At 38.4% G+C, this 72,089-nt stretch overlaps 2 protein-coding genes and 4 non-coding genes across 6 annotated transcripts; 3 read left to right on the forward strand and 3 right to left on the reverse strand.

Annotated features, from left to right (window-relative positions):
* Positions 1-9,370: 9,370 nt before the first annotated feature.
* Positions 9,371-9,474, forward strand: LOC112535754. Its single transcript, XR_003079834.2, has one exon. It is a non-coding gene; the product is annotated as a small nucleolar RNA R71 (small nucleolar RNA).
* A 6,143-nt stretch (positions 9,475-15,617) lies between these two features.
* On the reverse strand, positions 15,618-15,724 carry LOC112535753. The gene has a single exon (XR_003079833.1). It is a non-coding gene; the product is annotated as a small nucleolar RNA R71 (small nucleolar RNA).
* Positions 15,725-22,617: 6,893 nt separating this feature from the next.
* LOC112535749 lies at positions 22,618-22,721 on the reverse strand. The gene has a single exon (XR_003079829.1). It is a non-coding gene; the product is annotated as a small nucleolar RNA R71 (small nucleolar RNA).
* Positions 22,722-23,808: 1,087 nt separating this feature from the next.
* LOC125370263 lies at positions 23,809-24,444 on the forward strand. The gene has a single exon (XM_048375262.1). The coding sequence runs from the start codon at positions 23,809-23,811 to the stop codon at positions 24,442-24,444; it is 636 nt and encodes a 211-aa protein (XP_048231219.1).
* Positions 24,445-27,390: 2,946 nt separating this feature from the next.
* Positions 27,391-29,252, forward strand: LOC125370264. Its single transcript, XM_048375263.1, has 5 exons — positions 27,391-27,666; positions 27,796-28,017; positions 28,156-28,290; positions 28,456-28,650; positions 28,761-29,252. Exons 1-5 carry the CDS (start codon positions 27,391-27,393, stop codon positions 29,250-29,252), a joined length of 1,320 nt encoding a protein of 439 aa, XP_048231220.1.
* Positions 29,253-31,638: 2,386 nt separating this feature from the next.
* LOC112535745 lies at positions 31,639-31,745 on the reverse strand. The gene has a single exon (XR_003079825.1). It is a non-coding gene; the product is annotated as a small nucleolar RNA R71 (small nucleolar RNA).
* Positions 31,746-72,089: the final 40,344 nt, after the last annotated feature.

Genomic DNA, 72,089 nt, shown 5'->3' on the forward strand with positions numbered 1-72,089 from the left:
CAAATCGAGCAAGAGGAACAAGAATCGATTCAATTGGAGCAAAAGGATTTGGGGCTGTTTACTCTCATCCAAGGGTGTAATCAGGTTTTCTCTACCTTTGCTTATTATTGTAATTGAATTCTTGTATATTTTGAGAATGAACATGATTAGCTAGATTGATTAAATCCATTGGGATTTCTTTACTATGTTAGCTTGATATTATATTGTTGGATTGTTTGAGTTGGTTTTGTATTCTTCTTGTTTTCAGTATTAATAAGATTATGCATTATTCATGAGACGTTGTGAATTGTGATGTTTAGATTGCTTTATGAGATTGACAAATCTGTTTGGCAATTGGAATTTTGAATACCAAGAACTGGTTAATAATCGCTTAGAGATAAGGATAATTAACTAGCCGGATTAAGAATTAACAAAGCTTAATAGAGGCGGATTAAAGCTTAATGCTAATTTAAGAATCAATCGTTAGGAAGAGATTCCAACTTTGGGTTATTATGTTTAGGAATTCGGTTATCTCGAGAGAGAAACCGAATTCGGTTAAGAATTCGTCCATGGGTAGCATAATTAGACTCACCAATCCTTTGTTTGATTGCCAACTAGTTTAGATTCCCTTTGGGTTTGTCTTCTTGTCTTGATTATTTCATTTATCAATTACTCCTGCATCTCCCTCAGAACTTAGCTTGTAGTTAATAGTTAGTTTAGAATTTATTCATTATCCATTTTAGGTTAATATAACAAAGAACAAAGGAGTAACTCTGGGCTTTCACTTTCCCGAGGAATACGACCTTGATACTCGCCATTAGTGCTAGACTGCATCGATAGGTACACTGCCTTAGATTGTAGCTAACACGATTAGCACCCATCAAGTTTTTGGCGCCGTTGCAGGGGAATTATATGAAAACTAGAGTGAAATTTGCTATTTATTAATTTAGCCATTTTTTTTCTTTCTTATTATTTAATGATTTTTTTTGTTTATTTATTTTATTTTATTTGTACATATTTATTTAGTTTAAGTTTATGATTCAGATAGTGAATGATAAGGAGGTTCAATGCTAAACTCAATCTCTTTGTGTGACGCATTGGAAAATGGGAATAGGAACCAAGAGAGTGCTAAAAATTGGGATACCCGTGCATCTTTAGAAGCTCGAGTGGAATCGTTTTGCAAGGCTACCGATCAACTCTCCACTCCTATCCTTTCATCTCAAGTTTTTTATGAATTTTGTTGTGGCTTACATTTGAGTAATGATTGTCCATTGTGCAGTGATTTTACTCCTTATTCTTATAACTGTGAACAGGTAAATTATACGGGCAATTGGCCAAGTAACTCGTATGGAAGCACCTATAATCAAGAGTGGAGCACTCATTCACCCTATGGATGGAGCTTAGATGGCTCGGAACCACCGGAATCTCGTAACCACATCGTGACCTACTCTTGCACCTTCGACTCAAGATGAAGAGTTAGTGTCGGAGGAGAGCGATGATAAGGTTCATTACAAGTCTTGATGATAGATTCCAACAAACGGAGAGGATACTTGAAGATCAACAAGCCTCGATTAATAACATAGAGCATCAAGTAGGCTTAATCTTCAAGTTACTAGGCCTGAAGAGCAATCGAGAACTCTATCAAAGCACTCTGAATCCGAGGAACATTTGGTAGTCACTTTGCGTTCGGGTGAGAATTTTCTAGTTTATCTATTATGTTTGACGATGATGCTTATGTGCGGGCGATTTCTTGAACATGGAGATGGAACCGGAAAGGAAGAGGCAAACATAATTCCTCCGAAAGACTATCAGCGGGAATGTACAGTTGATGATCTTTGAGTTGCGATTAGAGGAATTGTTGGTAGATTTTCCACAAGTCCCTTCGATGATAGAAGATGAGCACGAGTTATCCAATGAAGAAGTCTTGGAGGAGCTCGAGATTCTTCTAGCAAGTGAACCAAGCCGGGGACGAAGAAAACCATCGACACTCCTGAAGAGATTGCCCAACCATCGATCCTTCCAATTATTGAAACTCCAGCTTTCAAATTGGAAGAGCCCTAGAGCATCATGACTACGTTCAATTATACGAGGAGCGAGTCTTGCCCATCATCTTGGCGGCTTGCTTGATAGTCGGGAAGAGGAAATCGATGATTATCCCTCTAAGCGGATACTTGAAGCCATTTGCTTGGAGGAAGGATGGATGGTCGTCAATCCCCACCATTTGCTTTTCACCATGAGTCCAGCTAAGAAGACTCATCACATCAAAAAGAAGCGCTTTTGGGAGGCACCCCAAATTCTATTTTTCAATTTGAATACTTTACCCTTGCATTGTGAACTTAGTTGATTAGGTTTTATAGTTGGTTTTTGTTAAGTTTTATTTATGTTGAGTGTATGAGTTGAGGATTTATTGGTTTTCAGGTGAGAAAGTGCTGAGAATCGCAACTTTTGCATTATTTGGAGATCAACACGGGAATGTTCAAGACCGTGTTCATTAACACGGCCCGTGTTCTGATTGAAGAAAATCAAACTAAGATGAACACGTTCACAGAAGCTAACACGGGAATTTATGACTGCGGTACCCTGACACGTTCCGTGTCAAAGACCGTGTCCGTAACACGGTCGTGTTCTGAGAAGTGGTAAGTCAGCACGTTTTTATTCGCTTAACACGGCCCGATATCCATACCGTGTTCATGAACACGGCCCATGTTTTCGAACACGGGCATGTTCCACACACTTGCCTATATATACCACTTCATTCCAAAAAAATTTTGCTCTCCCCCATCTCTTACTCTATCACATCTTATTTCTCATTTCAAAGGCTTTGGATATTGCGTTTGTCAAGTAAGTACCCTCCAACTTCATTTTTCATTATTTTATTTTGATATTAGTTCGAATTTATATTTTCTTTGTGTTTCAATTTTATTTATTTATTTATTTATTTATTTTTTTGTTTATTCCCTTATTTTATTATTTGGTGCATGCATTTACATTCGTGTTTGTGCTTAATTTTCTTTTATTTTCTTTAATATAGTTTATATACTTAACTTGCTCATATTTTCTGTTTTTCTTTTCTACCATTATTTATGATTGTGATTAATTCCTTATTTTTCTCTTTATCATTATTGTCGGTCGCTAAACAATAGGCTCTGTCATAGATAGTCGACTCTATTTGTATCTATTTTATATTAGCATGTCGGTTTGCCTTGTGATGGATTATGGCGAAGTAAACTCCATATGGATGAATTGCAAATTTAATTGGTTAGCATTAGTTGGCAGTGTTGTGGATTAAATTTTCTTCGCAAGACATTGAGCAGTTTAATTTTATCGAGTTAAATCGTTTGGTTTGTTCATTTTATGCCGTTATGCTGCCAGAATTTTGTTGATTCTTAGTACTAAAAGTTTCCTTTTCAGGTACCATGTCCACCAGATGAGGATCAGGAGTTTACAAAAGGAGGCGGACCGATGGTTCCTCTTCGTCTCGATCATCGGACCTTTGCCGACTAGTTCAGGCCAAATTAGACCACCGCGCCATCGATTCCTACTTTTCCAAGGGCGGCCCACCTTTGAGCGGGAGATATCAATCGATGAGGCACAAAGATTTGGGAAAGGGGGCGTAGGATAGGCCCGGCCAACACCGGAGACCGTCGGACTTGCGGTGCGATCTGCCGATATCTTGAGACACCCCCATTTCAACATTTCTTTACATTTTTGAACCAACATATAGGGAGTTGACCGTGGAGTTTGCCGGCACTTTCTTTCTGCAAATCCGGTTGCGGGACTTCCAACAACCGGATGCGATCGATTTCGGATTAGCAAGGCAAACTTTGACGATGAGTGTACAACAGTTTGGGGTACACTTAGGCTTATGGGGACCGAGGAGGATGCGGTGGAGAGGTTTATAGTCATTGTATACACACGCTGGTGTGTCATATCCATGAGATGTGGGCTGAGATTTCCCGATGACCACGAGGGTTCTGGTGCCGGCCAGTCAAGGCGTCTAACTTGCACGAGGGACTGCGGTACTTGCATGCATTCTTGGCTAGGACCATCGGCAGGGGGAGATAGTGGTGGTGTAGTTACCCAGTAGGACTGTTTATACTTTACGGCATGCACCGGCACGGTCATCGACATGGGGTACTTATTGGCCGGACAGATCGGTGCCTTCTACAACAACTCAAAGAAGGTATTTTTCTGTTTTGGGACTTACATTACTCGACTGGCTAGGAGCTTAGGAGTTTTGGAGGAAGCGATACCACATTTGGCAGAGCTGGGGGTGATGGAGACGTTGGGACTTCCCCAGATGGTTAGTATGGGGATGGTGACACATAGGCGGTCCGCTAGGACCGAGTATAGGCCCGAGGAATGCTCTCTTGGCGGCACTCGGAGAGGAGGCGACCGCCCCATGAGCCCATGGTACACGGGATGTCCCACCTTCTTCCGATATTCCGAGTCTTCCTCCGGACCGTCTACTTGAGCTCCTTCTGGGTCTTCTTCAGCTGTTTTAGGAGTCTCCCCAATTGAGTTTAGAGAGCTGCAGCTTAGAGTGCAGAGGTTGGCGGAGGAGCGGCAGGGAGGTAGGTTAGATAAAAGGCTTTTCAACAGGGACCTTTTACGTCGGTGAGTTTGAGCCGGATGATGGCTCGGTTTGAGAGGCAGAGGGCTATGCTTCAAGCCCTGATTGAGCAGGGAGGTAGGTTAGAGGCCTCTATGGCCAATGACATGTTCGATGATATTTTTGCTACAGACTTTGCACTTTGTCCGCAGGCCGGGTTCGAGGCGAGCCATTTTGACATCCCTCTAGCGGATGATCTGGCCCTCCTTCTCCGTGAGCACCTTTCAACACAGCACCGACTGGAGCCTCTTGTGGCGCTCCTGGCGATCCACCGGCTCCTGCATGTGATACTACTTCCGATCCTCGGAGAGCGACCACTTCTCCACCACAGACCGGCCAGTCGCCACGATATACTGTTGATGCACCTCTTTTCACTCCGGAGCCATAATCGAGGCGATTAGTTTCTTTTCCTTTTCATTTCATATATTTTGTACACTGAGGGACGATGTGTCCTTCAAGTGTGGGGTGGGTGATATTTATCCCATCTTAGTTATTTGTTTATTCTTTGTGCAATTTTTGTAAAATTTTGAAAATTTTTCACTTTGTTTCGATGCTCTTACTGTTGACTTGATTTTGAAATCCTGTTTATGTCCATGTGATCGGGTAAAACCGATAGTGTTGAGTTTTGCGGAAGAGTGTAAGATAATTAGTTTGAGTTTTGCACTAAGTTGCTTTGGTTTATTTAATTCTGTTTTGATGATTTTTGTTTGGAACCTACTCAAAAGCACACTTATGAGAAATTGAGCCTAAATTGTAAGCATACACTTTATATGCTTGTATTTATTTCTTCTTGAGAGTGCCAAGTACTGTCTTTACTTTTAGAACTTGCTCGGTAATGCTTATGAGGGCCACAAGGAGAGTTTAACACTTTGGTATGATAGAGGTACTTAGATTTTTCATTCTAGCCAAATAGCCTTCATTCGTTTATTGATTCTGTAGATAACCCCCTCTTTCACCATTTTCTATCATATTTCATTGCCACTTAGTTTTATTCTGCTTTGGGTTATGATTTTGCACATGAGTTGTTTTTATTGGGAATTTTTGTCTTAGGAATAGCTTTGGAATCTTGTAGCAGCTTACTTCAATCCAAAAAGAAATTCACTCTATTATGTGAATGTTCTTCCCTTATGAAAAAAAAAAGAAAAAAAAATATAGAAATAGAAGAATAAGAGGGAAAGGTGATGAAAAGAAAGAAAGTAAGTGAGCCAAACATTTGGACTTGATTCCTATTTCCCACCTTGGACTACTGTTCATTGTTTATCCCTTATAATTTTTGTGGCTTGTGTGCAGGTCATGTAATTCACTGCAGAACACCATAGGTTCAACTCTGACCAAATTTACCTACCCCTACCTAATCCCCATTACAACCCTTATAAAGACCTCTTGACATGGTTGTTGACTCTCCATAAGTGGTAGGAGTAGGATTTAAGAGCAAGCATATAGTAAGCAAGGCAGTAGTTGATGCATTGAGCAATTAAACACTACCCTTTAAACACTTTGAGTGATTTAGAGTGAATATGGTGAGGAGTTGGTTCTGAATAATTTTGTTGAGACAGTATTGTGTGAATTATTGGCATCTTGGTTGTGATACTTGAATTGATTGCTTCTTTTCTTTTTGTTTGACTTACGCTTGTTAAGGATATGTGCAGGAGCTCTCTAGCTTGTCTGTCAGTTTAAGTATTGTTCCTTAGTAGTTTATTTTCCTTCTTTTACTTTTGATTGCTTCAGGACAAGCAATGAGCTAAGTGTGGGGTTATTTGATGTGCGTAAAATACACACATCTAAATGGGGTTTTTAAGATCGATTTTATGGATATTTGGATGTAAATTGGTACCAACACTCACCCTATGCGTATATTTATGTGCATTAGGTCTAAAAGAAGTCAAAGAATGAAAAAGGAAAGCATTGAAGCATAATTGAACGTCAAAGCTGCCGAAATAAGCTAAGTACGAGCATGAGGAAGCTGAACATGGCCGTGTTGGTCTCAACACTGGCCGTGTTCCCAACACGGTCACAAACACATGCCGTGCTACCAACACGGGAACCAACACGGCCGTGTTACACATCAAAGAAGAAGTAGATCTTATGGAGCACGGCGACAGAGAGTAACACAGCCAAGAACACCAGCCCGTGTCCTTAACACGGCCATGGACACGGCCGTGTTGTAGGTGACAGGGGGTATTAATTAAAAGAACGAAGAGAGAAAGAAAAGAGAGGAGGCTAGGGTTAGAACGTCCCAAAACCCTAATTTTTCTCTCCCTAAGGGTTTTCTGAGCTGAAACCAAGGGAAAATGAGACTTGGATCAAGGTTTCAATCAGATTTCCTTGAAGGATCGAAGATGGGGCAAGGTTCGTTGATTGATTTTCAAATCGAGCAAGAGGAACAAGAATCGATTCAATTGGAGCAAAAGGATTTGGGGCTGTTTACTCTCATCCAAAGGTGTAATCGGGTTTTCTCTACCTTTGCTTATTGTTGTAATTGAATTCTTGTATATTTTGAGAATGAACATGATTAGCTAGATGATTAAATCCATTGGAATTTCTTTACTATGTTGGCTTGATATTATATTGTTGGATTGTTTGAGTTGGTTTTGTATTCTTCTTGTTTTCAGTATTAATAAGATTATGCATTATTCATGAGACGTTGTGAATTGTGATGTTTAGATTGCTTTATGAGATTGAGAAATCCGTTTGGCAATTGGAATTTTGAATACCAAGAACTGGTTAATAATCGCTTAGAGATTAGGATAATTAACTAGCCGGATTAAGAATTAACAAAGCTTAATAGAGGCGGATTAAAGCTTAATGCTAATTTAAGAATCAATCGTTAGGAAGAGATTCCAACTTTAGGTTATTATGTTTAGGAATTCGGTTATCTCGAGAGAGAAACCAAATTCGGTTAAGAATTCGTCCACGGGTAGCATAATTAGACTCACCGATCCTTTGTTTGAATGCCAACTAGTTTAGATTCCCTTTGGGTTTGTCTTCTTGTATTGATTATTTCATTTATCAATTACTCCTGCATCTCCCTCAGAACTTAGCTTGTAGTTAATAGTTAGTTTAGAATTTATTCATTATCCAGTTTAGGTTAATATAACAAAGAACAAAGGAGTAACTCTAGGCTTTCACTTTCCCGAGGAATACGACCTTGATACTCGCCATTAGTGCTAGACTACATCGATAGGTACACTGCCTTAGATTGTAGCTAACACGATTAGCACCCATCAGCGAGCCAATAAATATCCCAAGTCTAGCCTCTTGTGATGTTGCATAGCCTAGAGAATAAAGACATCAGTCTGTGTGACTGCCCCAAAACTGTCCCCTCGGCCTGTAATGGTGTAAGCTAGTAGGGTATGAATGTAGCGGAGATGGTCCGGTAGGCTAGAGGCCTTAGACCTGCTTGGGTAGTATGTTTCCGGCCTCATTACCAATGAGTCCCACATGGCGTCATATGAAATTGGGTGGATGTAGAGACATCCCTAATACTCCTCCCTCGAGATTTCTTGTTCAGTCCATAATCCCAAATGCATGCCAAATTGTGGGACCGACATCGAGAACTCCCTTCCCCCAAGCTTGAAATAAATTGCATCGGTGATGCCAATTTGTGATCATTCTTTGCGGAAGAAGGTGCTTTGAGGAACTCGATCGTAAGCTCACGGTAGGTTGGCTCAATGATGTGAAAGAATCTCGCATCTGGCGAGTCTCGAACAGTGTGTGCATATCTTGAGCCAATCCCACTCTCTAGGGATGTGAAGTCTATGCAACGGCCCACCATCACTTGCTTCCATCTCATGACTTGGAATCTACTTTCATTATGCGCATTAGGGAATATCCACAATGGATGACGGCCGGTGTGGATGGATTCACAGTGCTTTCCGAGGTCGGACTATTTCTTTGTTGTGGTGGAGGTGGAAGTCTTTGGTCTTTGGCTGTGGAGGAAGACGTTCCTTCACCACGCGATCGCTTGCTTGTAGCGACGCATTTCAGTTGCTTTCTACGAGATTTATCGCAGTCCGTCATATCACCTAATGCAACGAATTATTAGTTTTTTTGTAAGAATTCAAGTTAATGAAAGAAATAATCTACCTGAATCAACGGCATAATGATTATACTTGACTAACCAAAAACTTGTATAAACTAATAAACCGATACATACCAATCTAATTTATCATGAACCGAAGAATTGCAATTTAAGTCTAAACATTATTCATCTTTGTCGCGCATTTTGTTCTTTGTGGTACATTGATGAAGTCTTTGAAAACTGGCGGACCCTGGGCATTATTGTTCCTCCAACTGAAATTGGGATGATTGCGCCATCCAGGGTTATATGTATTGCTGTAAGGGTTATTCTGCTGCCTTGGGGCATTCCCCATATAATCAACTGTTCAACATCGGAAGATATAGCGAATTAGATGGAAAACTAGTAGAAGATGAAGCAAACATACCTCCATGATGCGATTCGCCTTTATGTCGGGCCACCACAAAACTTCGCAACTAACGTTCATTTGCATGAGCCGGCATCGGAGTTGGTCGATCTTCTTGGCTAGAAGCTCCACTTGAGCTGCCAAGGCGGCTGTAGAATCCACTTGGTTGACCACTCCCTGTCTTCCTGGTCGGCTCCTAGAGGATTGCCACTCATAGTTGTTCATGGCCATTTCCTCTATCAAGTTCGAGCTGCTCGGGCGTCTTCTTGTTTAGCACCCTGCTGCGGCATCCACCATCGCCTCGTTGCAAGGTTCAACCCTTTGTAGAAGGTGCAGACACCGCATCCACATTGGCAATCCGTGATGTGGGCGGCATCTCAAAAGATCTTTAAATCTCTCCCGTGCATCGTACATGCTTTCATCATCAAACCGCACAAAAAAGATGTCATTTCTAAGTTTAGTAGTTTTAGCGGGAGGAAAATACTTATATAAAAATTTTTCAGTAGCGCCTTCCGGGTAGTGATAAATGCATTGTGGAAGAGATTGCAGCCATCTCTTTGCTCTGTCCCTCAAGGAAAATGGAAACAATCTCGGTAGAATGGCATCATCGGTTGTTCCATTTTTTTGAATGTGTCACAAATCTCTAAAAGTTAGAGATATGTGCATTGGGATCCTCATTTGGGCAATCCTCCAAACTGCACGCTTTGTTGTATCATCTAGATAACATTGGCCTTTATCTCAAAATTGTTGGCCACTATAGCAGGTCTGACTATACTCGTTTTCGTCCCATCTAAAGAGGGTTGAGCAAAATCGTACATAGTCCTTTGATCATCATCGGCCTGGGGGTTGAGGTTCTCCATCACGTCAGTTCCTTGAACCTGAACCGTAACTCTGTCCTCCTCCTCAACTGCCTGCAAACGTCGTCTCAATAATCTGAGAGAGCGCTCCGGGTCAGATAAGGGTGCTATTGGATCAGGGTTAGAGCTCCTGGTCATATACTACCTGAAATCGACAACCAAACAACCACCAATCAATAAAAAAAATATAACAATAAATGATAATAAAAATAAAGAATAAATGAATAAACAAATAATGACTAAATTAACATAAAAACAATTCACTCTAGTTCACCATTACTGTTCCCGGTAACGGCGCCAAAAACTTGATGGGCTCTTTATGCAACCTACACCTAAGGCAGTGAACCTACCGATGCAGCCTAGCACTAGTGAGTATCAAGGTCGTATCCCTGGAGATCGGGTGAACCTAGAGTTACTACTGTTTGCTATGTTATCTAGTCTGAAATAGGGTGTGAAAGTTCTAACGTACCAGCTAATGGTTTTAAGTGCAAATAAGTAAATGAAGAACAATGGATAATCAAAAGACAATTGCAAAGAGAGAAACAAACCCAAAAGGGAGCCTAAGTGATGAAATTCTAAAGATGGATTTTATGGATTGCCGATCTTGCTTACCCGTGCCTAAATCCTGAATTGAATCCCGGTTCCTCTCTCGAGCTTACCGGATTCCTAACCCTGCACTAACCTAATGGAATCTCTTCCTATCGGATTATTACAGATTAGTATTAAGTATGATTTAAAACTATTAAGAGTTATTAGTTCTTAATCCGGCGAGTAAATCAACCTTATCTCTAAGTGTTAACTACCAGTTCTTACTATTCAATGTCCAATTGTAACAAGCATTTCCCAATGTCAAGAAACAACCTAATAAACAATTAATCCAACGTCTCAAATTAACTGAATCAAACTTTTATTACTGAATAGCAAGAAGATTGCAAGAATGACAATTATAAAAACTAAAAATTAAGCATAATCCATCAACAAAGGTGAACCCTAATGGATTCAAAAGATCTAGCTACTCATGTTCATGGTTAAAGCAATTAGGGAACAAAATAAGAAAAAACAAATTAAAGGCATGTACACCCTTCTCTTTCAAGCTGAATGAGAAACCCTACAATTGCAAAATTTGAAATCTCAAACCCTAGTTGCCTCTTGAATGCTCCCAAAGTTTATCTTGATCTTCAATTCGATGTTGGAACAAGTGAAATCCCCCATTCAATTGATGAATTTTGATCTCTCAAGGTCTACAATTGAGGTATAGGAAATAATTGATTAAGTGTGTGTCTTGGAATTCAATCCAAAAATTGTCCCCCTCCAAAAAGAATTCAAAATCACCTATATAGTTAATTCAGTATGGCGGGTCAGGTGATGATTGACAGTAGGGTCCGGTGATCTTGAATCTGTGGAGTCTGTTGTCTTGACTCCTTCCAAGCCGATGCCCCACTGTCTGATCCATCACAGTCGTCTTTGGAGGCCGTGGTGGCTACGAAAGTCGTGCTGAAATGGCACAATTGGGGATAGCCTCTTGGTAATTCAGCACGGCCGGAGTCCAGGCCGTGCTCAACCCTTTGGGTGCTACTCCTCGCCCAATCTGATGGATTTTGGTCCGTAATCACACGTATGTCCCTCGATTACTGATGATGTCCTTCGAAAATGACCTGAAATGAGAAAGGAAAAAAAAGATAGGTAATTCTAGCATAAAACGGGATAATCATGCATAAAAAATATAAACAATCGGGCATGAAAACATGTGTATTATGATGCTTAACAATACCCTTACCCAGACTACGAGCGTCCACCTTCTACACACGTTTGAGACTTTGCTACCAGTTCGGGCGGAAGCAATGGATCTTAGAATTCCCACCTAAATTTGAAGGCTTTCCACTCAGACAGGATTTCTTGGATAAGATCGAGAGACTGTGGCCCCGTCGAGACATAGAGCGAAACCTTGACTTTGAAGGCGATCTGACCATCGATGACAATTTCAAGCTTGGATTCAGCTTCAAATTTCCACTTCTCCCGGGCTTGCCCAATTCAAGAGGACCAGAGAACTAGCTGCTCTATCTAAGGATGCATATGCATATGCTTATGCGAAGAGGGTGAGAAAATAGAATTTATGCTTCTTTTTATATCTCATTTATTTTGCTTAGGACTTTTAGCTTTATTTTTCTTTTAGTTAATATGTAAAATGATAAGCAGACACATATATGTTTGGGAATAATTCTGAAAAATTTTATTCATCTAGTAAAAGTTGAGATGGGTACATTTTGATTTCTCACGGTATAACTCCTGTTATCAGCTAGTCTTTTCAAAATTTCTAGCTAATCATTTTCTTTCTTTCTTCCTGACTTTTGCCAGACCAGCCTTTTTAGGTTTTCAGATTAGCAGGCTATTTTTTCTATTATTTATTACTATTTTCTATTATACATAGTATTTCTTGAGACGATCTATGTTGATTGGCTCAATGAACTTGTCCCTCCAAGTCTGAAATCTTAGCAACACCTCTAGGTAAGATCATTTTTACCAACTATGGGCCTTTCCAATTTGGCGTGACTTCCCTTTTGGGTCGAATGTAGTAGGTCTATTATTGATTACTATTTTCTATTATACATAGTATTTCTTAAGACGATCTATGTTGATTGGCTCAGTGAACTCGTTCTTATTATCATATTTCAAAACTCAATTAACTAGTAACTTGTAGATCTATAAGAAACCCTAATCTAATCATGTTAATTATAAATAATAAAAAACAGTAAAGATAAATAATAAAGAACATAGAAATAGGTTTAGGATGATGATGGATGCATGTTCGGAGGAACCCTAAGGTTTTCACTGTAGTTGATAGTTTTTTTTATGTTTTAGACTTAAGAGGACCTCACATGTTGCGATGGATACTTGTAAAATATAAACTGTCACATTTATAGGGAATAACCCATTAAATAATAAAATTAAAGACTAAGATACACATATAAGGAAGTTGGCTTATGGAATATAGTATGCCACTCAATTAGTAAAGTGTCCCAAAGAATTATCCGGGTGCCGACTGCATCTCCGTGTTAGTCTTTGTGATTAGTTAGCATGTTCTTGGTATGCATTGTTTTACACATGTTTATATGCCCAATTACTTCCATTTTTGTTCATAGTTATCTTATTTTATGCCAAAATCACCTGTGTTTTGGTTCCTTTCATGTTTCAAGTGATCATCGATGGACATTATTAGTATTTGAGGGAGATACGTGCGAATCTAGACTAGAATCCATCAAAATTGAGCAAAGGCTAGCATTTCAAGGTTGAGCAAAGCTTGGACTCTGGCAGTGCTGAACCATTGACATTTGACCCTCAAAAGTGACCTTTGAGCATGGTTTCCAAGGCCTCCACGGTTGCCATCATGATTCGTGGTGGCTCAGCACCGGCGTGGCATGGCCAATGAGAAGAGCTATTTTTCGGGACTCGAAGGTCCAGCATAGCCTGGACTCCACCCATGTTGACCAGCACGGGCTTGACCACACCTGTGCTGGCACATTTATATAGGTAAAATTGATTTATTTTGCTAGGGTTCGATTTTCTGACGTGAAATCACATATACGCGTGCGAGCCACCCTTTTTCAGACTTTGATATTTGACTTTGGGAGACTATTTCGCATATTAAACGACAGATCTGATGTGCGTAAAATACACACATCTAAATGGGATTTTTAAGATTGATTTTATGGATATTTGGATGTGAATTGGTATCAACACTCACCATATGCATCTGTATGTGTGCATTAGGTCCAAAAGAAGTCAAAGAATGAAAAAGGAAAGAATTGGAGCATAATTGGACGTCAAAGCTGCCGAAACGAGCTAAGTACGAGCATTAAGAAGCTGAACATGGCCGTGTTGCGTGCATCAAAACATCAAAGAAAAGGAAGTTCTTAGGGAGCACGGCCACAGAGAGTAACACGGCTAGGAACACCAGCCTGTGTCCCCAACACGGCCAAGAATACGGCCGTGTTGGCGGCGACAGGGGGAATAATTAAAAGAATGATGAGAGGAAAGAAGGAGGGGAGGCTAGGGTTAGAATTTCCAAAACCCTAATTTTTCTCTCTCTAAGGATTTTCTGAGCTGAAACCAAGAAAAAAGGAGACTTGGATCAAGGTTTCAATCGGATTCCCTTCATAGATTGAAGATTGGGCGAGGCTCGCTGATTAGTTCTCAAATCGAGCAAGAGGCAACTAGGGTTTGAGATTTCGAATTTGCAAATTTAGGGTTTTTTTCATTCAGCTTGAAAGAGAAGGGTGTACATGCCTTTAATTTTCTTTTCGTTATTTTGTTCCCCAATTGCTTTAACCATGAACATGAGTAGCTAGATCTTTTGAACCCATTGGGGTTCACCTTTGTTGATGAATTATGCTTAATTGTTAGTTTTATAATTGTTATTCTTGCAATCTTCTTGCTATTTAGTAATAAAAGTTTGATTCAGTTAATTTGAGACGTTGAATTAATTGTTTATTGGGTTGTTTCTTGACATTGAGAAATGCTTGTTACAACTGGACATTGAATAGTAAGAACTAGTAGTTAACACTTAGAGATAAGGTTGATTTACTCGCCGGATTAAGAATTAATAACTCTTAATAGTTTTAAATCATACTTAATGCTAATCTGTAATAATCTGATAGGAAGAGATTCCATTAGATTAGTGCGGGTTTAGGAATTGATAGCTCGAGAGAGAACCGAATTCAATTCGGGATTTAAACGCGGGTAAGCAAGATCGGCAATCCATAAAATCCATCTTTAGAATTCCATCACTTAGGCTCCCTTTTGGGTTTGTTTTTCTCCTTGCAATTGTCTTTTGATTGTTTGTTGTCCTTCATTTACTTATTTGCACTCATAACCATTAGCTGGTACGTTAGAACTTTCACACCCTATTTCAGACTAGATAACATAGTAAGCGGTGGTAACTCTAGGTTCACCCGATCTCCGAGGATCGACCTTGATATTCACTAGTGCTAGGTTGCATTGGTAGGTTCACTGCCTTAGGTGTAGGTTGCATAAAGAGACCATCAAGTTTTTGGCGCCATTGCCGGGGAAACAGTAACGGTGAACTAGAGTGAATTGTTTTTGTGTTAATTTAGTCATTGTTTGTTTATTCATTTATTCTTTATTTTTTTATTATTTATTGTTATATTATTTTTAATTGATTGGTGGTTGTTTGGTTGTCGGTTTCAGGTAGTATATGACCAGGAGCTCTAACCCTGATCCTATAGCACCCTTATCTAACCCGGAGCGTTCTCTCAAATTATTGAGACGACGTTTGTAGGCGATTGAGGAGGAGGGCGAGTTGATTCGAGTTCAAGGAGTTGACGCAATGGAGAACCTCAATCCCCAGGGCGATGATGATCAAAGAACCATGTACAAGTTTGCTCGACCCTCTTTAGATGGGACGAAAACGAGTATAATCAGACTTGCTGTAGCGGCCAACAATTTTGAGATAAAGGCCAATGTTATCCAGATGATCCGACAAAGCGTGCGGTTTGGAGGATTGCCCGTGAGGATCCCAATGCACATATCTTCAACTTTTAGAGATTTGTGACACATTCAAGATAAATGGAACAACAAGTGATGCCATTCAATTTGAGATTGTTTGCATTTTCCTTGAAGGATAGAGCAAAGAGATGGCTGCAATCTCTTCCACAACAGACGATCACTACCTGGAAGGTGTTGGCCAAAAAATTTCTATACAAGTATTTTCCTCCCGCTAAAACTGCAAAACTTAGAAATGACATATCTTCTTTTATGCAGTTTGATGATGAAAGCATGTACGATGCATCAGAGAGGTTTAAGGATCTTTTAAGATGCTGCCCACATCACGGATTGCCAGTGTGGATGCAGGTTTAGACCTTCTACAGCTGGTTGAACCTTGCAACGAGGCAGATGGTGGATGCTGCGGCAGTGGGGGCGCTAAATAGTAAGGCGGCGAGGCTCGAACTGATAGAGGAAATGGCCATGAACAACTATCGTTGGCAATCCTCTACGAGCCGACCGGAAGGCAGGGAGTGGTCAACCAAGTGGACTCTGACCTTGGCGAGCTCAAGTGGAGCTTCTAGCCAAGAAGATCGACCAACTCCGGATGCTAGTTCATGCAGCAAACTTTGGGCTGCGAGTTTTGTGGTGGCCCGCATTACGGTGTGAGCTGTCGCGGGAGGTATATTTGCTTCATCCTCTACTACTTTCCATCTAATTCACATTATGTCTTCCGATGTTGAGAAGGTTGACTATATGGGGAATGCCCCAAGGCGGCATAACGATCCTTATGACAATACATACAACTCGGGTGGCGCAATCATCCCAACTTGATTGGAGGAACAATAACGCTCGGCGTCCACGATTCTCGGAGACTTCGGTAGCGGCAACATTCGGTGGGCACTGGCTCCTCCTCTACCGGAAAAGAAGTCAAATTTAGAGGAGCTTATGATGAAGTTTGTGACATCTATGGAGATGAGGTTCCGGCAAACTGATAGTGCACTTAGGAACCAGTGAGGCCTCGATTCGAAACTTGGAGACCAGTTGGCCAAATCTCTAAGATGTTGTCGAGGCGGCAAGGCGCTCAAGCACCAGAGTCTAATCCGAGGGAGCACGTGAATGCCATCACTTTGCGTTCAGGTAAGTTAGTTTCGGCCTCCTTCTAAGCCTATTTTTAATGACGCCACTATCAATGCGAGGTTGAGGAGAAGCGATAAGGTTAGGGAACACGAGGGACAAAAGGTGAAATCAATTCCGGTCGGAGAATATCAACCTAAGATTCCTTATCCTGCTAGAACTAAACAAGCGGAGAGGCGAAAGAGCGGTTTAGTAAGTTTTTAGATATTTTTAGACAATCGCATATTAACTTGCCTTTTATTGATGCATTGGAACAGTCAAGTATGCTAATTTCTTAAAGGACATACTTAGCGGAAAAAGGAAGTTGGAGGAGGTCGCTATGTTGACAATGAGGAGTGCTCGGTGTTTGGAGCAAGTTGCCGGAGAAACATCACGATCCAGGGAGTTTCACTATTCCGCACTTTAGGTAATTTATGTGTTGATGATGCATTAGGCTGATTTGGGGGCTAGCATAAATGTCATGCCCACTAATTTGTTCAATAAGCTAGGTTTGGGGAGGCAAAATCCACTAGGATGTGCATTCAATTCGTGGCCGAATTACATTAAGTTTCCTAGGGAATTGTGGAAAATGTGCTAGTTAAGGTAGATAAGTTCATATTTCCTGTGGACTTTGTGGTTTTGGATATGGACAATGAGCATGGTGTACCATTAATTTTGGGAGACCTTTCCTTGCCACGGTAGAGCTAAAATAGGCGTATTTGAGGGGAAGTTAGAACTTAATGTAGGGGATGGTATGTCACTTTTAGTTTACCTTCATTTGATTGTTCTTCCACCGGAGCCATGTTCATGCCATTTGTTGTATTGATGGAATTGATCTTGCATGTAATACACAACCACAAGATGTACAAATGGATGATGCTATACATGTTTCTTCCCTATTAGTATGTGTTATTCATCCGAAAAAATAACTTGTATCAATATGAGACTTTGTGCTATGATAGACCCAAGAAGGGTAGTTGCAAGTTGGTTTTGACAGGTCACCTAGCCGGAATCGCGGAGTGGATGAATGGACATCCCAAATCGGTCCAGAGAGCACCTCCTTGGTCATCTACCGCACACATCGGACCTTCTCGTTGCGCTTATATGCCTCGAGCCCTAACTTACATTGAGCCTACCTTCTTAATTTGCCCGCGATGCGGGAATCTTTGTTGTAGAGTCCGGTAGACGACTCGAACAAAAAGAAGCAACGTCAGGAGGCATTCCGAATCTATTTTTTGCTTTCCGAATTTTTGGACATTTTTATTTTATTTTATGTAGTCATTGGTAGTTAGATATTTCGATTCTGTTTTTAGTAAGTTTGATTTTGAGGAGATACTATCTTATTGAACCTTTTACTAGATGTTGCTTGGAATGTGTTTATTCTTGAGTTTTGCAGGAGTTAGTCTACTTGATGCTCGTACCTAATTTTGAGGACTAACATATTTTGAAGTGTTAAAGTACACATCAAGGGCGGTATCTAGTAGACTTTCTAGTTTTTATCTCTTTCACGTCGTTTTGTTTTTCTCTTAGTTTTCCAATTTCTTTTATGGACTCCCATAATCCGCTTCATTTTACATATTTTATTCCTGCCTACCTTGTTCCTGCGAGGGCAGTGTTTCTCACACGATGTGGGGTAGGTCTGTAGATTTATGCGGCTTTTATCGAACCTTGTTGGAAGAAGGCAATGAACGAATCTCTTAATTACAATCCGATAGCCATTCCTCTACCACAGACTAGCCAACCCCCTGATATACCTGCTGATGCACCTCCTTTCACTCTGGAGCCATAGTCAGGGCAATATTAGTTCTTTTTCCTTTTTGATTTCTTATATTTTGTACACTGGGGACGGTGTGTCCTTCAAGTGTAAGGTGGGTGATATTTATCCCGTCTCAGTAATTTGTTTATTCTTTGTGCAATTTTTTGTAAAATTTTGAAAATTTTTCACTTTATTTCGATGCTCTTACTGTTGACTTGCTTTTGAAATCCTGTTTATGTCCATGTGATCGGGTAAAACCGATAGTGTTGAGTCTTGCGGAAGAATGTAAGATAATTAGTTTGAGTTTTGCACTAAGTTGCTTTGGTTTATTTAATTCTGTTTTGATGATTTTTGTTTGGAACCTACTCAAAGGCACACCTGTAAGAAATTGAGCCTAAATTGTAAGCGTACACTTTATGCTTGTATTTATTTCTTGTTGACCGTGCCGATTACTGTCTTTACTTTTAGAACTTGCTCGATAATGCTTATGAGGGCCACAAGGAGAGTTTAATACTTTGGTATGATAGAGGCACTTAGATTTTTCATTCTAGCCAAATAGCCTTCATTCGTTTATTAATTCTGTAGATAACCCCTTCTTTCACCATTTCCTGTATCATATTCCATTACCACTTAGTTTTATTCTGCTTTGGGTTATGATTTTGCATATGAGTTATTTTTATTGGGAATTTTTGTCTTGGGAATAGCGTTGGAATCTTGTAGCAGCTTACTTCAATCCAAAAAGAAATTCACTCTATTATGTGAATGTTCTTCCCTTATGAAAAAAAAGAAGAAGAAAAGAGATAGAAGAATAAGAGGGAAAGCTGATGAAAAGAAAGAAAGTAAGTGAGCTAAACATTTTGACTTGATTCCTATTTCCTACCTTGGACTACTGTCCATTGTTTACCCCTTGTGATCATTGTGACTTATGTGCAGTCATGTATTTCATTCGCGAACACCATAGGTTCAACTCTGACCAAATTTACCTACCCTTACCTAATCCCCATTACAACCTTTATAAAGACCTCTTGACATGGTTGTTGACTCTCCATAAGTGGTAGGAGTAGGATTTAAGAGCAAGCATATAGTAAGCAAGGCAGTAGTTGATGCATTGAGCGATTAAACACTACCCTTTAAACACTTTGAGTGATTTAGAGTGAATCTGGTGAGGACTTGGTTCTGAATAATTTCGTTGAGACAGTATTGTGTGAACTATTGGCATCTTGGTTGTGATACTTGAATTGATTGCTTCTTTTCTTTTTGTTTGACTTATGCTTGTTAAGGATATGTGCAGGAGCTCTCTAGCTTGTCTGTCAGTTTAGGTATTGTTCCTTAGTGGTTTATTTTCCTTACTTTACTTTTGATTTCTTGAGGACAAGCAATGAGCTAAGTGCGGGGTTATTTGATGTGCATAAAATACACACATCTAAATGGGGTTTTTAAGATCGATTTTATGGATATTTGGATGTGAATTGGTATCAACACTCACCCTATGCATATGTTTGTGTGCATTAGGTCCAAAAGAAGTCAAAGAATGAAAAAGGAAAGAATTGGAGCATAATTGGACGTCAAAGGCTGCAAAACGAGCTAAGTCGAGCATCGGAAGGCTGAACATGGCCGTGTTGGTTTCAACATCGTGTTCTATGAGCATCAACACGGCCGTGTTGCGTGCATCAAAACATCAAAGAAAAGGAAGTTCTTAGAGAGCATGGCCACAGAGAGTAACACGGCCAGGAACACCAGCCCGTGTCCCCAACATGGCCAAGAACACGGCCGTGTTGGCGGCGATAGGGGGAATAATTAAAAGAACGAAGAGAGGAAAGAAGGAGGGGAGGCTAGGGTTAGAACGTCCAAAACCCTAATTTTTCTCCCTCTAGGGATTTTCTGAACTGAAACCAAGAAGAAAAGGAGACTTGGATCAAGGTTTCAATTGGATTCCCTTCATAGATTGAAGATTGGGCGAGGTTCACTGATTAGTTCTCAAATCAAGCAAGAGGCAACTAGGGTTTGAGATTTCGAATTTGCAAATTTAGGGTTTTTTTCATTCAGCTTGAAAGGGAAGGGTGTACATGCCTTTAATTTTCTTTTCGTTATTTTGTTCCCCAATTGCTTTAACCATGAACATGAGTAGCTAGATCTTTTGAACCCATTGGGGTTCACCTTTGTTGATGGATTATGCTTAATTGTTAGTTTTATAATTGTCATTCTTGCAATCTTCTTGCTATTTAGTAATAAAAGTTTGATTCAGTTAATTTGAGACGTTGAATTAATTGTTTATTGGGTTGTTTCTTGACATTGAGAAATGCTTGTTACAACTGGACATTGAATAGTAAGAACTAGTAGTTAACACTTAGAGATAAGGTTGATTTACTCGCCGGATTAAGAATTAATAACTCTTAATAGTTTTAAATCATACTTAATGCTAATCTGTAGTAATCCGATAGGAAGAGATTCCATTAGATTAGTGCAGGTTTAGGAATTTGGTAAGCTCGAGAGAGGAACCGGAATTCAATTCAGGATTTAGGCACGGGTAAGCAAGATCGGCAATCCATAAAATCCATCTTTAGAATTCTATCACTTAGGCTCCCTTTTGGGTTTGTTTTTCTCCTTGCTATTGTCTTTTGATTGTTTGTTGTCCTTCATTTACTTATTTGCACTCATAACCATTAGCTGGTACGTTAGAACTTTCACACCCTATTTCAGACTAGATAACATAGTAAATAGTAGTAACTCTAGGTTCACCCGATCTCCAGGGATACGATCTTGATACTCACTAGGGCTAGGTTGCATCGGTAGGTTCACTGCCTTAGGTGTAGGTTGCATAAAGAGACCATCACATTGAAGATCAGAGTGGATTTGGAGGCATTCAAGAGGCAATTTGAGGTTCATTTTTCAGATTTTGAGGTTTAGGATTGTTCATCTGACTTGAAGGAGAAGGGTGTACATGTTTTCAATTTGCTTTTCTGTATTTGTTCCTTATTTTGTGTTATTTGTTAGCTTGAATAGCTAGAACTATTGAACCCATTGGGGTTCCTTTATTTTGTTGTATTCTTCTTGCTTTTCAGTATTAATAAGATATCACAGTATTCATGAGACGTTGTGAATTGTGTTGTTCAGATTGCTTTATGTAATTAAGAAATTCATTTAGCAGTTGGAAATTTGAATAGCAAGAACTGGTTAATGATCACTTAGAGATAAGGGTAATTAACTAGCTGGATTAAGAATTAACAACTCTTAATAGCAGTGGATTAATCTTAAGGCTAACCTAAAATCAATTGTTAGGAAGAGATCCCATCATTTAGGTTCTTAGTTTTAGGAATTCGGTGTTCTCGAGAGGGAAATCTAATTCAATTTAGAATCCGCTCACGGGTAATCACAATTGGTAATCAATCTAATTTCTACCTTCACTAAAATCCAACTAGCTTAGGTTCTCTTGAGTTTGCTTTCTCCCTTTGATTGTTGCACTAAACATTTGCAGATTGTTTGACATTTAGTTGATCACGTAGCTTGCATCTAGTCATGGAATAATAACTTCATCAATTTTGTTTAAGGTTAGATAACATAAGACACTATAGTAGTTCTAGGATCAACCTTTCCCGAGAATACGACCTTGATACTCGCCATTAGTGCTAGTCTACATCGATAGGTTCACTGCCTTAGATTGTAGCTACATAAATAGCCTATCAAGTTTTTGGCACTGTTGCTGGGGAACTTTTGTGTGAACTAGAGTGAATTTGTGTTTGTGTTAATCTAGCCATTTTTATTTTTTGTCTTTTCATTCTTTATTCTTTTATTCATTTCTGTGTTATTTGGTTGCTGCCTCTTAATCTTAGGTAGTTTATGACCAAGAGCTCTAATCCTACTCCTGTAGACCCTCTTGCTGAACTAAAGTGATCCCTCCATCTTTTGAGGAAGCGTATACAAGAAGAAGAGGAGGCACGGATAGAGATTGAAGCCCTTGTGACTAGACCAGCAGGGATGGGAGACAACAACTAGGCTGCGGATGAAAACAGGATAATGTACGAGTTCACTAAACCTTTTCTTGAGGGGACACAGATGAGTATATTGCGACCACCTATGGTAGCCAATAACTTCGAGATAAAGCTGAACATGATACAAATAGTCTAGAATAGTATACAATTTGGGGGACTGCTGAGCGAGGACCCAAACGCTCACATAGCCAACTTCTTGGAGATCCGTGACACCTTCAAGATAAATGGAACGACTGATGATGCCATTCGGTTGAGGCTATTTCCTTTTTCTTTGAGGGACCGAGCGAAGAGATGGTTGCAGTCACTCCTAACCAATACTATTACGACATGGAGATCTTTGGCTGAGAAGTTTTTATATAAGTACTTTCCTCCTACTAAAACTGCTAGATTGAGAAATAACATATCTTCTTTTGTGCAATTTGATGATGAGAGCATGTATGATACCTAGGAGAGGTACAAGGACTTGGCCTGAAGTTGCCCGCACCACATACTACCAGTATGGATGCAAGTTCAGACTTTCTATAGCGGTTTGAACCTTGCTACTAGGCAGATGGTAGATGCTGCAGCAGATAGGACCTTGAATAGTAAGACGCTGAAGCAGGCGTAAAATCTGATAGAGGAGATGGCCATGAACAACTACTAGTGGAAATCCTCTAGGAGTTGGCCAGTCAAGCAAGGAGTGGTCAACCAGCTAGATTCCACAGCAGCCTTGGCAGCTCAGGTGGAGCTTCTGACTAAGAAATTATACCAACTTCATATGCCAGTTCATGCAGCACAGATAAGCTGCGAGTTCTGTGGTGGCCCGCACTATGGTGCAAACTGTAATGCGGGAGGTATGTTTGCTTCACCTTCTAGTTCTTCTTCCTCTATTGTTTCTGCTGACATTGAACAGGTAGACTATATGGGTAATGTACCTAGACAACAGAACAATCCATACAACAATACATACAACCCTGGTTGGCGCAATCATCCCAACTTCAGTTGGAGGAATAACAACGCCTAGGGACTAGCCAGCTTTCAGAGATTGCATCAGCAACAGCCCCAGCCGCAAGCTAGTCCACCCCAACTACCTCCACCTCAGGAGAAGAAGCCCAATCTCGAGGAGTTGGTGATAAAATTTGTGTCCTCTACCGACAATAGATTTCAGCAGACGGACAGCACACTTAGGAATTAGTAGGCCTCCATTCAGAATGTGGAGAACCAGATAGGCCAAATTTCTAAAATGTTGGCTGAGAGACAACTTGGGACATTACCCAACACTACAGAGTCTAATCCGAGGGAGCACTGCAAGGCTATCACCTTGCGATCAGGTAGGCAGTTATCTAGTTCCTTACCTGTAGTTGATAATGATGATGTTGTTGTGCATGATGAGCCTGCTAGGAAGGAACCAGAGCCTCAGGAGATAGAGCCTGTGAGAGCTAAGGACAAGAAGAAGAGTCCAGTGAGAGAGTATCAGCCACCTATCCCGTATCCTACTTGATTGAGGCAGGAAAAGGTTGAGCAGCAGTTCGGTAACTTTCTATACCTTTTTAAACAACTACGCATTAACCTTCCTTTTATTGAGGCTATTTCGCAGATGCCGAAGTACGTAAAATTCTTGAAGGAGATATTGAGCAACAAGAGGAAACTGGAGGACTTAGGATTGGTGACCCTGAATGAGGAGTGCTCCGCCATTCTACAAAATAAGCTGCTTGTTAAGAGGCATGATCCAGGGAGATTCACTATACCTTGTGTCATTGGTGAATTACCTATTAGTGGTGCTTTAGCTGACTTAGGAGCTAGTATTAACTTGATGCCCACTAGTTTGTTTGATAGACTTGGTTTGAGTGAGCCTAAACCCACTAAGATGAGCATTCAGTTAACCAATAGGACTATTAAGATTCTTAGGGGTATAGTTGAGGATGTACTTGTTAAGGTAGACAAGTTTATATTTCCTATTGATTTCATTATCATGGATATGGAAGGTGAGAGTGTTGTGCCACTGATCTTAGGTAGACCTTTCCTTGCTACATCTAGGGCCGTTATAGATGTTTGTAACGGGAAGCTCCAACTTAGGGTAGATGACGAGACTATCACCTTTGACTTAGCGAATTCCATGAGACAATCCCTAGACCATGATGATACTGTATTGTTTATGGATGTCTTAGATGATGTTGTTGAGTCTCATATGCAGGAGATTTTGCTTGATGATCCTTTGCAGGTTGCATTGTAGGGAGTTGAGAAGGAGTTGTCTAACGAGCAAGTGTTAGAACAACTCGCTTGTTTGCTGGCTAGTGAGCCCAGCCGTTCTACTAAGCCGTTTGTTTCTCTTGATAGGTCAGACGTGTAGAAGGTGAAACCTTCAATTGAGGACCCCCCAGTTTTAGAGTTCAAAGAACTACCCAAGCACCTGAGTTATGCCTACTTGGATGAGGCATAGAGGCTGCTAGTTATTGTTATAGTAGACTTGACTCCTGAGGAGAGGGAGATGACACTATCGTCTCTCAGGAAGTACCCTACAGCCTTCGTATATAAGATTGCAGACATCCCTGGGATCAATCCCAATTTTTGCTCGCACAAGATCCCAATGGAGGATAGTTTCAGGCCAGTCGTGCAACCACAAAGATGACTTAACCCGAACATGAAGGAGGTGATGAAAAAAAGAGGTAATTAAACTTCTTGATTCAGGTTTGATTTATCCCATATTTGATAGCTCGTGGGTGAGTCTTGTGCAGGTTGTACCAAAGAAAGGAAGGATAATTGTGATAAAGAATGAGAAGGATGAGTTGATACCAACAAGGACGGTAACCGGTTTTTGGGTTTGCATCGATTACAGAAGGCTAAATGATGCAACCCGGAAATACCACTTTCCCCTTCCATTTATTAATCAGATGCTTGAGCGTTGATATGCATAGTTTTACACATATGTGCTTGCATATTATTGCGTATTTTCTTAGTAATTATTGTGCTTTTATTCCAAGATCACCCGTGTTTTCAGTTCTTTTGCATTTCAAGAGAATTTATAGGACCATCATCAGTATTTGAGCAATTATAGATCAATACATGCGAAAATGGATGGGAATTCATCAAGATCAGACAAGACCTCGCAGAGCATACATTCAGCACGAGCTACTATAAGCTTTTGGTCTTCAAAACATGGCATTTTAGGCAAGGTTTTTGTATCCACCACGGCCTCCAGCATGGCCCGTGGTAGCTCAGCAGCGGCGGGGGCACGGCCATGAAGAAACCCCAATTGGTGAGATCCGAATGTTCGGCACAACCTGGACTCTGGCCATTCTGACCAGCACGGCCTTGACCACAGCAGTGCTAAGACAAATATATAAGGAAAACTATTTTTTTAGGGTTAGCTAAGAGAGGAGCGAGAGAGAGCCCCGGCGGTTGGTTCGGTTTTTGCATAGTGCTGAGTTCGAGAGAGAGTTTTAGAGAGGAAGAATCCCGGAATCACAAGACTCCGAGTGCAAAACAGTAGTGGAGCAAATCGAGAGGTAATTGGGGAGATCAATCGTAGTGCAGATTCAGATTTGGAGCTGTTCATCCAATTCGAGAGAAAAGGGGTGTACATGTTTCATTTTCATTATTCTTTCATTGTAATTGATTTCCTAGTTGTTTTAAATATGAACATGTGTCGCTAGATCGATTAAATCTATTGGGATTTCTTTACTATGTTGGCTTAGTATTAAATTATTGGATTGTTTGAGTTTAGTTTTGTATCCTTCTTGCTTTCAGTATTAATAAGATAATGCATTATTCATGAGACGTTCTGAATTATGGTGTTTAGATTGCTTTATGTGATTGAGAAGTCCATTTGGCAATTGGAATTTTAAATAGCAAGAATTGGTTAATAATCACTTAGAGATAAGGATAATTAACTAGCCGGATTAAGAATTAACAAAGCTTAATAGAGGCGAATTAAAGCTTAATGCTAATTTAAGAATCATTCGTTAGGAAGAGATTCCAACTTTAGGTTCTTGGGTTTAGGAATTCGGTTTTCTCGAGAGAGAAACCGAATTCAATTAAGAATTCGTCCATGGGTAGCATAATTGGACTCATCAATCTGTTATCTTTTGTTTGATTGCCAACTAGTTTAGGTTCCATTTGGGTTTACTTTCTTGTCTTAGTTGTTTCATTTATCCATTCATTCCTGCATCTTCTTTAGAATTCAGCTTGTAGTTATTAGTTAATTTAGAAATTATTCATCATTCATTTTAGGCTAATATAACAGAGAACAAAGAAGTAACTCTGGGCTTTCACTTTCTTGAGGAATACGACCTTGATACTCGCCATGAGTGCTAGACTGCATCGATAGGTTCACTGCCTTAGATTGTAGCTGCGTAAAATAGCCTATCAAGTTTTTAGCGCAGTTACCGGGGAATGTTTGAAAACTAGAGTGAAATTTGCTATTTGTTACTTTAGCCTTTTTTTTTATTTATTTATTTTATTTGTACATATTTATTTAATCTAAGTTTATGATTCAGGTAGTGAATAATAAGGAGGTTCAATGCTAAATTCAAACTCTTTGTATGACGCGTTAGAGAATGGGATCAGGAACCAAGAGAGTGCTATAAATTGGGACACCCGTGCAGCCTTAGCAGCTCGAATGGAATCGTTTCGTAGGGCTACCGATCAACTCTCCACTTCTATCCATTCATCTCAAGATTTTTGTGAAATCTGTTGTGGTTTACATTTGAGTAATGATTGTCCATTGTAAGATGATGTTGCTCATTGTTCTTATAACTTTGAACAGGTGAATTATACGGGAAGCTGGCTAAATAACTCGTATGAAAGCACCTACAATCAAGAATGGAGCACTCATTCACCCTTTGGATGGAGATTAGATGACCAAGAACCACCAGGATTTCAGCAACTACATCAGCAGCCTAGTCTTGCACCTTCAACTCAAGATGAAGAGTTAGTTTCAGAGGAGCTGATGATGAGGTTCTTTACAAGTCTTGAGGATAGATTCCAACAAATAGAGAGGGTACTTGAAAGTCAACAAGCTGCGATTGAGAACATAGAGCATCAAGTAGGTTATTTCCAGATACCAATCGTACCTGAGCACCAGGAGAAGACAACATTTACTTGCCCCTATGAGACGATTGCATACCGGAGGATGCCATTTGGTTTATGCAATGCACCTGCCACTTTTTAGAGATGTATAATGGTAATCTTCCAGGATATGATTGAGGAGTCTATGGAGGTTTTCATGGATGATTTCTTAGTGTTCGGTAACTCTTTCTCACACTGCTTGTCTAATTTAGAGCGCATGCTTGCACGATGTGTTGAGCCAAATTTGGTTCTTAATTGGGAAAAATGTCATTTTATGGTGACAGAGGGTATTGTGTTAGGGCACAAGCTTTCACATGCGAGGATGGAGGTAGATAGAGCTAAGGTAGAGACCATATCAAAATTGGCACCCCCTAGTTCTATTCAGGCTGTTAGGAGCTTCCTTGGGCATGCTGGCTTTTATAGGAGATTCATTATGGATTTTTCTAAGATAGCTAGGTCTCTTACTTAATTGCTTGTTAAGGATGTACCTTTTGTGTTTGATTCGGATTGCTTACAGGATTTTGAGTTATTAAAGAAGTTACTAAACACAGCTCCTATCATGGTTTCACCTGATTGGGGGCTGCCCTTTGAACTCATTTGCGATGTTAGTGACTATGCAGTTGGAGCTGTTCTTGGACAGCGGGTTGAGAAGAAGTTTCAGCCTATCTATTATGCTAGCAAGACGTTGACAGATGACCAAGAGCACTATACCACCACTGAGAATGAGCTATTAGTTGTGGTTTATGCCTTCGATAAGTTCTGTTCATACCTTGTGCTATTGAAAACAATCGTCTAAATGAATCATTCGGCATTATGGTACTTGTTCGGAAAGAATGATGCTAAACCAAGACTGATTAGATGGATTCTACTCTTGCAGGAGTTTAAAATAGAAATCAAGGATAAAAAGGGCATTGAGAACTTGGCAGTGGATCACTTATCGAGGTTGGAGAACCCGAGCTTGGCGGCACTTGATGAGAGGGCCATTGATGATAGTTTCCATATGAGTATTTGTGTTCATTGCAGGTATATATCGATTTCCCTTGGTTTTCAGAAAATGCGAATTATTTGGTTGTGAAGGTCCTACAAAAGGGTATGACATATTAGCAAAAGAAGAAATTCTTTACTGACTTGAAATACTACATTTGGGAAGACCCCTTTCTGTTTCATGTTTGTGCAGATCAAGCGATTCGATGATGTGTATATGGGGAGGAAACTCTCAAAATCTTTAAGCATTGCCATGAGGGACCAACTAGAGGCCATCAGGCGGCCAATCATACGGCTAAGAAGGTGTTGGATGCAGGATTCTACTGGCCTACAATCTTTCAAGATGCGAGAACCTTTGTCCAGGTTTGTGATGCATGCCAGTGGTCAGGTAACATCTCTTCCCATGATGAGATGCCCCAGACTAGTGTACAAGTTGTTAAGATTTTTAATGTTTGGAGCATTGACTTCATGGGACCCTTTCCTTCTTATGGAAATAAGTACATACTTGTGGTTGTTGAGTATTTTTCTAAATGGCCAGAGGTGCAAGCCTTCCCCACTAATGATGCCAAGGTAGTTGCTAGGTTCCTCAAGAAATTATTTGCTAGGTTTGGTACACCTAAAGCATTGATTAATGACAAGGGGACCCATTTTTGTAATACCCAACTAGGGAAAGTGCTTAAATGCTATGGGGTCACACACTGGTTCTCTACACCCTATCACCCACAAATAAGTGGGCAAGTGAAGGTAACTAATAGGGATCTAAAACGCATTCTAGAGAGAACCGTGGGGACTAGTAGGAAGGATTGGGCTGCTAAGTTAGATGATGCACTATGGGCTTTTAGAACAGCTTATAGGACTTCTATTAGTTTTACACCATATAGGCCAGTTTATGGTAAGACGTGTCATCTACCTGTTGAATTGGAACACAGGGCCCTTTGGGCTTTGAAATCATGCAATTTTAGTGTTGATTCTACAATGGCAGCTGGATGAATTAGAGGAGTGGTGTCAGCAAGCTTATGAAAACTCCATAATTTACAAAGCTAGGACGACGAAGTGGCACAATCAATGGCTGAAAGGCTCGAAAGAGTTCAAAGCTGGAGACAGGGTTCTCTTATATAACTCACGTCTTCAGTTGTTTCTAGGTAAGCTGAAGAGCTGATGGTCGGGATCGTTCGTAGTTGATAAGCATCATACTACACATGTTTTCATGCCTGATTGTTTACATTTTTATGCATGATTATCCCGTTTTATGCTAGAATCACCTGTCTTTTGTTTCCTTTCTCGTTTCAGGTCATTTTCGAAGGACACCATCAATAATCGAGGGAAATACGTGTGATTACTGACCAAAATCCATCAAATTGGGTGAGAACTAGCACCCCGAGGGTTGAGCACGGCTGGACTCGTGGTCAAGAGGCTATCCCCAATTGTGCCATTTCGACTTAGTAGCCACCACGGCCTCCGGCATGGCCTGTGGTGGCTCGGCCGACAGGCACGGCTTGGAAGGAGTCGGCCTGACAGACTCCGCAGTTGACCTTTGCACGGACTCGTGGTGCTAAATCATCATGACTGGACTCGTGTCTTTGAATCATCACGACGCACTCGGCCATGCTGAATCAACTATATAGGCAATTTTGAGTTCTTTTAGAGGAGAGACGAATTTTGGACTCAATTCCAAGACACACACTTAATCAATTATTTCCTATACCTCAATTGTAGACCTTGAGAGATGAAAGTCATCAATTGAAGGAGGGATTTCACTTGTTCCAACATCGAATTGAAGATCAAGACAAACTTTGGGAGCATTCAAGAGGCAACTAGGGTTTGAGATTTCGAATTTGCAAATTTAAGGTTTCTCATTCAGCTTGAAAGAGAAGGGTGTACATGCCTATAATTTTCTTTTCCTTATTTTATTCCTTAATTGCTTTAACCATGAACATGAGTAGCTAGATCTTTTGAACCCATTGGGGTTCACCTTTGTTGATGGATTATGCTTAATTGTTAGTTTTATAATTGTCATTCTTGCAATCTTCTTGCTATTTAGTAATAAAAGTTTGATTCAGTTAATTTGAGACGTTGAATTAATTGTTTATTGGGTTGTTTCTTAACATTGAGAAATGCTTGTTACAATTGGACATTGAATAGTAAGGACTGGTAGTTAACACTTAGAGATAAGGTTGATTTACTCGCCGGATTAAGAATTAATAACTCTTAATAGTTTTAAATCATACTTAATGCTAATCTGTAGTAATCCGATAGGAAGAGATTCTATTAGGTTAGTGCAGGGTTTAGGAATTGATAAGCTCGAGAGAGGCAAGGGATTCAATTCAGGGATTTAGGCACGGGTAAGCAAGATCGGCAATCCATAAAATCCATCTTTAGAATTCCATCACTTAGGCTCCCTTTTGGGTTTGTTTCTCTCTTTGCAATTGTCTTTTGATTGTTCGTTGTCCTTCATTTACTTAATTGCACTCATAACCATTACCGGTATGTTAGAACTTTCACACCCTATTTCGGACTAGATAACATAGCGGTAATAACTCTAGGTTCACCCGATCTCCGAGGATCGACCTTGATACTCACTAGTGCTAGGGCTGCATCGGTAGGTTCACTTTGCCTTAGGTGTAGGTTGCATAAAGAGCCCATCAAGTTTTTGGCGCTTCGTGGGAAACACAATAACGGTGAACTAGAGTGAATTGTTTTTTTTGTGTTAATTTAGTCATTATTTGTTTATTCATTTATTATTTATTTATTATTTATTTTTATTTTATTTTTTTATTATTTATTATTTATTATTATATTGTTTTTGTTGATTGGTGGTTGTGTGGACTTTCGGTTTCAGGTAGTTTATGACCAGGAGCTCAAACTCGAATCTTATAGAGCCTCTATCTGATCCAGAACGATCCGTCAGACTCTTATGGAAGAGGTTGCAATTAGAAGAGGAGGAGATTGAGGTTGAGGTACCTGTGGATAGACTAGACACGATGGAAAACCATGACCCCCAGGCCAATGACGATCAGAGGATGATGTACGAGTTTGCTCGACCATCTTTAGATGGGGCAGCGAGTATAGTCGGTTTCATGTGACCAATAATTTTGAGATAAAGGCCAATATTATCCAGATGATCCAGCAAAGTGTGCAATTTGGAGGATTGCCCAGCGAGGATCCCAATGCACATATCTCTGACTTTTTGGAGATTTGTGACACATTCAAGATAAATGGAACAACTGATGATGCCATTCGGCTGAGATTGTTTCCATTTTCCTTGAGGGACAGAGCAAAGAGATGGCTGCAATCTCTTCCACAACAAACAATTACTACCTGGAGGGCGTTGGCTAAAAAATTTTTATATAAGTATTTTCCTCCCTCTAAAACTGCTAAACTTAGAAATGACATATCTTCTTTTGTGCAGTTTGATGATGAAAGCATGTACGATGCATGGGAGAGGTTTAAGGATCTTTTGAGATGTTGCCCACATCACGGATTGCCAGTGTGGATGCAGGTTCAGACCTTCTACAGTGGGTTGAACCTTGCAACGAGGCAGATGGTGGATGCTGCGGCGGTGGGGCGCTAAGCGATGGGCGGCGGGCTCGGGAACACGATAGAGGAAATGGCCATGAACAACTATCAGTGGCAATCCTCTAGGAGCCGACCAGGAAGATAGGGAGTGGTCAACCAAGTGGACTCTACAGCAACCTTGGCAGCTCAAGTGGAGCTTCTAGCCAAGAAGATCGACCAACTCCAGATGTCGGTTCATGCAGTGACGTTGGCTACGAAGTTTTGTGGTGGCCCGCATTACAGTCTGTTGTCTGCATGGGAGGTATGTTTGCTTCATCCTCTACTACTTTCCATCTAATTCTACTATGTCTTCCCGATGTTGAACAGTTGATTATATGGGGAATGCCCCAAGGCGTGAGCGATCCTTGACAATACATACAACCACGGGTGGCGCAATCATCCCAACTTCAATTGGAGGAACAATAACGCTCGGGGTCCACTGGTTTTCGGAGACTTCATCGGCCGGCAACATTCAATTTGGGCTGCACAAGCTCCTCCCTCTACTAGAAAAGCGGTCAAATTTAGAGGAGCTTATGATGAAGTTTGTGACGTCTATGGAGATGAGGTTCCAAACTGATAGTGCACTTAGGAACCGGCAGGGCCTCGATTCGAACTTGGAGACCCAGATTGGCCAAATCTCTAAGATGTTATGCGAAGGCGGCAAGGAGTGCTCCGAGCACCACTGAGTCTAACCCGAGGGGAGCACGTGAGCGCCATCACTTTCGCGTTCAAGTAAGTTAGTTTCGGCTCCTTCTAAGCCTGTTTTTTATGGCGCCACTATTGATGAGCGGGTTAAGGCAAGCGGTAAGGTTAGGGAACCCGAGGGACAAAGGTGAAATCAATTCCGGTCAGGGAATATCAACCTAAGATTCCTTATCCTGCTAGAGCTAAACAAGCGGAAGCGAAAGAGCGATTCGGTAAGTTTTAGATAGTTTTAGACAATCGCATATTAACTTGCCTTTTATTGATGCATTGGAACAGGATGCCAAAGTATGCTAAGTTCTTAAAGGACATACTTAGCGGAAAAAGGAAGTTGGAGGAGGTCGCCTATGTTGACTTAATGAGGAGTGCTCGGTGGTGTTTGAGCAAGTTGCTAGAGAAGCGTCACGATCCAGGGAGTTTCACTATTCCCTGCACTTTAGGTAATTTATGTGTTGATGATGCATTAGCTGATTTGGGGGCTAGCATAAATGTCATGCCCACTAGTTTGTTCAATAAGCTAGGTTTGGGGAGGCAAAATCCACTAGGATGTGCATTCAATTAGTGACAATTACATTAAGGTTCCTAGGGAATTGTGGAAAATGTGCTAGTTAAGGTAGATAAGTTCATATTTCCTGTGGACTTTGTGGTTTTGGATATGGACAATGAGCATGGTGTACCATTAATTTTGGGGAGACCTTTCCTTGCCACGGTAGAACTAAAATAGGCGTATTTGAGGGGAAGTTAGAACTTAATGTAGGGGACGGTATGTCACTTTTAGTTTACCCTCATTTGATAGTTCTTCCACCGAGCCATGTTCATGCCATTTGTTGTATTGATGGAATTGATCTTGCATGTAATACACAACCACAAGATGTACAAATGGATGATGCTATACATGTTTCTTCCCCTACTAGTATGTGTTATTCATCCGAAAAAATAGCTTGTATCAATATGAGACTTTGTGCTTTGTGATAGACCCGAGAAGGGTAGTTGCAAGTTTGTTTTGACAGTCACTTAGGAATTCGGAGTGGATGAATGGACATCCCAAATCGGTCCAGAGCACCTCCTTGGTCATCTACCGCACACATCCGACCTTTTCATTGCACTTATATGCCTCGAGCCCCAACTTACATTGAGCCTACCTTCTTAATTTGCCCGCGATGCGGGAATCTTTGATCTAGAGTCCGGTAGGCGACTCGAACAAAAGAAGCGCCTTCGGAGGCATTCCGAATCTATTTTTATTTTCTGAATTTTTGGACATTTTTTTATTTTATTTTATGTAGTCATTTGCAGTTAGATATTTCAATATGTTTTTAGTAAGTTTGATTTTGAGGAGATGCTATCTTATTGAACCTTTTACTAGATGTTGCTTGGAATGTGTTTATTCTTGAATTTTGCAGGAGTTAGCCTACTTGATGCTCGTACGTAATTTTGAGGACTAACATATTTTGAAGTGTTAAAGTACACATCAAGGGCAGTATCTAGTAGACTTTCTAGTTTTTATCTCTTTTTGTCGTCTTGTTTTTCTCTTAGTTTTCTAATTTCTTTTATGGACTCCTATAATTAGCTTCATTTTATGTATTTTATTCCTTTTATTTTGGAGTGCCTACCTTGTTTACACCGAGATGTTTTTCATAAGTGTGGGGTGAGTCTGGTAGATTTGTGCAGTACCAATTTTATCTTTGCTATTTTTATCTTATTTTAATATCCCTTATTGATTGAGTCCATCCATTATTACTGTCCTTATCTTGAGTTTTGTTTTAATCGAATAGTTAATGATTTTCTCCTTTGAATGGATTCCCTTATAGCTTTTATCGAACCTTGTTGGAAGAAGGCAATGAACGAATCTCTTAATTACAATCCGGCCCAGGTAAAACCGGTATTTTTCCTTAAATTCTTCCATTTTACTTTATCTTAGATATAAAACAACGTTAATATTGTTGCTTATTATTGTGATTATTTGTTTAAACTTTGGTTTGAGAATTCATGCAATTTTAACCCACTCAAATGGTGAGATTTTGAGCCAATTGGTGCATCACTATTATGCTCCCTTTTCTTTCATTAGTGAGCATTATACAGAATCTTTGTTTCTAGAACTTGCTTTACGATATCTTTTGAGATTACATGAATTGTCAATAATCGTGAGATGATTTGGGCACTTAGGATTTACACAATTTGGCCAAAAAGCCTAACCCTGTTTTTCCCTTAGTGAACCAATTTTGAGCCTTAGCCTTTCCTTTCGTGATAATAATAACAGTGACACTCATTTTGTCACTTCTATTCATTTGACCTTCTTTCTACCATTGTTGCTGGAAATTATGTAAGTTTATACTGCATTTTATTTTGGATCAATCTGCAATCATATATTTCACTAAGTTGCTAGATTTTTCATAGATGCTCCCTTCAATTAAAAAAAAAAAAATTGATATTCAGTCTTATTGTATGTGTCAATAACCAACAACCCCTACATAAGCTGTTGTAATATATATACATAGTATATATATATTCAAAAAAAAAAGAGTATTAATTTAGTTCATTTTGAGCAACATCTTATTTTTAGAGCAACTTAGTGTTCATTTTGGTACAACACTTGATCCTTCGTTACTTTCTTGCATTACTTGCTTAACTTCTAGCAACTTGTAGCCTACATTCCATATTTATACGTACCCTACCTTAACCCCATTACAACTTGGCTCAAGACCCTTTGATCATGATTATTGATTATTTCGTAGTAGTGGAGATTGGATCTATAAGCAAGCCTATGGTAAGCACTTTTTCTGTATTTTTGCGTTGAGAGCTTGGCGATCTTCTTTCACCTATATACACTTGTGTGTTTTGAGTGACATCTTGTGAGGCATGGTTCTCAATTTCTCAATTTAGATGCTTTATCATTTTAACTTTAGCAACTTTATTAAGTTTGTTCTCTCTCTTAAGGATTTAGTGATTTGGGGATTTTGGGAAAAATCATTATGGAGTTTTGAAATTTGTTTTGAGCTAACCTCCTGCAATGCATTGGATTGAGTTATTTGGTATCTGTTTGAGGAGTGAGTTATTGATTGCTTGAGGACAAGCAAAAGTTTAAGTGTGGGGTAATTTGATAAGCATCATACTACACATGTTTTCATGCCCGATTGTTTATATTTTTATGCATGATTATCCTGTTTTATGCTAGAATCACCTGTCTTTTGTTTCCTTTCTCGTTTCAGGTCATTTTCGAAGGACACCATCAATAATCGAGGGAAATACGTGTGATTACGGACCAAAATCCATCAAATTGGGTGAGAACTAGCACCCCGAGGGTTGAGCACGGCCTGGACTCCGGCCGTGCTGAATTACCAAGAGGCTATCCCCAATTGTGCCATTTATTACGACTTGGTAGCCACCACGGCCTCCGGCCGCGACTGTGGTGGCTCGACCGGCTTGGGCATGGCTTGGAAGGAGTCGGCTGAGACTCCACAGTTCAGCCTTTGCGGACTCGGCCGTGCTAAATCATCATGACACCTCGGCCATCTTGAATCAACTATATAGGCAATTTTGAGTTCTTTTGGAGGAGAGACGAATTTTGGATTCAATTCCAAGACACACACTTAATCAATTATTTCCTATACCTCAATTGTAGACCTTGAGAGATGAAATTCATCAATTGAAGGAGGGATTTCACTTGTTCCAACATCGAATTGAAGATCAAGACAAACTTTGGGAGCATTCAAGAGGCAACTAGGGTTTGAGATTTCAAATTTGCAAATTTAAGGTTTCTCATTCAGCTTGAAAGAGAAGGGTGTACATGCCTTTAATTTTCTTTTCCTTATTTTGTTCCCTAATTTCTTTAACCATGAACATGAGTAGCTAGATCTTTTGAACCCATTGGGGTTCACCTTTGTTGATGGATTATGCTTAATTGTTAGTTTTATAATTGTCATTCTTGCAATCTTCTTGCTATTTAGTAATAAAAGTTTGATTCAGTTAATTTGAGACGTTGAATTAATTGTTTATTGGGTTGTTTCTTGACATTGAGAAATGCTTGTTACAATTGGACATTGAATAGTAAGGACTGGTAGTTAACACTTAGAGATAAGGTTGATTTACTCGCCGGATTAAGAATTAATAACTCTTAATAGTTTTAAATCAACTTAATGCTAATCTGTAGTAATCCGATAGGAAGAGATTCTATTAGGTTAGTGCAGGTTTAGGAATTCGGTAAGCTCGAGAGAGAAACCGGGATTCAATTCAGGATTTAGGCACGGGTAAGCAAGATCGGCAATCCATAAAATCCATCTTTAGAATTCCATCACTTAGGCTCCCTTTTGGGTTTGTTTCTCTCTTTGCAATTGTCTTTTGATTGTTCGTTGTCCTTCATTTACTTAATTGCACTCATAACCATTAGCTGGTATGTTAGAACTTTCACACCCTATTTCAGACTAGATAACATAGCAAGCAGTAGTAACTCTAGGTTCACCCGATCTCCAGGGATACGACCTTGATACTCACTAGTGCTAGGCTGCATCGGTAGGTTCACTGCCTTAGGTGTAGGTTGCATAAAGAGCCCATCAGTAGTCAAGCAAGTCTTTCCATATGGCATAGTGGAGCTGCATCATCTAGAGAAGGGAGACTTTAAGATTAATGGGCATAGGTTGAAGCACTATCACGAGAACTCGTTGGAAGTTGAGGAGTGAGTAAACATGGTACTTTTCCCATGAGAGTAGTCCGATGTTGAGTCCAACTAAAAGACTTGACCAAAAAGAAGCGCTTTTGGGAGGCATTCTTATATTTAGCTTTACATTTTTTATCAGTTGTTTGCATGTTTAATGGTAGTTAGAGCACTTGCTAATTACTAAACTTAATTGTTTGAAGCTACGTTTTTAATAACTTAAGTTAGATTTTTAGTGATTGGTGAATATTAGCTTCATTGTTTGATACATTTTTACATGAATTATAGCCTGAACGTGTATGTATATATGTTGAATGCAGGCAGGGAGTTGGGCAGTTCGAGATGTCGAACTCAGAGGCTGGATTTCAGTGGTTCACCATGGCTTCCGTGGGCATCACAGGTTGGATCATCAGGCCGTGCTGATCAGCACTGCCGGAGTCCTAGCCGTGATGAATATGCACGTATAAGAGTTTGGGAATCGACTGCCCACCACGGCTTCCGAAGGCACCACAGTCTGCAAAACTAGTCCTGTTGATCAGCACGGCCATGCCCTTGCTCGTGCTGAATATGCATGTAGAGCAGCTTGGAATTGGCTGTCCACCACAGGTGATAACACCAGGCTGTGCTGACCAGCACGACCATGCCCTTGCCCGTGATGAATATGCACATAGAAGACACTTCAAGCTTTAGCACGGGTCGAGTTCAGACCGTGCTGACCATCACGGCCATGCCCTCGCCCGTGCTGACCCCCGTGACTATAAAAAGAGGCTATTTCAAACCTCTTACAAGTTTCCCTCTCTAAAGTTCTAAGGTGCTTTCCTTATTTTTCTCGATTCTTCTTACCTATCACGACAATTTAAAGTAAGTTTCTTCGCCTTTGTCTTTTATTTGGTTAAGTTTGAGTTTTTTATGTATTTTTTTTATTATTTAGGACATTTTGATATGCTCAAGTATTTTGTCAATATTTATTACTTTGATTGGTCTATTTTTTTTATTTACACTGCTCGAGTTTGATTTAGATTATAATTAGCTCAGATTAGTTGCTGAATTTGTGTGATTTTAATAATGACATGCTAAGTGTGGGGTTCGGGAGTAGTAAAGTTAATTGATGGTATTTTATTTTAAGAAATTCATAGCGTAAATTCTCTTTATTTGGTGATTAACATTGTGGGCTGGAATGCCATTAGGCATTAGTTTTCTACAGGAAATTGAGGCTTTAGTCTTAATGTTAAGCCTAAAGTTTTCTGTTAATCAATTTCTAGCTATTATGCTGCTAAATTTTCAGTGGAATTTGTGTTAACTTGATTACTTATTTGATTACTAATGATTGATTGTATTAGGCAATATAAGGGACCGAGATAAAGCCCGTCGCCAGCAACCATAATGCCCCGCTACTAACAAATGTTCGCATGGCGAGGGAACTTCTTCTTCTACCTCACCTTCACATGGGCAACCACCAGCACCCCCACCACAACAGCAGCTAGTCCGAGCAAGAAGAACAACAGCTGCAAATCCACCCGCACCTACTCGACATTGCTTATGGACATTTCAAAATGCTGATAATGAGAGCCGCTTCCAAGTCATGAGATGGAAGCGAGTAATGGTCAGACGATGCATTGATTTTGTATCGCTGGGGAGAGTTATATTGGCTCAGGATGTTCATGCGCTATTTGACACATTGCCTTATGCATGCTTCTTCGACATCATTGAGCCTACCTACTGCGAGCTCACCATTGAATTTCTAAGCAACTTCTTCCTACAGCAACAGATCACAAACTGGCATCAGTCTAATGTAGTTTACTTTAAACTTGGAGGAAGGGAGTTCTCAATGTCATTTCTGTAGTTCGAGATGCACTTAGGTTTATGGACTAAGCAGGAGATCTCAGGTGAGGAATATCAGGGATGCATCTATGTCCACCCCATCTCGTACGATACCATATGGGATTCAATAGTACTCAGGCTAGAACTGTACTATCTCAGCAGGTCTAAGGCGTCTAGCCTTCTAGATTATCTCTGCTATCTTCATAGACTTCTAGCGTACACTATTACAGGCCAAGGAGATGGTTTTGGAGTGGTCATACAGACTGATGTATTCATTCTTTAGGCTATGCAACACTATAAGAAGCTTGATATGGGGTATTTATTTTCTTTTCAAGTTTGTTCCTTCATACTCAATGCCGAGAAGAAAATGCACTACTACTTTGACCCATGTGAGACTAGATTGGCCAAGAGATTGGATGTACTAGATGACTATCTAGCCGAGCTTTCTCAGATTGGCAACATGACACCATTAGGGGTTAGACAGATGATCAACATATAGATGATCATGGCCACTCGACACCCACATGGCATTGAGTATAGGCTCGTCAATGCAATAGTCAGGGAGGCTAGAGAGGCAGCAGCTCGAGGAGCTCAAGACCTTACTGCTGAGATTCCAGATGTTAGGATTCCTAATCCAGCCAGAATATTTATGCCTACATCTAGAACTTCCTCTTCTTACTCTGCAGGGGCATCGAGTGCTCAGATTAGTGCTTTGGCCGACCGACTATATCGAATCTGTGATTTACAACAGCAGCACTATACTGAGTTTGTGCAACATAGGAAAGAGTTTGGGCAGTTTCAAGATGAGATTAGGGCATAGTTCCAAGGGTTAAATGATATGCTCTAGCAGCTTATGCATGGATTGGATAGGTAGGCCACCCAGACAGACCTCATGGCAGAGCAAATACAAAAGATGACGGATTTCGTAGCACAATCTCAATGATTCATTGATGATATGGAGTTTGATTTAGCAGGTTGTTTCACAGATCCTGTGCCACCACCACCGCCCCCTTCTTTAGTGCCTTCCCCTGCTCCTCACCCTCCAATCGATCCAGCTAGTGAGGATGTGCCTCTGGCAGACTACCAACAGTGAAAATTTTGTGTTCTTTTTCTTTTCCATTTCCTTTTTATTTTCTTTCTTTATTTTTTACTTTATTTTCATTTCGTTTGCATTTTTATTTTATTTTATTTTCTTTATTTTTTCTTTCATCTTATGTTATTTTAGTTGAACACTTTGCCTTACCCTTATGCTATGTACATTTAATATGATCTTCACTCTTTTTATGTGCTAGCTATGTTATATACCCACTTCTTTTAACACTAAGGGCAGTGTTCTATTCAAGTGTGGGGTGGGAATCTGTGATTTTATTATCTCTTGATTGTTTAAGTAATGATAATGGACTATTCTTAGGATGTTATGACCTAGGTTCTTCATGTCTTTTAAGCTTAGTTTGTTCTTTTGTAATTAATGATTTAATTCACAAACTTGTAATTGATTGTCCCTCTCGATTTTTGTCCTTGGAAAGCAATTTCACTGTATTCAATATGTCACTTTGGCCGGGTTAAACCGGTGTTGCTTGAGTTCTTTGCAAATTTTCAGCCATTATCTTTGAACTTTGATTATGCCAATCTCTTGTACAATTTATGTGATGATTCAATTGCTAAGTCTAGGAACTAATTGCAAATTTTAGCCACTTCAAACGTGAGTTTTTTAACCAAAATTTAAGCATCTATTGCAAATTATGCTCATGATTTTTCTTGTTTGAGTGTGCGTTGTACTTAATGTTGTTTCTAGAACTGGCTTTGTAATACTTGTTGAGGTTACATGAATTTTTGAATACCATTAAATGATTTAGGCAACTTAGGATTCACCACATCTGGCCAAAAGCCTACCCTTTGTTTCCATTAGTCAGCCAGTTTTGAGCCTTAACCTTTTCTTCATGATTTACGCCTATACACTACATTTATACCATTCTCTACATTTGTCTTTTCTTTCACCCTGTATATTGAATAATCATGTGTTATGCTTCTTCTTTTATGGAATCATAGTGCCAAATTTTTGTTATAAATTCACTTAGTCCTTTTAATCATTCTTTGATGCTCCCTTCAATCCAAATTGTATAACTATTCTTGTTGTTTATGTTATTAACCATGCAGACCCTGTGTAAGCTGCTGTGGCATATAAAAAAAAGAAAAGAAAAGAAAATTTTCAGACTTATTTCTTAGCTCTTTTCTCTTTTGGATTTAATTCTTTTGAGCATCCTCTACTTCAAATAAGGCTTAGTGAGTACTTTTGTTGATTTGGCATTCAACTCCTATAGCATTCATTCTTAATAATTACATGATTTTTTGAGTATACTTTACACTTCTATCTAAATATTCTTACCTTTACCTTAGCCACATTTCAACCCTTGTAAAGACCCTTTGATTTTTGTATTCATATATTTATAGTAGCGAAGATGGGGTTTATGAGCAAGCTTATGGTAAACAGGTTTTGTGCAGCTGCATTGAGAGAATCTTTTTGTTTACCTGTAAACACTATGAGTGATTTGAGAGATCCCTATGAGGCAATGGTTCCTGGTCTTTAATGCTGAGTTGTTATATAAGTTGTACTTCGAGATGGTATTACTATAGTTCTTCTTTGAAGGTGTATGATTTATTTAGCTACTTGAGTTTCATTCTTTATATGTTGAATAAGGTTAAGTTGTGAATCTTAGCATGGATTTTGAGGGGTGATTGTTGCTTGTATATGTATTGAGTTATTGATTGCTTGAGGACAAGGAAAAGCTTAAATGTGGGGTGATTTGATATGCATTGTTTTACACATGTTTATATGCCCAATTACTTCCATTTTTGTTCATAGTTATCTTATTTTATGTCAGAATCACCTGTGTTTTGGTTCCTTTCATGTTTCAGGTGATCATCGATGGACATTATCAGTATTTGAGGGAGATACGTGCGAATACAGACCAGAATCCATCAAAATTGAGCAAAGGCTAGCATTTCAAGGTTGAGCACGGCCTGGACTTTGGCCGTGCTGAACTATCGACATTTGACCTTCAAAAGTGACCTTTGAGCACGGTTTATGAGGCCACCACGGTCGCTATCACGACCCATGGTGGCTCAGCACCGGTGTGGGCACGGTCAGGGAGAAGAGCTATTTTTCGGGACTCGAAGGTCCAGCATGGCCTGGACTCCACCCGTGCTGACCAGCACAGAAAATTGTTTTATTTTACTAGGGTTCGATTTTCTGACTTCAGATCATACATACGCGCACGAGCCACCCTTTTTCAGACTTCGATATTCGACTTTCGGAGACTATTTAGCATATTGAATGATGTATTCCAGTGGTTCAAGCATCACATTGAAGATCAAGAGTGGATTTGGAGGCATTCAAGGCGCAATTTGAGGTTCATTATTCAGATTTGGAGATTTAGGACTGTTCATCTGACTTGAAGGTCAATAAAACATAGCCATTTTAAAGCACATTCCTAAACTTGTAATCTTCTTTTACTCTTCATCTTCAACATAATGAGGTCAATAAAATATATGAGAAGAGGTCCTTCATCTCAATCTGTCCAAAAAAATGAAAGGTATTGATGATGAAGCAAGGATTCAGTTTATGATTATTAAGAAAAAGGAGGTTTAAGCAAATAGATTCTTTGATGATGAGACCCACCAAAAGTTTGGGATAGATCAAGAAGTCACCATCCTCCTTGACAATGTAGGTCTAAAGCCTTCTTTTTATCCCAATCTTTAGAAGTAGGCCATGAAAACCTCTCTCAAGAATTTCTTCCCTCGTGATAAACAAAAAGGATGATGGAGATGATTTTTATAGAATTGAGTTTAGGATGTTTAGGGAGAAAAGAACCTTAACTAGATTCCAATTCTAAAATGTCACTAAAATGGAAGGATCTTGTGCGGATTCTGATGCCATTGGCAATATGATGATAATATAATCAAGTATAAAGTAGTCAAACTCTCTCTCTCTTTTCTAATTTTGGCGCCAAATTTCTACAAAGGAAACTCATTCCAAAGACTCATTCTCTAAAGATCTAAAATCCCTCTCTCATTCAATAGTGCATAGGAGGGTAGCTTCCAACATTTATGCTAGAGACAATAGGGTGGAGAAAGTGCCTCAAAAAGACCTTTTTCTCTATGAAATGATCAATGGTAAGAAGATCATAACCTCAAAATTATTTCTTAACCATCTCTTTCACCTTGGAAATACTCAAAAAGGTGCTCTCCTTGTCTCTTCTCACATCACCAAAATTACCAAGCACCTTCAACTCCTCACCCCTCTAAACAAAACCTATCTCACTCCTCCAATAGCCCTAACCTCCCTAGGTCTACAAATTTTTGAGCATGGTAGGGTCATAAGGATTAGTCTTAAATGGGGAATTGATGGATAATTCTTCTTGCTTATTAGGGAGTATGTTGATGATAGGAAGAAAAGGAAAAAGGACCATAGAATTTCAAGTGAACCTACCCCTTCTACCCTTAAGGGACAATCTTCTATTTTCTTCCAAGACAAAGTTCTCAAGCAAATGGGGAGAACTTGGAATTACCTTCACCAATTGAATGCAGACCTTGTGAAAATTCAAGAATTTCACAAGCTTCCTTAATGCCATCTAGAGGATTGGGAAGAGGAAGAAGAGGAAGAGACTCATGCTCCCACTACTCATGTTGGATCAAGTAGTGGTGCTAAAAGGCAAAGATCCTATAGTGGAGGAAGAAGAAGAAGAAGATAAAAACTCACTCATTTTACTTTTCCTTTCTCCTTTTGCTTTTTCATGTTTTCTTTTTCATGCACTTGTCCCTACTTGATCACACATCTACTTATGTATTGTTTCTTTCTTAATTAAATGCAATTGCTCTTTCTTTATTTGTTCTTCCTTTATGTCTTATATTGTTTATTATTTGTCTTTCTTTTTGCTTTTGCCAATAATTGATAAAATGGGAATGAATCTTTAAAAAATATAATAAGGTCAATATCAAAGGAGGAGTAATAAAGAAACACATGAAAATGAATGTCGCGTTAAGGGGGAGAAAAATGTTCAAGTGAAAAATTGATCTAAATGATCATAATTTATTATTTACCTTTTTTTGTCTTGGTGTGAAACTCAGTTAGTTCAAAGTGCTTTTTAAATCTTGTTCATTACTTAGCTAATTGCACTTATAAACATTCAATTTCACCTTTATTATCAATTTGGTTGTCAAAATAAAAAAGGGAGAGATAAATGACCAAAGGGCCAATTATTCTCTATTTTGACTTTAACAACCAAATTGAGTATTGCTAACTTTATGTTTGAGTGTCTATATGACAGTACATAAAGATTCAAACATTAAGCAAGAGTGCCTTAAGCTTTCAAGTAAGGACTGTAAAAAGTCCTACAAAGTGTGAGGGAGCCTTGAAAGCACGAGGGCACTTTTCATATGGTCAAGTTGACCATCTACTTGTAAAGGAACCCCTAATAGAATGCTAAAAACTTAAAAATACCTAGCAATCAACAAGTCCTCATTGTCAAAAGCATGAGGGCAGCCTAATTTGAGGCAAAAGCACTAAAGTGGGAGTAGATTATGCGACGAGAAGTGTCGATGCTCCTAAGTGCGCCGAAGGCAGACACAAGTGTGCTCTCATGTCACGGAGGTAGTTTTTGCAATTAATGTTGAGTCAATGTTGTTACAAAGATAGTTGTTTCTGTATAGCCACGTGTGAGGAGCCATTGGAGCCCGAATGGCTCTCTTTAGAAACCGTGAGGGCGCATTTCAAATAGAAAGTAAAAATTAGCAATGGGTTATTTATAACGACTCCCTTAGGGTTGGTATGAGTATAAATACCCCTCATAAAGACATTAGCCATAAGTGTGTGAATTTATTAGTGCCCAAACTCTTGCGAGTTTATTTCTCAACTATTTAAACTTAAATTCTTCCTTTGTATAGTGTATTAAGTTAAATCTCTTTGTTCAACTAAAATAAATGGTTTTTGCATGAGCATAGGTATTAAAAACATAAGGAATTGCTTGTTGTGTAACCATTAATACTCAAGGATTAAAGGACTTAGTGAAGGATTAGTTAACCAAGGGAAGAGGTTTAATGTTAGCCTTTTGGAAACACCAAGTTGTTGGGTGAGCTTGCTAAAACCCAAAGTCGTAATCAAGTTGATTATAGTGGAAACTCAAGTATGATCTTGAGGAATAAATGTAGGGAAGATTATTTCTGAACCACTAGAAACCTTTGTGTCAATTTCTCTAACCCTAACTCTCTTCCAAACCACTTAATCTTTCTTTAAGATTCTTGTGTTTTTCATACTTTTAATTTCTGTGATTTTTGAGGTCAACAATTCAACCCTCCTTCTTGGTTCCAAAAGACAACACATGACTTCGTTACCATGTCAAGTAAGCATTCTTCGTACTATGCCTGCTTTGAAATTAGCCATTCGGTTGAGGGTCCTAAAGGATTAAAGGCCTTAAGACTAGTCGGAGAAGGAGTAGCCGCCCAATAAGATTGGGACATGTTTCAGGAGTGAGGATGATGACTTTGTACCCTTTGCGAAGAGCCTAAGTTTCCCCTCCCTAAAATAAAAAATTCTAGGTTTGAAAAGTTAGGTATATATAAAGAAGGTTTTATGAAAGCACCCCTATACGACTAGGTTGTCACACCTAGCCTCCACTAGAATATATGAGCCTTTGCCTTACTTAAAGATTTTATCTTAATTGATTTTACCCTATATTAATTTTATTTATTATTTTTTTTATCTTATTAGCATGCAAGGTGAGCTAATGGGAGGCTATCTTAAGTAAGGGCACTTGAGTACCTTGACTATCACTAGATAGGAAAGCACATTGTTGCTTTTACTAGTCCTAGCCGGAAGGCACTTTGATGCCTTAAGTTTTATCTTCTCATGCTAAAGTGTCTATAACATTTTGCAATTTTCATTAGTCCTATTCAAATGACGAATTTATTTTATCCTTAACATTTAAGGTGAGCACATAGTGATTCATGGGAGCTTACATTGATAAGCTTAACTCATTTTTATACAAGCATGTGGGGTGATCATGTTTTTAAACTCACCACAACATTCTATGGTTTAAAGCAAGCCCCAAGGATTGGTATGAAAGATTAAGCAAATTTCTTTTAGATAAAGGATTTTCAAGAGGAAAAATTGATACCACCTTTTTTATAAAATCAAAGTCAAAGGAATAACTTATTCTTGAAATTTATGTAAATGATATTGTATTCGGGTCTAATAATGATTCTTCGTATGAGGAATTTTCTAAGGATATAGCGAAGTACACCAAGAGATTAATAAAGAAACTCAAGCTTGATGGTCTCGAGCCCATTGGATCTTTACTAAGACCCTCAACTAAGCTAGAAAAGGATAAAATTCAAAAAATCAATTGATATGAGGCTTAATAGTAGAATGATTGGATCCTTGCTTTACTTGACTACAAATAGACCATACATCAATTTTCGCGTATGTCTATGTGTAGGGTTCTAAGTAGATCCTAAGGAATCTCACCTAACTACTGTAAAAAGAATATCCAAATATCTCATTGGACACAACAGTCTTGGTCTATGGTATCCTAAACGTGAATTCTTTCATCTTGTTGGATATAGCGATGCTGACTATGCAAGTAGTAGAGTTGATAGGAAGAGCACATTAGACACCTATTAGTTCTTAGGAGACTGCTTGATATCTTGGTTCAGTAAGAAACACACGTCTGTTGTTTTATCCATAACAAAGGCATAATACATCTCTATAGGCAACTGTGTTACACAAATTCTCTGGATAAGATGATCAATTTAGAAGACTATGGCTTGTTTTACAAGCAGATACCTATTTGTTGTGACAACGCCAGTGCGATCAACCTATTTAAAAATTTTGTTCAGCACATAAGGACCAAGGACATTGAAGTAAGACATCACTTCATTAGAGATCATGTTTAGAAAGGAGATGTTGACCTAAGGATCAATTGATCTCAATGTTGATCTTAACACCCAAATTGAGTATTGCTAGTTTTATATTTGAGTGTCTATATGATAATGCATTAAGGGTTCAATCATTAGGCAAGAGTTTCTTAAACTTTCAAGTAAGGATTATAAAAAGCCCTAAAAAGTATGAGGGCACTTATCATATGGTCAAGTTTGACTAGCCTTTTAGAAAGACCTTCTAGCAAGCCCCTAAGGATGGAGAGACACCTAGAAATCAATGAATCAGTCCTCTAGAAGTAGGAGGGTGCTTTAAAAGCGCAAAGGCATTTTAATTTAAGACAAAAGCTCTAAAGCATGAGGAGTTTACATGACGAGAAGCGTGAGGGCACTTTTGAGCACGCCTAAGCCAAGCACGAGCGTGATATCCTAGTCTGAGGGTAGTGTTTGCATTTAATGTGATGTCAGTAATCATTGCAAATTTAGCCGCCAAGTTAGAGCCACATATTTAGAGCCATTGGTGTCACAACGACTCTTTTAAGAAAGTGTAAAGGCACTTTTCATGTTTGCAAGCAAAATTTCACCTGTAATCCAATTCATATTAAATGAGTTTTGGGACCATTGTAATGTTTGTAAGAGGTTGGTGTATATAAATACCCCTCATAAATACTCAAGCATGATGTGTGTGAGTTTATTATACCCAAAATCTTGCAAATTTATTTCTCAACTTTCTATACTTGATTTTCTTTTTTGTATAGTGTACTAAGTTGAATCTCTTTATTCAACTAGAATCTCAAGGATTTTTGTGTGAGCCTAGGTATTAAAAACATAAGGAATTGGTTATTGAGTAACCATAAATACTCAAGGGTTAAGGGATTTAATATGGGATTAGTTCACTAAGGGAAGATGTTTAGTGTTAGCCTTGGAAAACAGTAAGTTGTTGGGTGAACTTGTAAAAACCTAAAGGTTGTAACCCTTAAAGAATATAGTGGAATATTCAAGTGTTATCTTGAGGAGTGAATGTCAATCTCTCTAACCCTAACTTTCTTCTAAATTCCTCTATCTTTTCTTAAAGTTCTTGTGTTTTTCATACCTTAATTTATTTTCGCAATTTAAGGTCACCAATTTGAACCCCCCCCCCCCCCCCCTTTTTTAGTTCTAAGGGACAACAAGTGGTATCAGAGGTAAAAAACTCTTCTCAAAAGCTTTATTGTTAGTGTGAAGATCAATTGCAACCAATGAAGGAATTTAACACCTAAAGCCATTCTTTGATGGATCCGACTATGCCTTTTGGAAATTCGGTATGGAAATGTATTTGGATTCATATGGCATTAAAGTGTGGGACTGTATGGTGAAGGAATAGAAGGCTCCCACCGAAAATAAGAATAGTGAAGAAAGAATATTTATGGGAGAAGCATGGGTAGATGCTCACAAGAAGAATAATCACAAGAATAAGCAAGCAGCATCCATTCTTGTGAGTTGTCTATCTAGAGAAGAATGTGAGAGAGTGCAAAATTGCACTATGGCTCATAAAATTTGGACTATTTTGGAGAATTATCATGAAGGCACCAAGTAAGTTAGATCAAGGAAGATCCAAATGTACATCACCAAGTATGAGATGTTTAAGATGGAGCCAAACAAATCTATCACCGACATATGACCAATAGGCTTCTCACTATTATCAACAATATGAGGAAGCTTGGCAAGCATTATGAGCTTGAGCACATCAACAACAAGATCCTTAGGAATCTACCTTTGTACAAATATGGTGCTATAGTGGCTACAATTAAAGAGGCAAATGAGAACCTTAGAAAGATTCCTACAGATGTCCTCATTGGTAAACTTCTAACCCATGAAATGTCTCTTGTCAAGGATGAATTTGATAGAGATGGGGGAAAGAAGAAGGCCCTAGCACTCAAGACAAGCACTAAAGCTCAATAGAAAAAAATATTCTCTAAGTGATGATGAAGACCAAAGGGAAGCAAATAGTGAGACTGATGATGTTGTCCTCATCACCAAACATGTTAGAAGGATTCTTGAAGCCAAAAAGAGAAGAAGCAACAAGCCCTTTATAAGCAATAAGTCCTTCTTAAATCAAGGCCTAGCAAGGACAAGAAGGATGATGTTGCTTGCTATGACTGTGGAAAGCAAGGACACATCAAATCGGATTGACTCAAGTACTTAAAAAGGAAGAAAGGAAATAAATAAAAGAAGAAAGGGTTTGAAGGGTACTTGGAGTGATGGATCTTCATCTTCAAATAATGAGAGTGATAGAGATGAGGAAGAAAATCTTTGTTTCATGGCCAACTTGGAAGAATTTCATGAGGTCTACTCCACTTTTCATTCATGTAATTCTTCTTCATGTCCATCTTCTCATTCTTTTGGTGATGACTTATTATATGATGAGGATTAGCTCCTACAAAACATGCTTCCAAAATTAAATTTTTATAAAAATAAATGTTCAATTTTGGAAAAAGATCTTAAAGTTTCAAAAAGAATTACTTCTTTAGAAACTTCCAATAATGACTTAAAGAATTCATTAGATGAGGTTTCAAATGAAAAGCATCTCAAGGAAAATAATGCTTTGAAAAATGAAGTTGAGGAGCCTAGGAACTTAATCTCAAAGTTTCACAAAGGAAAGGAATATCTTGATACATCAGTTGTATCTCAAAGACCTCTTCTTGTGAGACATGGACTTGGGTTCAATGGAGCTTCATCATCCATATCTTTAATACCTTACATTACAACTTTTATTAAGGCCATTCAACCTCCTAAGGTTAACAGAAATTCTAAAACAATTTCAAAGGGCAAAGCACACACTAAGCCTCCCATTCAAAAGAAAGAGAAGGCATCACAAGTTCCAAAGGCTAAGCCTAAAGGAACAAAACATACGTTTATGTATAAGCAATCAAATGTTAATAAAATCTTTCTCATGCATGTGCAATAATATGGTGAATGCATTGAGGCCCAAACCTCAAGCAACAATGGCTAAGAAGACCAATTCTATCTCCTCTCATAATTCAAAAGTCACTTGCCACTATTGCATGAGAGTAGGGCACATCAACATAAAATGTAATATAAGAAAGATGCATCTCTTCATGGATGACTCTTCCAAAGCTAACTCTCAAGGCACATGACGGGAGACAAGAGCCTCTTTGTAAATGTTAAAACTATGATGGAAGCAAAGTCACATTCGGTAATGATGTCAAGTGATAGGAAATCACCTCCTTAGCAACCATACACCCCAATAACTAACAAGTCATGATACATATAGAATGCAAGAAAACACCCTCTAATCAAGATGATATTAAAACCCAAAGATCCCTCAAAAGAAGTTTATAAAACTAATTTTAATTGTTATTGATTAACAATGAAATTAGCACTTGAATCTAATCCTAAGACCACAAACCAAAAGGGATTTGATAAGTAAAGAATCAAAAATAAGATTTTAGTTAAATAAACCATAAACTAAAAGAATTTTGATAAGTTTAAAGTTTGTACAAGAACTTAAGCAAAAACACTCACAAGTATAATGTAATATATCAATCATCACAAGTTGATTACAATGGAGCTTAGCTTAGTATTTATAGTCAAAACTAGACCTAAAGAAACCCTAGACATGTCTAAACACCTCACTTGACTCCCACTGACACACAATTAAAAATACATATTGGAGACTTAACTCCCACAATTGTAACTCCCTAAATAATAACTCTCACACTTAAACATAAGTTACAAAAGGAAAAACTTGGTCAAAACTTAAAAATAAACTATTATACTTGATAACATATAATAAAATGTATATTAGTCTTATATAGACTAATCTATTGAATCTTGAGCAAAGCAATCAATAGGGACATGACTTTAAGCACGACCATGTTACATCCCACGCTTCCTTCTGATATGAAGACCAATAGGAGATGCAGCTTTAAGCACCGCCATGTTCCATCCCACGCTTCCTTTTGATTTGAAGACCAGTAGGTGACACAACTTTAAGCACGTCCATGTTAAATCCTACACTTCCTTCTAATTTGAAGACTAGTAGGTGACACGGCTTTTAGCACAACCATGTTATATCCCACGCTTCCTTCTCTTAAAAGGACAGTAGGTGACGCTGCTTAAAGCACGCCCAACTTTAAGCACGTCCGTGTTTGGTTTAGTTTTGATTAGTCCATATGCCCTCCATGAAGCTTAACAAAGCTTCTTGCATCCTCTTAGTCTTAGGTCTTGAAGATCAAAAGAATATTTAGCTTGAATCAATCCTTTTTGCATCATTCCCTCTCTCCTCGAAAGGATTTGTACTCAAATCAAGCTCATTATCATCTTCTTCACCTATATCAAAAAGAAAGATCACTTACATTAAAAGTTGCACTTACATTATCATACTTACCTAGTAGATCAAGCTTGTAGGCATTGTCATTGATTCTCTCATGCACTTGAAATGTCCATCTCCTCTTAGCATTAGCTTTGATTTCCTTCGGCTTAAAAATCTCTCCTTCCTCAAGTGTACCCAAACCCAATCACCCGGTTCAAATAGCACCTTCTTCCTTCCCTTGTTGTGTTGCCCTTCATATTGAAGAGTTTTCTTCTTTATTTGGGCCTTCACTTTCTCATGCAAGCTCTTAATAAAATCAGCCTTTTCTTTGCTTTCCAAGTTGGCTTTCTAAATTGGTAATGGCATCAAACCCATAAACAATCTCAAATGGCATGTACACTTCTATTGTAGGCAAACTCCACATGTGGCAAGTATGTTTCCTAATTCTTCAAGTTCCTTTGAATTATAGCTCTCAACAGTTATGAAATAGTCCTATTAACCACCTCTGTTTGTCCATCTGTTTATGGATGGCAAGTTGTTGAGAATAGAAGCTTTGTTCCCAAATTGCTCTAAAGTGTCTTCCAAAAGTGGCTAAGAAACTTGACATCTTTATCACTTACTATTGTCCTTAGAACCCCATGTAGTCTCATAATTTCCTTGAAGAATACCCCACAACATGTGTTGCATCATTCGTCCTATGACAAGGTGTGAAATGAGCCATTTTGCTAAACCTGTTAACAACAACAAAGATAGAATCTTTCCCTCCTTTTGACCTAGAAAATCCTAACACAAAGTCCATAGAAATGTCTATCTAAGGTTCATTAGGAATGGGAAGAGATGTATACAACCCATGAGGCATCACTCTTGATTTAGATTGTTTACATATAATGCATCTCTCACGCATTTCTTAACAGCTTTTCTTATGTGTGGCCAAAAGAAATGCTCACTCAACGTATCTAATGTCTTACTCACACCAAAATGCTCCATTAAACCCCCACCATATGCCTCCCTCACAAGTAACTCTCTCAAAGAAGATTGAGGCACACCTAGCTTGTTTTCTTTAAAAATAAAAACATCTAGCCTATAAAACTTGTCAAAACCTCCCTTTTCACATGCCCCATACAATTTTGCAAAATATAAGTCTTTGATAAATTCAAAATCTAACGACTTTGCATCAAGAGTAGAAATTAAGGCATACCTTCTTGATAAAGCACCGACTACCACATTCTCCTTACCATGCTTGTACTTGATGGTGTAAGGAAATGACTCTATGAACTCCACTCATTTATCATGTCTTCTACTAAGACTCCCTTGTCCTTTGAGATACTTTAAGGACTCATGATTGGTGTGGATCAAAAATTCCTTATACCAAAGGTAGTGTTGCCAATATTCTAATACCTTTATCAATCCATAAAACTCCTTGTCATATGTTGGGCAATTTAGACTAGCTCCACTAAGCTTCTCACTAAAGAACACAATTAATCTTCCTTCTTGCATTACGACTCCTACAATACCTATTCCACTTGTATCACACTCAACCTTAAAGGTTTTTCACAAAGTTAGGCAAAGCAAGTAAAAGTGCCGAACTTAATTTGTCCTTTAACAAGTCAAAAGCAACATCTTGTTCTTTTCCCCAATTAAAAGCCACATTGTTTTTAATGCATTCAGTTAAAGGTGCAGTAATTGTAGAAAAATCCTTAATGAATCTCCTATAAAATCTAGCAAGACCATGAAAATTTCTAACATCATGCACACTAGTAGGTTTCAGCCATTCCATAATTACTTTTACTTTTTATTAATCAACATGAATTCTTTTGTTATTAATAATATATCTAAGAAACGTAATTTCTTTAATGCAAAAATTGCATCTCTTAAGATTAGCATACAAGGTTTCTTGTTTTAACACATAAAAAATAGCCTTTAAATGTGTTACATGCTCATCTAAAGATTTGCTATAAACAAGGATATTGTCATGAGCCGATCTGTGGGCCCGTGACCGGCACTAGGGAATGGGTAGGCATAAGGCCACCAAATCCCATAGTAAGCCTGAATGTTCACTAACTCAAACAAAATGCAATCCAGACTCTATCCATTGGCACTTTTCCACAAGTAACCTTTAGCCATTAGATACTACATTTAAAATTTGGTCTGCCAGCGTAACTAGGCAGGACCTGAATTTACATGAAATTACAAAATGATAAGTCTTGAAACTTTCTACTGCGGAGATTCTAGAATTTTAAAAGTCAACATACCAATAAAATCAGTTACTTTAGCCCGAAGATGAAGGAATTGGGCTGCTAGAGGAAAAGAACTATAGAAAAAAGGAACTAATCACACCTAAAAAATTAAATTGAGACTGACAGTCTCGAGAGTGAGTTAAAATCATATATCCAAAAACAAATACAAACACTTCATTAACACATTTGTTTAATTTCAAATAAAATATTAAGTCATGCAAAAACACGTGTCATGCCATGCTTCTTATAAAATGAATTTTACATACTACGGGGCGGAGTACCTCAGTAGAATCCTAATCCCCATTACTAAACAGTCTTAGTCTTTCGGCTCTCTCATTCCAACAGAACTGGCGCCCAGAGAGTGAAACTCGACCAGGTCCTTAAATCCAGTATGGTTACTTACATTTCCAATAAAGCCGGCGCCTAGAGAGCAATGCTCGACCATGGACCTTTACTTGGGCAAACTCACTCTACTCAGCCCAAAGAGTTAAACTCGACTAGGGCAAGTCCTAATTTACCTTTTACTATCTGTCTCAGATTTATAGCGGTGCACACGCGGTCCTGATGCAACACATCAGGTAGCATGTTCTATTACCGTCTCATCCCGAGTTAATATGCACTCACAATAGCATTGATGGAGGAAACGATACATATATGAATAGTAATTAAATAAATAATTAGAATATTAAATCATTTAATCAGAACTATTACGTAAAATCTTAGCATGACACATGTAAACAGATATATGACTTTAACTCACAGTTCTGATGACCTCCTAGCTCTGCTCCGATGCCTCGGGTGGAGCGAGCTGAACTGATGAATTTATCTAATTACGGGAACAATTCAATCAGAAAAGTAAAACATTTGATAAATAACCCTAGGCCTAGATTCCTAGAATTAACTGTCTAAGAATTTAGACCTGGGTAAATTCTACCGAAAATTCGGCAGAAACTCTCCTAAACACAGACGTCTACCCTCTCGTATAACGGGTCCAGGACCTGCTAGTAAACACTTCAAATTTCCAACAATTTATTCAACGGGAGTCGGATCACCAAGACTTCATTATTTTTCCCGACTCCGCCACACAGCACAAATCACGATTATTAGCAGATGGTCCCACAATTTATTATTTCGACAAACAAACCTCACATAATTTTTCTAATGCTAAACACAATAATTAATCACATAATTCTTTTCAACAAACTCTAAAATCTATGGGCTAGAGAATTACCAAGATGCTTGATCACTCGGTCGACTCGCCTCCAGCCGCCAGTGCCTGATCAATGATCCGAATGCGCCTACGTACTCGAAACAACGCACTGATGATGATCCCAGCACCCGATCTTCCGATCTAACTGCCAATCATCTGGAGAAATTTATAGACGATCTCGGCCGTCGATTTTCAAACGGAGTACGATCGCCATGAAACTAGTGCTGTTGGAAAAGCTTGAGCTGAGGGGAGTCCGGATATTGCCCTCCGATCGGCGAAAGCTCGCCGGAAAAACCTAAAATTCCGGCTGCCTACACTTCGCCGGAACTCCTTCCTCTGGCCACTAACTCCGACGTCGCTACTCCCAAAAGGAAGCCCTCAACTAATCGGTCATTGGGAGACCAACCACGACGCTAAAGGACGTCGGAAACACCTGGAATGGCGGCAAGAAAGTTGCGGCTACTTCCTCGCATTCTCCTGCCATCGCCGTCTGCTGGAGCCGCTGCCGCTGCACTCGCCGACCTCCGTTGCACCTCTAGCCGTTGCCACCATGCTCGGCCGAGCCTCTTCCAGTCTTCCACCGTTGATTCAGCCCCCGCCTTCTTCTTCCCTAATCTCTTTCTTTCTTTTCCTTTCTCTTATCACAAGTTGGTCCTCCAACTTTTCTTTAGCTTTTCAATTAAGCCCTTAACTATTAATTTGGGCCAAATTACAATTATTAAAAATATAGAATTACTTATTTACATTTGCTTTTAAATGTGAAATTATCAAAATGCCCTTACTGACACATTTAATTGCAAAAATACCAACCATATAAATTTTCATTTAAAACCCTAAATTAAAGCAATTGTATTTTTAATCCTTATTCCAAAATTAATTGTCAATTTAATCCTAATATTTAATTAACTTAATTAATCAATTTACTAACTATTTTCCAATTAAAATCAACACCTGATGTGCGTGGAATACACACATCTAAATGGGGTTTTTAAGGCTGATTTTATGTACATTTGGACGTGAATTGGTCCCAACACTCACCCTATGCATTTGTTTGTGTGCTTTAGGTCCAAAAGAAGTCAAAGAGTGATAAAGGGAAGAATTGGAGCAGAATTGGATGTTAAAGTTGCCGAAACAAGTCGAGTTCGCGCATCCCTAATCTGAACATGGCCGTGTTAGTTTTAACACTGGCCATGTTCCTAACACGGCCACCAAAACTGGCCGTGTTGGTTTTAACACTGGCCATGTTCCGAACACGGGCAAGAAGAAGAGGCATTAGGGAGCACAACCACAGAGAGTAACACGGCCAGGAACACCAGACCGTGTTCCCAACATGGCTAGGAACACTGCCATGTTCGCGGCGACGAGACAAATTAATTAAAAGAAAAAGCAAGAGGAAAGACAAAAAAACAGGGGGAGAACGTCCCAAACCCTAATTTTTCTCTCTGTAAGGGTTTTCTGAGTTGGAACCAAGGAAAAAGGAGACTTGGACCAAGGTTTAAATCAGATTCCCTTCAAAGATTGAAGATTGGGCAAGGTTCGTTGATTAGTTTCAATTTGAGCAAGAGGAGCAAGAATCGATTCAATTCGAGCAAGAGGAATTGGGGTTGTTTACTCTCATCCAAGGGTGTAGTCGGGTTTCTCTACCTTTACTCATTGTTGTAATTGAATGCTTATGGGTTTTGATAATGAACATGTTTAGCTAGATTGATTAAATCCATTAGGATTTCTTTACTATGTTGGCTTAATATTATATTGTTGGATTGTTTAAGTTAGTTTTGTATTCTTCTTGCTTTCAGTATTAATAAGATAATGCATTATTCATGAGACGTTGTGAATTGTGGTGTTTAGATTGCTTTATGTGATTGAAAAGTCCATTTGGCAATTGGAATTTTGAATAGCAAGAATTGGTTAATAATCACTTAGAGATAAGGATAATTAACTAGCCGGATTAAGAATTAATAAAGCTTAATAGAGGCGGATTAAAGCTTAATGCTAATTTAAGAATCAATCGTTAGGAAGAGATTCCAACTTTAGGTTATTAAGTTTAGAAATTCGGTTATCTCGAGAGAGAAACCGAATTTAGTTAAGAATTCATCCACGGGTAGCATAATTGGAGTCATCAATCCTTTATCTTTTGTTTGATTGCCAACTAGTTTAGGTTCCCTTTGGGTTTGCTTTCTTGTCTGGGTTATTTCATTTATCCATTTACTCCTACATCTCCCTTAGAACTTAGCTTGTAGCTATTAGTTAGTTTAGAAATTATTCATCATTCATTTTAGGTTAATATAACAAAGAACAAAGGATTAACTCTGGGCTTTCACTTTCCTGAGGAATACGACCTTGATACTCGCCATTAGTGCTAGACTGCATCGATAGGTACACTACCTTAGATTGTAGCCGCATAGATAGCAATCATCAACACCATTAGCTAATTAAAATTTGCTATTCCCTAATAAAGTTTTTTATAAAATATATTATTTATCAATTCTTTCATAACTTTCAAATACAGAATTTAATTCATATATTCATATTGGGGGGAAATTAAGTGACCAAAAATATAATTTATTTTTCAAAGAATTTACTTAATTAATTTCTTGAAAATCAAACTAATTAGATATAGAAAAATAACTCTCTTATCTTTATCTAGCATTGAAATTCTATTTTAAATCATTCTAATTAAATCAATTGAAAATAGAGTAATATTAATTTAATAAAACTCGTTATTAATTATTACTAATATTATTATTATTAAAAGGAAAAATTCTGGGTATTACACTCTCCCGCCCTTAAGAGAATTCATCCTCGAATTTTAAAAGAAAGAGGCTCACACAAAGACCGAAACTAATGAGAGTATGAACCTCTCATCTCCAGCTCGGCTTCTCGGGTACTTTCCTCAATAGAATAATCAAACCTCAAGAGCTTGACCATTAGTAAAACTCAAGAGCGAAGATGGCGAACTTGAGAATCCACGATCATGACTGACTGTCCTTCATAAGTCAAATCTTCACTTACTTCCACACACCAAGGTTGTAGAACGAGCGAAAGATCGAAAATATACTTCCTCAACACGAATATATGAAATACTAGATTGACCTGCGAGAAAAATTTGACGGCAAGTCCAACTTGTATGCCACCTCACTAATCCTGTCGAAAATTCTAAGGGTCCCACACCATAAGGGCTAACTTGTCTTTCTTACCAAATCGCATCATTTCTTGCATATGAGACGCCTTAGGAATACATACTCTTTAATACAAATCTCTACATGCTCTTGCTTCGGGTCTGTGTAACTCCTCTGCTTTTTGAAAGCTGTTTTCAACCGCTTGCAAGTAAAAGGAATTTTCTCTGAAATGAATAATCCGAACCAACTCCGGTCCTACGCAAAATTCAATTAGCCAAATTCTTTTTTAATGACGTGTCCCTTGCACATACAGAATATCCTTAACATCCACATCACATCATCCACATCACATTATCCACATCACATCATTCATCTAGTTGCGATAACCGATACAAAACCATGCATCCTGACACAAAATTCCTCCTCGACTGGAATCTAGAAAGTCTCCTCTATTCCTCTATAGTCCAACATGGAGCCTACTGCGCCACAAATTCATTTCACAGCAACTAAGCTTGTCATCTAGAGAATCCCAAGCTAACACAATTAACTTTGAAAGATTTACTTATTTATTTACTTTATAATCATCACTGATAAAAATTAGTATTATCTTGAAAAACACCTTTATAAAATCGTAAAATCTCTAGTCATTTCCTTCTTATAAAATTTTACAATATCACGCACCAGGATGATGATACCCCCTATCACCAAGGGTTGCAATGCACGATGTATGATGCATTGCCCTAAAAATGAGTTATAGAATTATGCATGCCTAACAATGAAATGCCATAATGAGTTCTTACTGGAATATGCGCAATATTGTATTTTAAAACACTTTGTTCTTGTTGTAGAATAATCTAGAATATTATAGAATATGGAGTAATTAATAGAAGATAGAGTATAATTAATTAAAGATAATTCTAGAGATTAGAATATTCTAGAATAATAGAGTATAATTAATTAGAGATAATTCTAGAGATTAGAATATTCTAGAATAAAAACTTCTCCAATTGTATATATATATACTTCCATGATCAATAGACAACACAACAATTTCATATTTATTTTCTACTTTTACATGGTATCAGAGCCTAATCTGATTATCTGATCCTCCTTTGCTTTAGATTGCCCAAGTGAGCAATCATTTGTTAAAATAATTTTCCGCCCTAGTGAGCGTACTATGAGATTTTGTGGTGTTTCTTTCTTTGCCCGTGGTTCCGTGTTATTTGGACACTGCTATTATCCATTTTGTTCTCACTCGCTGTAATCATGAGTGGTACCAAATCAGTCATTACCATCGATATCATTCCAAGAATGACGAAATTACGAATTAAAAATTAAATTGGTCTAATTTTCGTGGATGGAGCAAGACCGACGTGTGTATTTACGAAGCATAAACAAGGCTTATCACCTAATAGATAATCCTCCCGGGATGACAATACCAAGGAAGCTTGGTTAACAAATGATGCCCGCATATTCTTACAACCGAGGAACTCAATTGACGGTGAAATACTTCCTCTCATTGATCACTGTGAGTATGTTAAGGAATTAATGGATTATCCGGATTTTATGTATTCGGGTAATGGCAATATCTCTCGTATTTATGATGTGTGCTTGAGCTTTCATCGACCGAATAAAGTAAGATCAATCTCTCATTGCTTATTTTATGAACTTTAAGCGACTTATGAGGAGCTTAATGTTTTATTGCCCTTTAGTCCCGACTGTACCAACAGCTCAACGAGAACAAATAGCTGCAATGAGTTTTCTTGCTGGTCTTTGTCCTGAATTTGAGTAGGTAAAATCTCAAATTCTTTCCAGTCCCCAAATTCCAACGTTGCAAGAGACTTTTAGTAGGGTTGTTCGCAATGAATCAACCCCATTAGTTGCTCCATCTCAGCCGACTAATGCCCTCATCAGTCGAAATACTGAATTTGGGCGATTCAGCGGGAACATTAATAAAGGGGGAAGTTCAAGTAATCAGGTTCCAGAACAAGGGGGAGTTATCTGCTACTATTGTCATGAGCCCAGACACACAAAACGAACTTGCAAGAAATTGCAAAATAGGCTTCAAAGGAATCCGTCTGCGCATATTGCAGCTACTACAACTCCTTCTCCTCAACCAACTGATAAGACAATCATGGTTTCTGCAGATGAATATGCTAAATTCTCTCAATATCAAGAGACATTAAGGTCTCCCTTGCAGCCTATAACTGCTATTGCCGACTCAGGTAATCCAAGTTAATGTCTTCTTTCCTCTTCATCAAAATGGGTCATTGATTCTGGTGCTACAGATCATATGACAAGTAACCCCAATCTATTTTCCTTTTTTCAACCACATTCCTCTTCTAGCACTGTTAGTTTAGCAGATGGATCGCCTTCACGTGTTATTGGCTCAGGCACTATTAATGCAACTTCATCCCTTTCTTTATCATCTGTCTTACATCCTCCATAATTTTCCTTCAACTTAATCTCTGTTAGCAAACTTACTCGAGCATTAAATTGTTATATCTTATTTTCTCCTGACTACTGTCTTTTTCAGGATCTTATGACGAAGAAGACTATTGGTAGAGGACATGAGTCAGGAGGACTATACATATTGGATACTCAGGTGCCTAAACCCATTGCATGTTCCAGTGCCCTCAGTCCGTTCGATATTCACTGTCGATTGGGTCATCCATCACTTCCGCTACTTAAACAGTTATATCCTCAGTTTTCTAGTAGATCTACTTTAAATTGTGAGTCTTATCAGTTTGCCAAACATCATCGTGTATTTTCAGGTCCAAGAGTGAATAGACGGGCTAGTAACCCTTTTGAGTTACTTCAATCTGACATTTGGGGTCCTTGTTCTATAGTGTCTAAAACTAGATTTCGTTATTTTGTCGCTTTTGTAGATGATTATTCTCGTGTTACTTGGCTTTATTTAATGAAAAATCATTCTGAGTTATTTTCATAATTTTCTAATTTTTGTGCTGAAATTAAAACACAATTTAATCTTTCTGTGCTTAACTTAAGGAGTGACAATGCAAAAGAATACTTATCCCACTCTTTTCAAACTTACATGACTCAAAATGGTATTCTTCATCAAACTTCTTGTGTTGATACATCTTCTTAGAATGGTGTAGCTAAAAGGAAAAATAGGCACCTCCTTGAAACAGCTAGAGCTCTTCTATTTCAGATGTAAGTTCCTAAATCATTCTGGGCTGATGCGGTTTCAACCGCTTGTTTCTTAATCAATCGTATGCCATCTTTTGTCCTTCATGGTAAGCCTCCTTATAGTATTATGTTTCCTAATAAACCTCTATTTCCTATTGAACCAAAAATCTTTGGGTGTACATGTTTTGTCAGAGATGTCCGTCCTCATGTTACAAAATTAGATCCTAATTCTCTTAAGTGTGTCTTTCTTGGTTATTCTCGTCTTCAAAAGGGATATCGTTGTTATTGTCCTGATCTTAATCGATACTTGGTATCTACTGATGTTACTTCTTTTCGAAAGCACTCGGTTTTTCTCTGTATCTCCTTCTTTAGAACAAGCTGAGGATGATGATTGGTTGATTTATACGACTACCAGCATAGTAGCTGCGGACTCCAATCCACCACAAATTCAGCAACCACCTATTCACCATATCTATTCCAGAAGGTCGGTTTCCAGCGATTCATGTCCTGTACCTATGGCTTCTTCATCATCAGATCCTTCTCCCGACTTGGACCTTCCTATTGCCATTCGGAAAGGTAAGCATCAGTGCATTTACCCCATTTCTTCCTTTGTATCTTATGATCATTTGTCACCTTCTTCCTATTCTTTTATTGCCTCTATCGATTCCATCACTATTCCTAAAAAAATGCATGAAGCTTTATCTCACTCTGGTTAGCGCCACGCCATGATAGAAGACATGAATGCATTAGATGCAAATGGTACTTGGCAATTGGTTGATTTATCTGCAGGCAAAAAGGCGATCTGATGTAAATGGGTATTTACCATCAAAGTTAATCCAGATGGGTCAGTGGCTCGCCTCAAAGCCCGCTTAGTAGCAAAAGGCTATGCTCAGACTTATGGAGTGGATTATTCTAATACTTTCTCTCCTGTTGCTAAAATGGCATCTGTTCGGATTTTCATCTCTCTGGCCGCTACACATGACTAGCCATTACATCAACTGGACATCAAAAATGCCTTTCTTCATGGTGATCTTAAGGAAGAAGTTTACATGGCGCAACCACCTAGATTTGTTGCTCAGGGGGAGTCTAGGAAAGTATGTCATTGATGAGCATACTTTTATACATATTTGCTTGCATATTATTGCGTATGTTCTTAGCAATTATTGTGCTTTTATCCCCAGATCACCCGTGTTTTATGTTCTTTTGCATTTCAAGAACATTTATAGGACCATCATCGTTGTTTAAGCAATTATAGATCAATACGTGCGGAAACGGACGAGAATTCATCAAGATCGGACAAGAGCCCGCAATGCATACATTGAGCACGGCCTGGACTCTGGCCGTGCTCAACCATTGGCTTTGATTCTTGAAATTGGCACTTTGGGCACGGTTTCCGTAGCCACCACGGGCCGTGCTGAAGGGCCCGTGGTGGCCAACACGGGGAGAAACACGGCCCGTGGTGGCCAACACGGGGAGGAACACGGCCGTGGTGAAACCCTACTTGGTGAGATCCACAGTTTTAGCACGGCCTGGACTTCTAATACTGACCAAAGACGGCCTTGAACACGGCCGTGCTGAGTTAAATATATAAGAAAAAATCAGTTTTTCTTAAGAGGAAAGGGGAGAAAGAGTGACATTGAGCCCTAGTGGCTGGTTCGGTTTCTGCACAATACTGAGTGCGAGAGAGAGTTGCAGTGAGTAAGAATCCCGGAATCGTAAGATTCCGAGTGCAAAACAGTAGTGGAGCAATTCAAGAGGCAGTTTAGGAGATTAATCAAAGTGTAGATCCAGATTTGGAGCTGTTCATCCAATTTGAGAGAAAAGGGTGTACATGTTTTATTTTCATTATTCTTTCATTGTAATTGATTTCCTAGATTGTTTTAAACATGAACATGTCTAGCTAGACTGATTTAATCCATTGGGATTTCTTTACTATGTTGGCTTGATATTATATTGTTGGATTGTTTGAGTTGGTTTTGTATTCTTCTTGTTTTCAGTATTAATAAGATTATGCATTATTCATGAGACGTTGTGAATTGTGATGTTTAGATTGCTTTATGAGATTGAGAAATCCGTTTGGCAATTGGAACTTTGAATAACAAGAACTGGTTAATAATCGCTTAGAGATAAGGATAATTAACTAGTCGGATTAAGAATTAACAAAGCTTAATAGAGGCGGATTAAAGCTTAATGCTAATTTAAGAATTAATCGTTAGGAAGAGATTCCAACTTTAGGTTATTAGGTTTAGGAATTCGGTTATCTCGAGAGAGAAACCGAATTCGGTTAAGAATTCGTCCACGGGTAGCATAATTAGACTCACTGATCCTTTATCTTTTGTTCGGATGCCAACTAGTTTAGATTCCCTTTGGGTTTGTCTTCTTGTCTTGATTATTTCACTTATCAATTACTCCTGCATCTCCCTTAGAACTTAGCTCGTAGTTAATAGTTAGTTTAGAATTTATTCATCATCCATTTTAGGTTAATATAACAAAGAACAAAGGAGTAACTCTGGGCTTTCGCTTTCCCGAGGAATACGACCTTGATACTCGCCATTAGTGCTAGACTGCATCGATAGGTACACTGCCTTAGATTGTAGCTAACACGAGTAGCACACATCAAGTTTTTGGCGCCGTTGCCGGGGAATGTTTGAAAACTAGAGTGAAATTTGCTATTTGTTAATTTAGCCTTTTTTTTTCTTTCTTATTATTTTATGATTTTTATTTTTATTTGTTTAATTATTTTATTTTTGTACATATTTATTTAGTTTAAGTTTATGATTCATATAGTGAATGATAAGGAGGTTTAATGCTAAATTTAAACTCTTTGTATGATACATTGGAAAATGGGATCAGGAACCAAGAGAGTGCTAAAAATTGGGATGCCCGTGTATCTTTAGATGCTCGAGTGGAATCGTTTTGCAGGGCTACCGATCAACTCTCTTCTCCTATCCTTTCATCTCAAGTCTTTTGTGAATTTTGTTGTGGTTTACATGTGTGTAATGATTGTCCATTGTATAGTGATGTTGCTCATTGTTCTTATAACTCGTGAACAGTGAATTATACGGAAGTTGGCCAAATGACTCGTATGGAAGCACCTACAATCAAGAGTGGAGCACTCATTCACCCTTTGGATGGAGCTTAGATGGCCAAGAACCACTAGGAATTCAAAGCAACTACATCTAATGTTGCACCTTCAACTCAAGATGAAGAGTTAGTGTCGGAGGAGCCGATGATGAGGTTCATTACAAGTCTTGATGACAGATTCCAACAAACAGAGAGGATACTTGAAGATCAACAAGCCTCGATTAAGAACATAGAGCATCAAGTAGGCTTGATCTTTCAGTTACTAGCGGCAAAGCAATTGGAAACTCCATCAAACGCTACTGAATCCGAGGAGCATTTGAGCGCCATCAATTTGCGTTCAGGTGAGAATTTTTTTGGTTTATCTATTATGTTTGACGATGATGCTTATGTGCAGGACGACTCTTTGAACATGGAGATAGAACCAGAAAAGAAAGAGGCAAACATGATCCCTCTGAAAGACTATCATGAATATACAGTTGATGATGCTGAGTTGCGATTAGAGGAATTGTTGGTAGATTTTCCACAAGTCCCCTCGATGATGGAAGATGAGCACGAGTTGTCCAATGAAGAAGTCTTGGAGGAGCTCGAGTTTCTCCTAGCAAGTGAACCAAGCCAGGGACTGAAGAAAACCATCGACACTCCTGAAGAGATTGCCCAACCATCGATCCTTCCAATTGTTGAAACTCTAGCTTTCAAATTGGAAGAGCCCCTAGAGCATCATGACTACATGCAAATATATGAGGAGCTAGTTTTGCCCATCATATCGGCAAATTTGCTTGGCTTCGGGAAGAGGAAGTTGACGATTATCCCTCTAAGCCGGATATTTGAAGCCATTTGCTTGGAAGAAGGATGGATGGTCGCCAATCCCCACCATTTGCCTTTCACCATGAGTCCAGCTAAGAAGACTCATCACATAAAAAAGAAGCGCTTTTGGGAGGCACCCCAAACTTTATCTTTAATCTTTAATATTTTAACCTTTTGTTTTGAAACATTTTATTAGTTTTAGTTTTCATATTTTCAGTTTTGATTTTATTTCTTTATTTTATTATTTTCGGATTCTACCAGGAGGCAATCGAATTTCCACAACATCGGCCTCGATGGATGATCAGGCGATCCCCTAGATCTTTTTATTTTTCCGCATTTATTTACTTTATTTTTCATACATGTCATGCACTTGGATTGTATTGCCTTTGTTCTCTTAGTTGAGCATTCCATGCGGGGTATCCATAACATTTTACACCGAGGATGTGTTCTTCAAGTGTGGGGTGCTTATGGGTAAACCCTAATCTCTCATATGGATTTTTAATTGCTATGGCTAGGTGTTGTGTATTTTTAGGAGATGTTAGGACATTGTGTTTTTATGCACTTGAGTATGCTAATTTTGAGCCGATTGATGACTTGATTTATAGAATTGTAGTTACTTTTTTTTGTTGTTCGTTGTCCTTGGAAAACCATTTATGGTGTTTTACACATCAACCTACCGGGTTAAACCGGTGTTATTTAATTGTTTTCGAATTGTCGAATTTTAACTTAGAACGTTGATAATATCATATGCATGTGTTTCTTAAATAATGATTCAATTAATGATGTTGCGAACCAACTGCACCTAATACCACACCGAAAGTGAGATTTTGAGCCGCCCAAAGATTCATTATGCTTATGCTCTTTATATTTCTTGTTTGAGTGTGCATTGTACTTGACTTTGCTTCTAGAACTTGCTTTGTAATGCGTGTTGAAGTTACATGAATATTGTGAATACCATGAGATGATTTGGGCGATTTAGGATTCCCCACATTTGACCAAAAGCCTACCACCTTATGTTTCCATTAGTTAGCCAATTTTTGAGCCTTAACCTTTTCTTCATAATCTACACCTATACACTTCAATTATACCATTCTTTACATTTATCTTTCCTTTACCCTTATGCTGGAATTTCTTTCTGTGATATGTTTGACTTTATGTGGGATTAAAATGCTAGTTGCTATGTTGGTAAATTCACTAAATCTTTTTGATATTTTAAATGCTCCCTTTGATCCAATTTGTATTTGTTATTCTTTATGTTTATTCGAGTTGTATGCAGCGGTCGCTAATAAGCTGCTAGTTCATTATTATAAAAAAAAAAGAGAAAAAAAAAGAGAAGAAGAAGAAAAAAAAAAGAATATATAATAAACAAATCTCTTTAATTATTTATCTTTATATTGGATTTAGAGCATTTACGAGCGTTATTCTATGAAGTAGGGATTTTAGTGAATGATTCTTTTTGTGATCTTATGTATTTAATCCTTTGAGCATATAATATTGTTTATCGCACGAATTCCAGCATTTTCATACTTCTGTCCAAATCTCCGTACCTTTACCCTAGCCCCATTACAACCTTGGTAAAGACCCTTTGATTTTGGTATTTACTTATTCACAGTAGCGAAGATATGATTTATGAGCAAGCTTATGGTGAGCGGGTCTTGTGCATTTGCTTTGAGGGATTTGTTATTCACCTAATATACACTTTGAGCGACTTGAGTGATCCCTGTGAGGCATTGGTTCATGATGTTTGTGTTGAGTTGTCATTTAAGTTACTCATGCATTAATATTATTTCCATTCTTTGTTAATGATTTGTAATTTGATTTATGATTGAGTATCCTTTGAGATGTGTTGAATACTCTCTATTGTGGACTAGGGGCATAAACTGAAAGGAATTGCTAACTGTAGTTTTATGAGGTGAGTTGTTAATTGCTTGAGGACAAGCAATAGCTTAAGTGTGGGGTAATTTGATGAGCATAGTTTTATACATATTTGCTTGCATATTATTGCGTATGTTCTTAGCAATTATTGTGCTTTTATCCCCAGATCACCCGTGTTTTATGTTCTTTTGCATTTCAGGAACATTTATAGGACCATCATCGTTGTTTAAGCAATTATAGATCAATACGTGCGGAAACGGACGAGAATTCATCAAGATCGGACAAGAGCCCGCGAATGCATACATTGAGCACGGCCTGGACTCGGCCGTGCTCAACCATCGGCTTTGATTCTTGAAATTGGCACTTTGGGCACGGTTTAGTAGCCACCACGGGCCGTCAAGGGCCCGTGGTGGCCAACACGGAGAAACACGGCCCGTGGTGGCCAACACGGGGAGGAACACTACCGTGGTGAAACCGACGGCCCGGACTTCGGCTTGACCAAAGACGGCCTTGAACACGGCCGTCGAGTTAAATATATAAGAAAAAATCAGTTTTCTTAAGAGGAAAGGGGAGAAAGAGTGACATTGAGCCCTAGTGGTCGGTTCGGTTTCGCACAATCGAGTGCAGAGAGAGTTGCGGTGAGTAGAATCCCGGAATCGTAAGATTCCGAGTGCAAAACAGAGTGGAGCAATTCAAGAGGCGTTTAGGAGATTAATCAAAGTGTAGATCCGGATTTGGAGTCATTCATCCAATTCGAGAGAAAAGGGTGTACATGTTTTATTTTCATTATTCTTTCATTGTAATTGATTTCCTAGATTGTTTTAAACATGAACATGTCTAGCTAGACTGATTTAATCCATTGGGATTTCTTTACTATGTTGGCTTGATATTATATTGTTGGATTGTTTGAGTTGGTTTTGTATTCTTCTTGTTTTCAGTATTAATAAGATTATGCATTATTCATGAGACGTTGTGAATTGTGATGTTTAGATTGCTTTATGAGATTGAGAAATCCGTTTGGCAATTGGAACTTTGAATAACAAGAACTGGTTAATAATCGCTAGAGATAAGGATAATTAACTAGTCGGATTAAGAATTAACAAAGCTTAATAGAGGCGGATTAAAGCTTAATGCTAATTTAAGAATTAATCGTTAGGAAGAGATTCCAACTTTAGGTTATTAGGTTTAGGAATTCGGTTATCTCGAGAGAGAAACCGAATTCTAAGAATTCGTCCACGGGTAGCATAATTAGACTCACTGATCCTTTATCGTTTGTTCGGATGCCAACTAGTTTAGATTCCCTTTGGGTTTGTCTTCTTGTCTTGATTATTTCACTTATCAATTACTCCTGCATCTCCCTTAGAACTTAGCTCGTAGTTAATAGTTAGTTTAGAATTTATTCATCATCCATTTTAGGTTAATATAACAAAGAACAAAGGAGTAACTCTGGGCTTTCGCTTTCCCGAGGAATACGACCTTGATACTCGCCATTAGTGCTAGACTGCATCGATAGGTACACTGCCTTAGATTGTAGCTAACATGAGTAGCACACATCAGTCATCTTCACAAATCATTATATGGGTTGAAATAAAGCCCGCGAGCTTGGTTTGGAAATTTCAGTGAAGCTGTTGAGACATTTGGGATGAGAAAATGCAAATCAGATCACTCAATTTTCTATAAACACTCGGAATCTGGCATCATTCTTTAGTGGTATATGTGGATGATATTGTAATCACTGGGAGTGATTCTACAGGCATATTGGGAAGCTGAATTACCTTACAATAACTCGACTTGATATTGCCTATTCAGTTAGTGTTGTTAATCAATTTATGGCAGCTCCAACAGTTCATCATTGGGCAGCCTTAGAACAAATATTGTGTTATCTAAAAGGAGCTCAAGGACGAGGAATTCTCTATCAAAATCATGGGCACACTCAAATCGAATGCTTCTCGGATGTAGATTGGGCAGGCTCTAAAATGGACAGAAGATCTACTACAGGCTATTGTGTTTTCTTGGAGGGAATCTAGTCTCATGGAAAAGTAAGAAGCAAAATGTTGTATCCCGGTCAAACGTGGAGTCAGAATACAGAGCTATGGCAAAAGCAACATGTGAAATTATATGGATATACCAACTTCTGATGGAAATTGGTATAAAAATGTCTTTGCCGGCAAGACTTTGGTGTGATAATAAAGCTGAACTTCACATTGCTGCTAATCCAGTGTTTCATGAACGAACAAAATACATCGAGATTGATTGTCACTTTATTCGTGAAGAACTACAACAGGGTCTAATCACTACTAGTTATGTGAAGACAGGAGAACAGATAGGGGATATATTTACGAAAGTTCTGAATGGAGTTAGAGTGGACTACTTTTGTAACAAGCTGGGCATGATTGATATCAATGCTCCAGCTTGAGGGGGAGTGTTGTAGAATAATCTAGAATATTATAGAATATGGAGTAATTAATTAAAGATATAGTATAATTAATTAAAGATAATTCTAGATATTAAAATATTCTAGAATAATAGAGTATAATTAATTAGAGATAATTCTAGAGATTAGAATATTCTAGAATAAAATACATATATACTTCCATGATCAATAGACAACACAACAATTTCAGATTTATTTTCTACTTTTACAGTTCTACATAGAAAAATAAATAGTGTTCGCTTAAGCTTCTCTAGATTCCGAGCATCCCAAAAATACCCCAACCACCATTCTTATGCTTCTTATAACCACAAAACTCACCCATATATGTTCTGACCTCTACTCAACATTCAATGTACTAACTTCAGTTCTTCTCATTAAAGTGATACTTAATGCGATGATGAGGCAGTTCATGACATGATTGCAACTACACTCTGCACCAATTCTGACTGGGGTGCCCACCGCCGAAACAATAATCGAAGCAACCAAGGCCGGTCTGCACTAATCACTTAAAGAAACGACACAAGTCTAACGCACTTCGGATCTTGCTATCTCTATAGCGCTCATTCTCAATACAGCATCAAAGACAAGCTCACAAGAAAGAGAAAAGATAGACTCTCTAACAATGAAAGCTGAGACACTGGAGTCAATGAAAATAAATAAGGATAGACTTAATCCTAGCTCCGTAGTACCAAGAATCCTAACCAAGGTCGAAGGAAATCTAAACCTAGGCTCTGATACCAACTTTGTCACAACCCGATCTATGCCCGTGACCGGCACTAGGGAATGGGTAGGCGTAAGGCCAGCAAATCCCGTAGTAAGCTTGACTGTTCACTAACTCAAACAAAATGCAATCCGGACTCTGTCCATTGGCACTTTTCCACAAGTAACCTTTAGCCATCAGATACTACATTTAAAATTTGGTCTGCCAACATAAATAGGCAAGACCTGAATTTACATGAAATTACAATCAAACAAAATGCAATCCGGACTCTTTCTTTTCTTTTCTTTCTTTCCCTTTCTCTTATCGCAAATTGGTCCTCCAACTTTTCTTCTTTACCCTTTAGTCCCTCAACTTTATTAATTACTAACAATTTCACCCTGTAAAATTTCTGTTTAACCCTCCAACTTTTCTTTAACTTTTCAATTAAGCCCCTAACTATTTAATTTGGGCCAAATTACAATTTTTTAAAATATAGAATGACTTATTTACCCTTGCTTTTAAATGTGAAATTACTAAAATGCCCTTACCAACACATTTAATTACAAAAGTACCAACCATACAAATTTTCATTTAAAACCCCAAATTAAAGCAATTATATTTTTAATCCTTATTCCAAAATTAATTGTCAATTTAATCCTAACACTTAATTAACATAATTAATCAATTTACTAACTATTTTTCAATTAAAATCAACACTATTAGCTAATTAAAATTTGCTATTCCCAATAAGTTCTTTTATAAAAATATTATTTATCAATTCTTTCATAACTTTCAAATATAGAATTTAATTTATATATTCATATTGGGAAAAAATTAAGTGACCAAAAATATAATTTATTTTTCAAGAAATTTACTTAATTAATGTGTTGAAAATCAAACTAATTAGATATAAAAAAAATAACTCTCTTATCTTTATCTAACATTGAAATTCTATTTTAAATCATCCCAATTAAATCAATTGAAAATAAAGTAATATTAATTTAATATAACTCGTTATTAAATATTACTAATATTATTATTATTAAAAAAAAATTGTGTATTACAGATATCATGAAAGTAAACCACCATAAATTTTCCAATGAAAGCATGCAAAATATGATTCATTAATCTCATAAAAGTGCTTGGTGCATTATATAAGCCAAATGGCATTACTAACCCTTATATAAACCTTGTTTTATTTTCAAAGCAGTTTTTCATTCATCACCTTCATGCATTCTGATTTGATGATAACTAGATTTAAGATCAATTTTAGAAAACACACAAGAACCATATAACTCATCCAACATATCATCTAACCTAGGTATAGGATGGCAATACTTTACTATTATCTTGTTGATGGCTCGACAGTCAACACACATCGTCCATGTTCCATCTTCCTTAGGCACTAGAATCCCGGAACCACACATGGACTCATGATTTCTCTCATATGCCCCTTATCCATAAGCTCACTCACTTGCCTTTGAATTTCTTGTCTCCTCGGGTTTGCATCTATAGGCTAGCCTATTTGGAATACTTGCACCTATAATAAAGTCAATTTAATGCTTAATGCCAAGAATAGGTGGTAATCTTCTAGGCACATCTTCGGGAAAGAGGTCTTTATATTCCTACAAAAGCTCAAAAAAAATACTAGGCAAATCTTGGTTAAGATCATTAGTCATAATCAAAACATCCTTGTACATGAGTACAAGAACTTGTTGCCTTAAGGTTAGTATTTTCCTCATATCACTTGGCTTTGCATATATGCTCATTTTTCTTTCACTCTTCTCTCCCTTGTTTCCTCTCACCTTCTATTTTCCATTGCACTCAATTTTACTACTCAACTCACCTTTTTCGATTTAGTCTCTCTCTTGCTCCTTATCCAAAGTTTCTATATTTGAAGATTTAAGCTCCTTATATTATTATTTTATCCTCATTTGGTCATCATAAATGGTCTTGGGAAGTAATGGTCCAAGATTGAATTTTTGTCCATCCATAGTCAAAGAGTACCTATTCTTGAAACCATCATAGAAAACATGCTTATCATATTGCCAAGGTTTTTCCAACAAAACATGATTGGCATACATGGGGACCACATCACATAATACCTCATCCTTATATCTACCAATTAAAAAAGAAATCAATACTTGCTTATTAATTTTCACAACTCCACTATCATTCAACCATTGCAATTTGTAACGCTTTGGATGCTTAATAGTAGGCAAATTTAATTTTTCAACAAGC

This window comes from Ricinus communis, chromosome 6 (genome assembly GCF_019578655.1).
Source record: "Ricinus communis isolate WT05 ecotype wild-type chromosome 6, ASM1957865v1, whole genome shotgun sequence".
In the NCBI taxonomy this organism is placed as follows: Eukaryota; Viridiplantae; Streptophyta; class Magnoliopsida; order Malpighiales; family Euphorbiaceae; genus Ricinus; species Ricinus communis.

Coding starts and splice junctions, on each gene's coding strand:
- LOC125370263 (XM_048375262.1), top strand. CDS start 23,809: ATGCCGAAGTACGTAAAATTCTTGAAGGAGATATTGAGCAACAAGAGG.
- LOC125370264 (XM_048375263.1), top strand. CDS start 27,391: ATGGTAATCTTCCAGGATATGATTGAGGAGTCTATGGAGGTTTTCATG. Junction 28,291..28,455: donor GTTTCCATATGAGTATTTGT/GTTCATTGCAGG, acceptor ATGTTTGTGCAG/ATCAAGCGATTCGATGATGT. Junction 28,651..28,760: donor TGATGCATGCCAGTGGTCAG/GTAACATCTCTT, acceptor TATGGAAATAAG/TACATACTTGTGGTTGTTGA.